This window comes from Pleurodeles waltl, chromosome 2_2 (assembly GCF_031143425.1).
Source record: "Pleurodeles waltl isolate 20211129_DDA chromosome 2_2, aPleWal1.hap1.20221129, whole genome shotgun sequence".
NCBI classification, from domain to species: domain Eukaryota; kingdom Metazoa; phylum Chordata; class Amphibia; order Caudata; family Salamandridae; genus Pleurodeles; species Pleurodeles waltl.
Genome location: NC_090439.1, coordinates 524,998,705 through 525,070,793, shown reverse-complemented (window position 1 = coordinate 525,070,793; position 72,089 = coordinate 524,998,705).

The window sequence follows — 72,089 nt, the reverse complement described above, 5'->3', positions numbered from 1 at the left end:
GGTGGTGAGCGATTCCTTAGGCAAGGGTCGCTCCCCTAGGGGGCAAATTATATGTAGGCCATTTCTGCCCCCCTTGGGAGCAGATTGGCCTATTTTTATGAGGCCTATCGGCCCCAAGGTGGGCAGAAACCACTAGACACCAGGGAGGTTTTTTTCTAATGCGAATTTCATGCAAGGGGAGCGACCCCTTAGGCAAGGGTCACTCCCCTGGGGGGCAAATATATTTCTAGGCCATTTCTGCCCCCCTGGGGGGCAGATCAGCCTATTTTAATTAGGCCGATCTGCCGCCAAGCGGGGGCAGAAACCACTAGGCACCAGGGTTTTTTTTTTTTTGTTTTACAGACAGGGAGCGACCCCTTAGGCAAGGGTCGCTCCCCTGAGGGAGGCAAATTGTATTTAGGCCATTTCTGCCCCCTTTGGGGGCAGGTCAGATGATTTTTGCTATGCCAATCTGCCCCCAAGGGGGGCAGAAACCACCAGACACCAGGGATCTTTATTTTTTTACGTCAATTTCACACAAGGGGAGCGACCCCTTAGGCAAGGGTCGTTCCCCTGGGGGGCAAATTTATTTTAGGCCATTACTGCCCCTCTTGGGGGTAGATCAGCCTATTTTTATTAGGCCGATCTGCCCCCAAGTGGGGCAGAAACCACTAGGCACCGGGGAATTTCTTTTGTGCCAATTTCACGCAAGGGTCGCGACCCCTTAGGCAAGGGTCACTCCCCTGGGGGGGCAAATTTATTTTAGCCCATTTCTTCTCCCATTGGGAGCAGATCGGCCAATTTCTATTAGGCCAATCTGCCCCCGGGGGCAGAAACCACTTAGGCACCAGGGATTGGTGTGTGTGTATGTGTGTGTTTTGTTTGGGGGGCAGCCCCTTGGGCAAGGGTAATTCCCCATGGGGGCACATTAGTGTTAGCCATATCTGCCCGCTTATTTTTGGAAGGCCCATCTGCCCCCAAAGGGGGGCAGAAAGCCCACCAGAGACCAGGGAAGATTTTTTTTTCTAAATAAGAGGGTGGGGGTATGTCCATACCCCCACCCCAAATAAATGGGGACAAAGTTGTTCTGCCCACCAGTGGGCAGATGGGGCAATTACCCCCGATCCACACCCTGGGTGGGCAGAAAGTCTACTAGATGCCAGGGAATTTAAAAAAAAATAGTGGGGTGGTAGCACCAACCAGTATGGGCCTGATTATGCCCCCACCCCAATTGAAGGGGAAAACAGTCTTTCAGCTCTCCCCCGCACACTAAAACATCTTATCGCATGGCAAGCAAGAGGACATTTGATTATTTTGGGTTTTCATTTTACATTTGGGCCATGAGAGCTTGGCTAACTCTCAAAATCGTCCCACTTCGAATGGTGAGGGCTGCACTTTATGGACTTTGGGACGCTGCCATGTAGAAAAATCCAGAAGACCTAGAAACATCTGAAAACTAAACATCTGGGTGATTCAATGGTGTTGTGCTACACAGGCACCCCGCACCATTTTCTTACCCACAATGCCCTGCAAACCTCCAACTTTGCTGGGAGTCACACATTTTCCCCACATGTTTGTGATGGAACCTTCCGGAATCTGCAGGAATACACAAAATTCCTACCACCCAGCATTGTCTCATCTATACTGATAAAAATTCTGCTGCACTTGTCAGCCTAAAAATGTTTTTTTATTCAAACTGCCCTTTTGGACCCGCTTTGGTTCCCCCTCAATTTCGACATGTTTTTGGCTCTTCCCTGTCACAAGCACTTAGCACACCTACACAAGTGAGGTACCATTTTTATTCGGGAGACTTGGAGAAATGCTGGGTGGAAGGAAATTTGTGGCTCCTCTCAGATTCCAGAACTTTCTGTCACCGAAATGTGAGGAAAAAGTGTTTATTTGGCCAAATTTTGAGGTTTGCAAAGGATTCTGGGGAGCAGAACCTGGTGAGAGCCCCACAAGTCACCCCATCTTGGATTCCCCTAGGTGTCTAGTTTTCAAAAATGCGCAGGTTTGGTAGGTTTCCCTAGGTGCCGACTGAGCTAGAGACCGAAATCCACAGCTAGGCACTTTGTAAAAAACAGGTCTGTTTTCTTTGGGAAAATATGATGTGTCCATATTGTGTTTTGGGGCATATTCTGTCGCGGGTGCTAGGCCTACCCACACAAGTGAGGTACCATTTTTATCGGGAGACTTGGGGGAACGCTGGGTGGAAGGAAATTTGTGGCCCCTCTCAGATTCCAGAACTTTCTGTCGTCAAAATATGAGGAAAAAATACTTTTTGGGCCATATTTTGAGGTCTGCAAAGGATTCTGGGTAACAGAACCTGGTGAGAGCCCCACAAGCCACCCCATCTTGGATTCCCCAAGGTGTCTAGTTTTAAAAAATGTGCAGGTTTGGTAGGTTTCCCTAGGTGCCGACTGAGCTAGAGGCTGAAATCCCCAGCTAGGCACTTTGTAAAAAACAGGAATGTTTTCTTTGGGAAAATGTGATGTGTCCACGTTGTGTTTTGGGGCATATCCTGTCGCGGGCGCTAGGCCTACCCACACAAGTGAGGTACCATTTTTATCGGGAGACTTGGGGGAACGCTTGGTGGAAGGAAATTGTGGCCCCTCTCAGATTCCAGAACTTTCTGTCGCCGAAATATGAGGAAAAAATGCTTTTTTGGCCATATTTTGAGGTTTGCAAAGGATTCTGGGATACAGAACCTGGTGAGAGCCCCACAAGTCACCCCATCCTGGATTCCCCTAGGTGTCTAGTTTTCAAAAATGCACAGGTTTGGTCGTTTTCCCTAGGTGCCGGCTGAGCTAGTGGCCGAAATCCACAGCTAGGCACTTTGCACAAAACAGGTATGTTTTCTTTGGGAAAATGTGATGTGTCCACGTTGTGTTTTGGGGCATATCCTGTCGCGGGTGCTAGGCCTACCCACACAAGTGAGGTACCATTTTTATCGGGAGACTTAGGGGAACGCTGGGTGGGAGGAAATTTGTGGCCCCTCTCAGATTCCAGAATTTTCTGTCGCCGAACTATGAGGAAAAAGTGCTTTTTTGGCCATATTTTGAGGTTTGCAAAGGATTCTGGGTAACAGAACCTGGTGAGAGCCCCACAAGTCACCCCATATTGGATTCCCCTAGATGTCTAGTTTGAAAAAATGCACAGGTTTGGTAGGTTTCCCTAGGTGCTGGCTGAGCTGGAGGCCAAAATCTACCGCTAGGCACTTTGCAAGAAACACATCAGATTTCAATGTAAAAATGTGATGTGTCCATGTTGCATTTTTTGTCGCAAGCGTTAGGCCTACCAACACATATGAGGTACCATTTTTATTGGGAGACTTGGGGGAACACAGAATAGCAGAACAAGTGTTATTGCCCCTTGTCTTTCTCTACATTTTTGCCTTCCAAATGTAAGACAGTGTGTAAAAAAGACGTCTATTTGAGAAATGCCCTGTAATTCACATGCTAGTATGGGCACCCTGGAATGCAGAGATTTGCAAGTAACCACTGCTTCTCAACACCTTATCTTGTGCCCATTTTGGAAATACAAAGGTTTTCTTGATATCTATTTCTCACTTTTTATATTTCACCAAATTAATTGTTTGTGCCCGGTATACAATGAAAACCCGTTGCAAGGTGCAGCTGATTTATTGGCTCTGGGTACCTAGAGTTCTTGATGAACCTACAAGCCCTATATATCCCTGTAACCATAAGAGTCAAGCAGACGTAACGGTATATTGCTTTTGAAAATATGACAATGCAGGAGAAAGTTACAGAGCTGTTTTTTTCACCTCAATTTCAATATGTTTTTATTTCAGCTGTTATTGTCTGTAGGAAACCCTTGTAGGATCTACACAAATGACCCTTTGCTGAATTCAGAATTTTATCTACTTTTCAGAAATGTTTAGCTTTCTGAGATCCAGCATTGGTTTCCCACCCATTTCTGTCACTAACTGGAAGGAGGCTGAAAGCACAACAAATGGTAAAAATGGGGTATGTTCCAAGTAAAATGACAAAATTGTGTTTAAAAATGAGGGTTTTGTGATTCAAGTCTGCCTGTTCCTGAAAGCTGGGAAGATGGTGAGTTTAGCACTGCAAACCCTTTGTTTATGCCATTCTCAGGGAAAAAACCACAAGCCTTCTTCTACAGCCCTTTTCCCCATTTTTTTGTCAAAAACTACGTTTTCGCTGTATTTTGGCTAATTTCTTGGACTCCTTCAGGGGAACCCACAAAGTCTGGATACCTCTAGAATCCCTAGGATGTTGGAAAAAAAGGACGGAAATTTGGCATGGGTAGCTTATGTGGAGAAAAAGTTATGAGGGCCTAAGCGCGAACTGCTCCAAAGAGGCCCAAAGAGCCAAAAAAAGGCTTGGCACAGGAGGGGAAAAGGCCTGGCAGCGAAGGGTTAAGAGCTCATCCAAGAAGGAGGAGCTGCAAAAGGTGCTGCGGGCCTGGGTGACAGCCAAGAGCACTCGAGGGCACACAAAGGATGAGGAAGATGAGGAGGAGGAAGTGCAGTCCATACACAGTGGTATTGTGGGTGGGCCTGTTATGTCCAGGGAGAGCGTCTCTAGGGCAGGTAGCAGTGTCTCATCTAAGGGTCTGACCCCTGAAGAATTGCAGGACAGACAGGCAGAGAGGGAGCACCAGAGGGAGTTGAAGAAAATGAGGACGGCCCTCGAAGAGAAAAAGATTTTGTTGGCTCATGAGCGTAGCTTGGAAGAGCTGGATCAGAGGAGCCAGTCTAGTAGGGATGGTGGCAACTACATCACAGTGCAGCCTGAAAGGAGGGTGCACATTCCTAAAGATCTTGTGATGGATTACAAGAGGGGGATGACACATACTTGTGGTTCAAGGGGTATAAGTCTGCTCTCCATATGAATCTGGTCCCTGAAGCTCATTGGGGGGGTGGGTCTGTGGAAGCACTTTGAGGTAGAGGGGAGGGATGCACTGATAGCCTTAGGGGATGCTCAGAATCTCACCAATCCTAGCATGAAGGATGCCTTGCTTACAAGGTATGGCCTTACCCTTGAGCAGTACAAGGATAAGTTTAGGTCCGACAAGAAGAAGGAATCCCAAAAATGGGTGGAATGTGTTGATTCTTATTGCAGTTCACTGGATGGTTGGGTGAAGGGCAGTAAGGTAACTACGTGTGAAGCGCTTTACAATCTGATTGCTTGGGAGCACTTGTACAGTTTGTTTTCCAGAGCTGCGCCAGCACCTAATTGACAGCAAGCTGACTGACTCCAGGAAGCTTTGCAGGAAGCGGACTGCTGGGAGAGCACCAGGGTCCAAAGGAGGTATGGGGGAGACCACACCAAGGGTGGGCAGGGTCCCTCTCAGAAGAAAGGGGGGTAAGGGTAAACAGGGGGAGTTCTCTAAAGGGCCACAAACTGATTCCCAGGGAAAGGATTCCCAACCCCCATTGAAAAGAAGCCATGGTTCTCCAAAGGGAAGCCAGTGGCAGGTGGTCCCCCACGTGAGTGCTATGCATGTGACCAGGTGGGTCATGTAAGGGGGGACCCCAAATGCCCCAAAAGTACACCGGCACCCACTGGTGTGCCGTCCCAGGGTTTGGCCAGTGTGATGCTTGGGGAGGAGTTGGTTTCAGGTGGGTGGAAACCAGCTGAGATGACCCTTGTCTCACTAGGGGACAGTGCGATGGTCCAGAAAACCCTAGTGCCTGAAAACACAAAGAAGTACAGGCAGTGGGTGACCATTAATGGACAGAGGGTGGACACAGGAGCCAGTGTGACTACAGTGAGGAGTCAGCTGGTGTCTGAAGAGCAGATTGATCCCCGGGTACTTCAACAAGTAGTTGCAGTGGACAACTCAGAGCACCTGTTCAGAGTGGCACAGGTACCCTTTGAATGGGGGGGTCTCAGGTTCCTTGAAGGTAGCTGTGAGTCCAACCATGCCTGTTCATTGTTTGCTAGGAAATGACCTGGGGGATTCCCCTTGGAAGGAGGTGGAACACAGGTCTCACTTGGAGATGTTGGGTCTGCCTGGGTGGGTATGTGTATCCACCCGGTCAATGGCATCCGTCAGGGTAATCAAGAGCCCCTGGAGCCTGAAACAGTGGCCCAGGGGACCGTCAAGAAGAGGAAGGGCAGGGGGTGCGGGAAACCGGCCCCTGAAGTTCCCACGGTCTGGGAGGAGGTGGAGCCTGTGGGTGACGCCCCGGAGCCTACAGGGGAACAGGTGGCTGAACTGGGGAGGTCCATGAGCTGTCGCAGTGGTGGCAGCAAGGGGACCCACCAGGGAAGCATTCTGTGCAGCACAGAAGACATGCCCTACTTTGGAGGGTTTGCAGCAGCAGGCTCAGACCAGGCAGCTGGCAAGGAGCCAGGATCACACCTGATATATTCGGAGCATGATCTCCTGTATAGCGAGCCTAAGGTTCCTGAGCCTGGGTCAGCCCGTGTGCTGGTGGTACCCCAGTGCTTCAGGGCCTTCCAACTGGGGTTGGTTCATGATGTGCTGTTAGCTGGACATTTGGGGCAGGACAAGACCTTTGAGAGGCTTGTCACCCACTTTTACTAGTCCCTCATGCGCAGGCACTCAGATGCACATTGCAGGTCTTGTCAGACTTGTCAGGTAAGTGGCAAGAGTGGGAGGAAATGTAAGGCTCCCCTCCAGCCTTTGCCTGTTGTCAGTACTCCCTTTGAGAGGGTAGTCATTGACCTTGTGGAGCCTGTGGTGGGTCGTGCTTTGATGTTTTTTTTTTACCCGCATGGGGTTCCCTAAGGAAGTGGAATGACAGGGGAACCAACTTCATATCCACGTATATGAAGTCTCTGTGAAAGGAGTGTGGGGTAACCTACAAGTTCATCACCCCTTATCACCCCCAAAGTAATGGTCTGGTTGAGAGATTCAACAGCACCTTGAAAGGCATGATCATGGGTCTGTCAGAGCCCTTGAGGCGGAAGTGGGACGTCCTCTTGCCATGCCTTTTGTATGCCTACAGGAAGGTGCCTCAAAAGGGACTTGGGTTTAGTCCCTTTGAGCTGATTTATGGCCACCCTGTGAGGGGACCTTTGAGTCTGGTTAAGGAAGCTTTGGAGAAAGCTCCTAGTAAACACCCCCCCCAGGATGTATTCAGTTACATGCTGGCTCTGAGAAACCAGACTGCCCGCTTCAGGAGCCTCGCTCAGGAGAACCTGGAAGCAAGACAGGAGGAGATGAAACGCTGGTATGACCAGAATGCCACTCTGGTCGAGTTTCAACCTGGACAAAAAGTGTGGGTGATGGCACCAGTGAAGCCTAGGGTGCTCCAGGATAAGTGGACTGGGCAATTTGAGGTGGTAGAGCGCCAGAGTGAAGTCACCTACCTGTTGGACTTATGGTCTCCAAGGAACCCTTTAAGAGTCCTGCATGTCAACTGCCTCAAGCTGCACTTTCAGCCGACTGAGCTGTCAATGTTCCTTGCAACAGATGATGTGGTAGAGGAGGAGAGTCAGCCTCTTCCTGACCTCCTGTCTGCAGGAGAAAAAGATGGGTCAGTGGATAGAGTGATCCTCTCCCCCTCCCTGACTGAGGAGCAGCAAGGTGACTGTCACCATGTGTTGGGGCAGTTTTCCTCACTGTTTTCCCTGATGCCAGGAGTCACACACTTGTGCGCACATGATGTGGACACTGGGGACAGTTCACCCATCAAACAGAAGGTATACAGGGTGACTGACAGGGTCAGGGTATGCATTAAGGATGAGGTATCCAAAATGCTTGCCCTAGGTGTTATTGAGCACTCCAGCAGTCCTTGGGCCAGCCCAGAGATATTGGTCCCAAAGGCTGCTGCACCTGGTGCCACTTCAGAACTCCGGTTCTATGTGGACTACCGGGGACTCAATGCGGTCAGCAAGACTGACGCACACCCCATCCCCCGAGCTGATGAGCTCATTGACCGGTTAGGAGCTGCCAGGTATCTCAGTACGTTTGATTTAACATCTGGGTACTGGCAGATTGCCTTAACTGAGGGGGCCAAGGAGAGGTCAGCATTTTCTACCCCAGATGGGCACTTTCAGTTTAAAGTCATGCCATTTGGGATGAAGAATACCCCTGCCACCTTTCAGAGGATGGTCAACCAGGTGTTGGCTGGGCTGGATGAGTCAAGTGCCGCCTACCTGGATGACATTGCTGTGTTTAGTTCCACATGGGAGGAACTCCTGCAACACCTCTGGAGAGTGTTAGAGGCCCTGCAGAAGGCAGGCCTCACTATTAAGGTGAGCAAGTGACAAATAGGGCAGGGCCCGGTGGTGTACTTAGGACACCAGGTGGGGAGTGGCCAGGTGGCACCCCTACAGCCGAAGATTGATACAATTCTTAGGTCTCACAGGATATTACAGAAGGTTTGTTGAGGGATATGGTACCATTGTTACCCCCTTAACTGAGTTGACTTCTAAGAAGCAACCCAGGAAAGTGATCTGGACAGAGGCTTGCCAGAACGCTTTTGATGCCCTGAATGCTGCCATGTGCACAGCACCTGTGGGGAAGGCACCTGACTACTCCAAGCAGTTTGTGGTGCAAACATACGCCTCAGAGCATGGTATTGGAGCAGTACTCTCACAGCTTAATGAAGAGGGCCTAGATCAACCTGTAGCCTTCATTAGCAGGAGGTTACTACCCAGGGAACGTAGGTGGAGTGCCATAGAACGTGAAGCGTTTGCTGTGGTCTGGGCACTGAAGAAGTTAAGACCCTACTTGTTTGGGACTCACTTTCGAGGTCAGACCAACCACAGGTCCCTGAGATGATTAATACAGATGAGGGGTGAGAATCCAAAACTGTTGAGGTGGTCCATTTCCCTACAGGGGATGGACTTGACGGTGGAACACCGTCCTGGTACGGAACACGCCAATGCTGATGGTCTGTCCAGGTTCTTCCGCCTTAGTGATGAGAACTCCCATGAGGTTGGGTAGTTGCTCCCCACTTTCAGCTCAGGGGACATGTGTTAGACTTTTCATCCTTGGCGTGGTCTCCCTTAAATTTTTGCCTCTGTTCCCAAGGTTGTTGATGTGTGCTGGACTCTGATTTTGCTGTTTTTGTTACTCTGGGCACTTTACCACTGCAAACCAGTGCTAAAGTGCAAGTGCTCCTTTACAAAATGTGTATGTAATTGGTTTATCCATGATTGACATATTTGGTTTACTAGTAAGTCCCTAGTAAAGTGAACTAGAGGTGCCAGGGCCTGTAAATCAAATGCTACTAGTGGGCCTGCAGCACTGGCTGCGTCACCCCCATACGTAGCTCTGTAATCATGTCTCAGACCTGCCACTGCAGTGTCTGTGTGTGCAATTTTAAGTGTAAATTCGACTTGGCAAGTGTACTCAATTGCCAAGCCTAAACCTTCCCTTTTCTTACATGTAAAGCACCCCTAAGGAAGGTCCTAGGTAGCCCCAAGGACAGGGTGCAGTGTATGGTTAAGATAGGACATACAGTATAGTAATGTGTTTTATATGTCCTGACAGTGAAATATTGCTACATTTGTTTTTCACTGTTGCAAGGCCTGTCCCTCTCATAGGTTAATATGGGAGCTACCTTTAAATCGGATTAAAAAGTGTAGATTCCCTTTGGGAGCGGATGGACATGTGGATTTTGGGATCTCTGTGCTCACAATTTAAAAATACATCTTTTAGTAAAGTTGGTTTTATGATTGTGTGTTTGAAAATGCCACTTTTAGAAAGTGGGCATTTTCTTGCTTATACCATTTCTGTGACTTTGCCTGTTTGTGGATTCCCTGTCTGGGTCAGTTTGACAGTTGGGCTGGTTGCACCTCACACTAGACAGTGACACAAAGGGAGCTGGGGTGTAGTCTGCATTTCCTGATGAGCCATCTGTGCTAGAAGGGATGGTAGGAGTGGTCACTCACACCTGAAAGGGCTGTGCCTGCCCTCACACAATGCAGTCTCCAACCCTCTGGTGAGTTTCTGGGGCCTGGCCTGGGCAGGGCAGGATTTCACATTCAAAAAAGACTTTACTTTGAAGTAGGCCTACTTCAAAGGAGAAATTGGGTATACGAAGGGCACCCAAAACCACAGACTTTAGAAACACTTCTGGAAACAAGAGGAACCTCTGCCTGGAGAAGAGCTGAAGAGCTGAGGAAGAAGAGCCGCCCTGCTTGTGACTGTGCTTTGTGGAGCTATCCTGCAGTTGCTGCTTCTGCTAGAGTAAGAGGGCAAAGACTTGACTTTGTGTGCCTTCCATCTTGAGAAGAACTTTCCAAGGGCTTGATTTAGAGCTTGCCTCCTGTTGTTTGAAGTCTCAGGGACAGCAAAGACTTCTCTCAGCCAGCACCTGGAGTCTTTGGAGAGACTCCTACTCTGCCCTGTGGTTCCCATCCAGTTCCTGGGACCCTGAAAGGAGAAGCTGGCAGCCTAAAGTAAATGAAATCCACGCACAGAGCGCCGTGCGGGGAAAAGATCGATGCAACTCCGATCTGCGGCTGAAGAAATGAGGCGCCGCCGGCTCCGTGGCTGAAACTCGCCATTCACCGTAAATGCAACTAAAGAATCGACGCACGGAACAGGAGAAATGACATGCAGCATCGCTGATGGAAGCTGGGAGATCACAACCTGCGCTGCGTGGTTTTCGGATCATCGTGCGGCTAGATTCCCGACGCAAGTACCGCTGGGCGTGTAAAAACAACGCAAGGCCTGCCAGGACCCGAGAGTGCTGACCTGATCGACGCATCGCTCTCCTGCAGAGAGAAGAAATGACGCGCCCTGACCTGACGAAAGGAGAAGCGATGCAAGGTCCCTCTCGTGAGTGGAATCGATGCACCACAAGCCCTTTTTGCCGCACACTCGCCCGTGCGGGGTTATTTTTGACGCACCCAATGTACATTTTCACACTAACAGTGTTAGTGTGTGTTTAAAACTACTTAAAGACTCTTTTTGCATTTTTATTGATAACTTGACTTGGGTATTGTGGATGTTTGTCGTTGTGGTCTTGTTTTGTTTAGATAAATATTTTCTATTTTCTAAACCTGTTTTGTGTCATTTTGTAGTGTTTTCATTAAATTACTGTGTGTGCTGGTCCAAATACTTTACACCTAGCACTCTGAAGTTAAGCCTACTGCTCTGCAAAGCTCTCAAGGGGGTAAGCAGGGGTTAGCTGAGGGTGATTCTCTTTTACCCTGACTAGAGTGAGGGTACATCCTTGAACAGGGGGTAACCTGACTGTCAACCAAAGACCCCATTTCTAACACCCACCATGCCACTTCAGAGAGGAACCAGCCATATGCAGATCAGTGTTGGTCTACTGCAATGGGAATATTCTAGCTCGACTGCCAGGATGTGTCCCCTCTGAATGGGATCACAAGCAGCCCAAGACATATTTCAGACTATTTGAGTCTCTTTAGTTGGGTTGAGATTGAATCAATTGTGTACATTGAGCCGGGGACCCAAGTCTGGCCATATCTGTTGCACATAGTGTGTTGCACTGAGATGCACAAAAACGTAATCAGTGGAATACTTGAACTAATCCTAGCCACTGGTAATTATTCTAGAACACATTTCAGTCCATCGTTCTTTTGCCCGCAATCCTGCTTCAGACAAGAACCATGTGGCAGAAAATTGGTCCTCAAGGGGGAAGTGTAGCTCTTAACTTCCACTGCAGTGATTCTAAAAATCTTTTGTCGCAATAAGATTGTTATGTAGAGTATACATTTTATTCAATTTATTGTTCAATACTGGTTCTAAATCATTTATTACATCCATGCTCCCAAGGTGACCGTGCAGTGAAAGTGGTTAAAGTGAAAAATTAAAGTGCACCAGTGTTATATACAATATTTACAAAGGAGTGGCTAAAAATACAAGTGGTCTTCAAAATGACCCCTTTAATCCAGGTGTCTAGAAGCCACTCATCACTACTAAAAGCAGTCCAAATCAAAATATATCAACGTTTTGACCCAACCTAAAGAATCCAATCAACAATGGGTCAGCATCAGGACAGGATATTTTTATAGGTAACACCCAGGATGGAAGAACCATGTATCAGTCTCTGTACATTAGAAATATCTCTTCAAACACATATTCTGGTAACTCATTAATATGAGTGAGATTAATGCATTAACTCATTAATCTGAGTGGAATTACTGCAGTAGTAGTTTAGCTTATGGTGGATCATGTGAAAGACTGCAAGTAGCAAATCATTAGAAAATTTAATATTTTGGCGGAATAGTATGAAGTCATGCAGCAAACAACGCACTTTTGCTGAGAAGATTCTTAAAATTGTCAGAACTTGGCAGTGCCATTGCTTACCATTGGATGCTGAGTGTGCCCACCTGAAGGACCAATCAAATGGATTTTGGTTATTCTAATTAGTGAAGAACTTTGGAATTGAAGTCAGTCTTAATACTGTTTAGAACTCTGTTAGAGTTTGTCTATTCTTTTTTAAGTCTGCTCTCACACGCCTATATTCTGAGTCTCCTGATGAGTTTCCTCATTATAGCCTGAACTGCCCTATTCTGTTATGTGGGTCAGCACTAATAAGGCCAACTGATTCTGAGCTGCTGATTTGTCCTATTTGTCACTTGTGTTCTGTACCATCCTGATGCTGATATCAACTGACTCCAAAAGACGGTGACTGTCCTTCTTTATGAATCATCCTGTATGCTGTCCATGAGTAGAGGTATAACTAAATGTGGTTTCTTGTTTCTTTTTAGCCTAGTCACTTACACCAGCATGTTTTTATAGTTAGTTGCCCTATTTAGATGTTTTCCAAATTATTTTTGTCTTCCTTTATTTTTGCTTTTGTCAGCATGTGTTAGCCTGTTCCCACCCATGCAAGTCCCAGTTCTAGTTCGTGTTAGGAATGGCCCAGCTTTGAAATCTGAAATCTGAAATTGAATATCGGATTGTAATTTGATGATTTACTGATGTCACCCTCATCTGCTTTGACATCTGGTAATAATGTTCATATTGTGCTGTTGCTAATCTATATCATTCTTTTGAAGTGTTTAACAGTATTAAAGTTTAGTAGGTTGAATCTGTTCAGATGTTTTGGTCAGCTTGTGGTTTTCATGTATGTGTACAACTTAGTTTTGTGCACCATTTACATGACACTGATTGTGGGATTGTAATAAAGCTTTAAAACTTTACTCCATTTAGAGTTTGATTTAGTGTTTCAATTGTTATGGTGTTTCATATTGTTTGTGATATAATGTCATTGATTTGTGATTGAATAATCCTAACTACTACATTCTTTGCCAAGTCCAAATATCCAGTTGACCTCTATAGGTGAGATTGGTGTTGGTGTCTCACCCCGAGTGCAGATGGCTGTTGAGCCCAGAGCTGAAGAGTAGACATTTTCTGTGGCTCCAGCAGTTTCCATCATAATTATCTACAGTTCAAACACATTTCTGACATTGTTTTTACAACCACATTTCCCATCTGTGCAGTTGATCACTTCCAGATTTATATTTCATAGATTCCTCACTCTGTATGTGGCAGACCAATGCGTAGTCAATGTGGTCAGAACGTTCGAGCCCTAGAGGTACCTGGCACTGTCATGATATTCAGATCATTCATTTGATTGTCACAGATCAAGTTTTTCATCCATCAAAATCTATGCAGGCCCTCTACTTCAGTTTAACGCCACATGTTTCGTAGCCAGCAGCAGTACTGATGCTGCCAACTGTTGGAATCTAGGCATACAATCCAGCAGTGCCATAGATGGTGAGGCCACAATCCGTAATGCAGTAATATTTTTACTGAGCATCCATTAAGAGAGTTTCTTGGTCTATGACTTGTACATTGTTTATCGTATTGTTTTTCACCTTGCCCTGCAGCATAAAGTCTAGTAATAAGATGTTTTCGTTTTCTAGGGAGCTTGTTGCCACTCTGGGTCGTTCAGGAACATAAGAGAAGCATCCTCTAAACAGCAATGATGTACCACCCTGCTTGGTTAAGGCCTGCATGTTTGGGATTTACCTCCCTGAGAACAAGTCCTCGACGTGTAATTCCTAGTCTACAAAGCTGCCTTTGTGCTTTGAGTTTCTGTGTAAATGGTAGCCTTAGCTTAGATTGTAATGTAACTGTTGCGCATATGCTCTAGTTTTCCCTGCCAGTCCTGCCACTTTGTGCCAGACCTACACCTTGCATGGTATAGCATGCATTTCACTCTGGAGGGAATGTTGGTGCCTGGAAAAGTAGACCTGCTGAAGCATGGTTACAGTCTAGTTAAAAAGCCAGGTTTTTAGTTTTTTTGAAACTTCAAAGACAGAGCTAGCAGTTCTGTTATTTGGGGGGGGGGCTTTCAGGCTTTAAGAGCCAGGAACAAAAAAGATCAACCTCTTGCTCTAGCCTTATTGATTTGGGGGATGTGAGCTAGCAAGAGAGTGGTCGAGCTGAGGTTTCTGCTCAGAGTGTGGAAGCTAATGCAGTTTGTCAGGTAGGTGGGGCCAACAGTGTGTAGTGCCTTGTATGTGTGAGTGAGTAGTTTGAAGACAGCACGTTTGTGTCCTGGGAGCCAGTGTAGGTTTTGAGGTGACTGGTGATGTGCGCAGGAAGTGAGCTGGAGCACGAGTCTGGATGCTGTCTTTTGGATGACAAAAGACTTTTGGAGAGGTGAGCGGTGATACTAACACAAAGAACATTGCTGTTGTCCAGTTTACTCATTATCAGGGTCTTGGTGAAATTTCTCTGGATCCAACTGAATATATTTTTGAGGAGTCTGAGGTTGTAGAAACAGGAAGGTGGCACTGCGATGACTTGGCAGGCCATCAAGAGTTGTTTGTCCACCACTATGTCTAGGTTCCTGTCCTGATTGGTAAGGGTTGGGTGGTTGTCCAAGTTCAGCTGGTCACCAGACTGGACACCACAGTCAATTGTCCTTCCTGGAGAGTACCACCTGTGTCTTAAGTTCTACCTGTCCAAAGAAACTTCTAGGAAGCAATTTACTTTGTACACTAAGTTGCACTGTGTATTTTTGTGGACATGGTGAATATTTTGATGCTTTTATTGAAAATAAAAATACTATTTTAGCTTTGTTATGTGAGAATGAGTGTGCTTCTGATATTCCTCATATTGTGACTTCTTCATCTTTAACCACATCAGATCCTTTGGCTCAAGTTCCATCCTTGTGTTCTAGCACATTAGTAATGTAGAATTAAGGAAAGACAGGACTCATTCCCACCACCCCAATGGTCAGCACGAGGGACAAGTGTCCACTGGGCATGGCCATTCCACCCTGTGCCATACGGGGGGCCCAAGTTAGGGCCCCAATGGCAAAAAAAAGTAAAAAATGCTAACCTGGACTTACCTAGATGGGGTCCCCCATCCTCTGGTGTCACTCTGGTGGGGGTGGGGGTGTTCCTAGGGTTTGGGGAGGGCACCTGTGGACCCATTCCATGGTGTTTAACCATGAAAATGGGTCCACAGGTCCTCCAACGCCTAGTCTGACCCAGATGTTAAATAATGGTGCTAAGCAAGCTTAGCACCATTATGTAACCCCTCCTCCCACCCGTGTGTCATTTTTGCATGGTGGATAAATATGGAGCTTTGGGGATAGCACCATTTTTTGGATGGGAACACCTACCTTGCATCTCATTGACGCAAGGTAGGTTCACTCATCCAAAAAATGGTGCAAACTCCTATATTTTAACATTAGACATGTCTAACGTCAAAATATAAATATGGAGTTAAGTTTGTGCCAAAACGAGTATAAATATGGGCCCATATTGCATAAATATGGTGCTTTCCTGCCCTTTCATTTTGGTGTAGGCAGCGCAGCAAGGTAGCTTGCTGCTCTGCCCCACGCCAAATCACTGTAAATGAGGTCCTTAATATAAACAACAATATAATTTTTTATCAGTCACAAATATTTGACTGGATGCACTCAATTTAAAAAAAGAAAGGTCATGACCACTATATTTTTTGAGTAATAGTATATTGTGGTTTTATGCTTTATGTACTTTACAGTATTTAAAAGCACTTTTTGTGTAGTGTGTCCCAGTAAGAAAAACACACAATCAAGTGCATTCAAAATAAGTCAACACAATTCTTAATCATATTTCCATTTGTTAGTTTCTTCTGAGCAACAAACAACAAGGTTAATCAATAACTATTAGGCCAATGTTCAATTTCTTCGTTTGTTAAATGTCAACGAGGTTTCAAGCCTCAGCTTTATACAGGCATCTCATCGGACAGGTGTAATACCTGGGCACATATTGGCTGAGTAGAGAATAGCAACGGTCCGATATGAGGAGTAACATGTGGAAGGAAAGTAATAAGACTTGTACTCACTACAAGGGTGTATACTCTGAAGTGCAGTGAAGTCCTTTGAGGGGGGCCATATTAAGATCCCGACTGTGTGTTCGGAGAATGCAGACATCTGTTCGTGACTGGCTACAATGGGCCTGTGCCACTGAAATCAGATTCAGAAAGGCTGTGACGCGATTTCCATCAGCGTATTGATAGCAACTGCTAACACCCTTGCAGTGAGTACAGGTTTTACTATTCACTTACCACATGGTACTCCACATATCAGACCATTGTCATTCACTACTCAGCTAATATGTCTTGTCCCGATGAGAACCCCAATATCATGCTGAGGGTTTCAAACGCCATTGACGTATAACAAATGAACAAATTAGACACTGGTCTAATAGTTATTTATTAACCTTGTTGTTTGTTGCTCAGAAGAAACTCAAAAATGGAAATGTGATTAAGAATTGTGTTCACTTGTTTTTTTAATGCACTTGATTGTTTTTTTTTCTTTCACACTGGAACACACTGCACAAAAAGTGTTTTCAAATAACTGTAAAGTATATAAAGTATAAAAGCACAATATACAATGTACTATTATGCAAAAAATATGGTGGTCATGACTCTTTCCTTTTTACATTGAGTGTATCCAGTAAATTATTTGTAACTGATAAAAATTATATTGTTGTTTAGATTACTTGTATACTGTCAATGGGATGACTATTGCATAAATGATCCACACAAAGGGCTGCATACCCCTGGAGTAAGACCGGAGCCAGGAGAGAGAAGGCAGTATGCTGGGGACTTCAAAGGGAAACGTCTAGAAGCTTCCTCCCCACTTCAAAGGCACAACTGAGTATAAACACTGCACCTCGGACACCAACTCTTCAGTACACTTCTGGACCTATGGATACTCTGCCAGGAAGAAGGACTGATGTGCTGCTGCAAGGACTGCCAATCTGCTGGACTGGCACTCTGAAAGAACTGCTGCCCTGCTGTGCTGGCCTGCTGCCTCCTGCCTTGAGAAGAAAAACTGGGTCTGCAACTTCATCTTGAACCCAGGATCCAAGAGTGACTCCAAGGGCTTGTCAGCTGGCCTCCTGATTTCAGCCTCAGGGACAAAAAAGGTTCCCCAACAGCTCCTGGACTCATCTTCAGTGATTTTCTGGCCTCCAAGTGGTGCCTCTCAGGTGCATGGAAACCACACCACATGAAACAAAGGACATCACCAGCCCATCAGTGCAAGTCGCTACCAATCCGTCTCTTCAAACAGCAAGCACTGATCACCCACAGAGGTCCACCACCCTGGAGCTCTGGCCCACCCATCTGTGAACCCCAGCCTGCTCTTTACATGCCACACTGACCACCACCGATGATGCTCTCCTTGCGACCCTCTCCAGTCGTATGGGACTCTTGGCACAAAACTTGAGAAGGTAAACCTTCAGCAGAAATCTGGGACTGTATCATACCTGCACTCCATCATGGTTGGCCTGAGCTTTTGACTTTGAACAAGTCCAGCATGACCAGACAGCTGTGGTTGGTGCATTATGGTTTTAGGCACTATATTGCAGTTTATCATAACTCCGTTTTTTTTTTTATTGGATTTGTTTTATTTTGCTCTTGTTTTATTTATTAAATTAACCTCTATTGTTCCAACCTGGTATGTGATATTTTTGTGTGTTGTTGTTCCCTGCCTTACTTTTTGAAGAATGGCACAAATACTTTACACATTATTTCTAAGTTAAGCCTGGCTGTTTCATGCCAAGTTACCAGGGGGTGAGCACAGGTCAATATGGGGTTTGCTTCTGCCTTATCCTGGAAGGATTGTTGTTGTTGCTTAACCAGGGCTCACACCCCAGTCAGCCAACAACTGGGTTTCTTACACAAGTGATGAAGAGGTGTTTATATATTCCTTATAGAAATGCAACGATAACTCCTACCTTCTTAGCGTTTTGCCAAAGCGGACCGGTCTTAGTGCTTCTTTTTTATGTCTTCGACTGTGATTGTACTAATAGGCCTTCGCTAAGTTTATTGAATAATAATAATCTTTTTTACTACAGTTAATTAAAACCATCATAATTATGACCCAGGCATGCGTGCAATAAAATTATACTTCAATTACATTGTAAAAGCCCTGAATCAATAAATAAAAATATTAATAAATATAACGTTTTCTTAATTAAATAATGCAGAACTTATTACACAAAGCCGGGCCTCGAAACAAAATCTAAAGTGCAAATTACTCAGAGCTGTGAGTGCACTGTAAAATGCAAGCATATTCAAACCTTTTAGTCTACGCAGCAGATATATACTAACTCAACAGCCCCTCTCAATACCTCCATTAAGCCAAAATAATCAAATGCCTCCAATCTGCCTAGGCCAGATACAACAATATAGAAAATGCCACCTACCATTGAGCAGAAGTCTGATTATACATTCTGGTGTTGCTCCACGTCTGACATATATCTAATTTCAGCAACTTTCATGAATTTAACAAAGGCCGCCAAAAGCCGTTCGCTTTTACAGTGGCAATTTCAACTTTAACCTTGTAACGTGCTCACACTAAGTCTACAAAAGAAGGACGGTTTTGGAAATTGTCTACTTTCATTACGCAGAGCGGGATTGAGAGAATGAAAATAAAACCATCTGTTGGATCTTGAAATGCACAAAAGGCTTCTTTCAAGTGTTTTTTTTTTTAACTACAAGGACCAGAATCGCTGTAGCTGAAGAAGTCAAATATATTCCCCTCCAAAAAAAATGTTAATGGACGTCCTTTTGGCATAAGCACAATGTGGTTGTATGCCTGGATCAGAATAGGCAACCTTGCGTCACGGCGCAAGGGTCCGTGCATTGGCGCTAGGCTGCAAGAATTGTGCCAGCGCATGGAGAGAGTGGAAGCGTGTCATATCTTAGTAAATATGGCACATTTGCACACTTCCGTCCATGTAATACAGTGTACCAAGTTCCCATTCTGCTGTCTTTTACGGTGCTTCTGTTACTCAATGGTGGACGTATGATAGTCTGTGCACCCTCGAGAATCTCTTTTTATGTTTTACTTTAACTGTTTAGATTTTCTTATGTTGATTTGTATTTGAAATAGGGCAATAATTAGCATCGTCAAGATTTTAGGCCAAATCCACTGTAATCTAAAACCATACTTTGATCTACAAAATGTTGTTCTTGTTATTAAAAATTATGTTGCAACTCACTAATTAACATGGCCAATAACCACGTCTGTGATGTAGGAATACATGCAAAATCCAATTTAATTCTGTTCAACTGTGCATATCCTTCAGAGGCAACAAGCACAATGCTCCAGGTAATCTGGGTGAAATCCCGCACAAAACCAGTTTCCACTGGGATACTGGTCTCCTGTTACAGCAAAACCAGTGGTTCCCTTTGAGGTGCAGTAACTTTCATTGCTGGGCACCAGATTGCACTCTGATGACTCTCCTAGGTCCAGCAGACTCAGTTGCAACTTTTGAGTCATGACTCGGTTTCCCAGGTTCACCTCAGCATCCAAGCACTGGGCTCCCAAGGTTTCAGACTTCTCAGCATTTATTGCCCTCTGGGTTCAAAAGGGAGTCAGTCAACTGACATTTGAAGTCACTCTCTGTCTGGGCTTGTGAGCATTTTTTTTCTATGAGCAGTTACCACAGGCATGGTCCTTTCTTTGCTAGTCCAAAGTGGTGCAGGTGAAGTCCAGTCTTTGGTGTAGCCTCTCTTTGCTGGGTCCTTCTTCAGTCATCTCTCAGTAAAGATGTGATCTGCCACCTGGGTGCCAGGAGTGCCAATTTTCTGCCCACTCCAAGCCTAGAGGGATGTGAAAGTAACTAGCCAATGGGATAACAGGTCTCCTCCTGCCTGATGACAATTTCCTGATAAGTGTGGCATCTAGATAGACTAGCCCAGAATGCACCACTATTCTGTTCACTCCCAACATCGAAAAACCCTTCTCTCTGTGTGTGGTGGAGCTCCCTTGCTCAGCCCATAGATGTGGCTACCTCTCAACTACAATGCCCTTGAAAAAAACAGTTTGACAACAACTTCTCCCTCTGTGCCCAGGATGCCAGTCTGTCTGCTATTACAAAAGAGCAGCCACTTCCATGTGTGACTACCATTTGCCATTCAAATATGGCTTCTCCATTGATGCTTCCCTTTTGGGCTCATGCCCTCTCCCACTATCCTGCTAGGAGGACAAAACACATCTTCCTTCAGCAAGTCCTTTGTTCCTCTTTCTGAGAGTTATTTGCACCTCTCCCCATGAGGGCAGAATGCTGCAGTGAGGACAGCAGCATGTGTGCAACTGTAAATGGCTATTAGAACTTTCAACAACAAAGTGGCAAATTTCTAAAGTTGCCATTTGTGCAAAGGTTACATTAAATTTGACTTGAGCAACAAGTCTGTATACATAACAATTAATTTAATACCTTACAGCACCATTTTAGTAGTTCCATTTGGAAGTTAGTACTGTGGAATAATTAGCATGTAACTCCATACACACCAATGGGTCCACAGGCCTTTCTTCAGTAAAAAATAACTTTTTACTGCCAGGGCATGTCTAGTTAATAAAACACATATCCATCTTTAATGCAAATAATTCATCCTACCTTTAGAGCTCAGAAGGCCTGCTTTAGAAGTGACATAAATATTAAAAAGGAAGGATTTGGGCTTGGCCATTGGGTTGTGCAGCAAAGTAGAGTTAGCAATTTAAACACTGCTCTGCCAGACTATAAGGGCGGACTGAAAGTCATGCTTAGATTTGTCACACTCATGACAGCATTATCAGTGCTGCACTCCGTGAGAGACACTTAAATTACAGGCCTCAGATACCCCTGGCACCGCATACTAGGGACTTCTAAGTAAGTTAAGTTATGCCAATTGTGGATAAACCAATTAGACATAGACCTTTTATGAGTTTGAGCTGCTTGACAGGTCTCGCTGAATTTCCAGAGTCGAAAAATCAGCAGCATCAGTCCAAATGTTTGGGGATGATCATGCAGAAAGAAGTATTTCTTGACATTGAAAATCTACTTTATCTTTCTTTATATATGGTTATTTCTCCCACACTGAAAAACTGGAAAAAAACTATCTTAATACTCCAAATGTGGGCCTTCCACAGTCCTTGTGATTAGGCTAGAACGAAGGTCACTGGTCACCGAAAAAAGCTTTCTTGAGAAATCTTTTTTGTAGACCCTGTAGTACTTCAATCAAATTATTTATTGTGTTTTTTAAGCATAAGGAGGATAAATGTAAACAGTCATAAAAACAAAGCAAATGTATATCCCTATACCTGTGTGTGGGTGAGTAGTACTTAAATATAACTGATGTCAATGTTTATGCCTTTCCGTTTGAAAGGATACTTGAAGGAAACATCAACGGTCAAGCTTCCCACCAGTGTTCCCTTTTAAGTGGGTTTAATGTAGGGACTCAGAATATGCCATAGCCATGCAGATAGGAGTGGATTCAATACACCAGGTCTCCTGAAAGCAAATTATGTCATATTCATTTAAAAAAAAAATTAAGCCAGGATTTGACTGTAATCACCCCTCACACGCACATTCCAGGAACCGAATGCTACATTTAAATGGAAGTTCTCATCATGCAGATTAAGGGTGCTGATTTGTTTTGGGCTAAAATGTGCACTCACTCCCTGAGGCTGGTTGCTAACCAAGACAAATCTTCCATATTCCTTCCCATTTCTATGTTTTCCAATAGAACAAGTACATTTTGTCTTTGTAGAACAAATAGCAGAAATATTTTGCTTGTCCTATTGATGAAAATCTGGGTGGCGGTGGCTCTTGGGACAGGATTCATAATAATCACAGTGCTATTAAGTCATTTTGACAACTCAAGCAGCACAATAGCCAGAAAACATTTCACTTGAGGCATCATTACAAGTCTGGCAGTCCATGGATCACCACACTCGGAGTGGCGCTCGGACCACCACCGACAGGGGTCCCCATGGTCCAGCCACCGGCACCGCCAGCCAACGGCCTGACGGTGCTGGCTTATTCAATCCACCAGGGCAGCACTGCAAGCAGCGCTACCCTCCGGATTACGACCCGCGTTTATGCCAGCCTCTGCATGGAAGTCCCACTGCCATGCAAAGGCTGGCAGAAAGGGGGTGCCGGGGACCTCATGGGTGCCCCTTCACTGCCAATGCACTTGGAATGGGCAATACAGGGGTCCCCATTGACAACCCGTTGTGCATTTCACTGCCCTACTTACGGCAGTGAAAAGCATGACGGGTGTTTTCACACCCCACCCACCGTATAATTGTCAATGTTGTAGGGTGTTTTTGCACTGGGCCGGTGGGCGGAAACTCGTAATACGTACTGCAGAGGGATGGCAGCATATGCTGTCATCCTGATGCGGGACTTTGGCGGCGTCATAATGAGGACCTTGGTCTTTGTTACCACAATTTATCAGTTTTCAAACAAAGTGCAATGTTTCACAAATATATTCACTCATTCTACCAGCTGCAAAGTTACTACTGAAATTGAATTGTGTTCTTTATCCATTAAAGGACTGAACCAAGCACTGGAAATTGTACTAAAACCGAGGTGTCTGAGGTCTGCATGAGCCATCAGAAGACACAAAATATTTAATCAGTTGAGTATGTCATTGGGCCCAACAACAGTGTAATATTAGTAGGTGAATTAAGGTCACATAATCCACTAGACTTCAATTTTTTGGTGTTTGATGGTTTTTGAGAAGGCCTCAAAGGCCTGTGATGGACTTTCTCTGCCATTACTGCTTTTGCCTGAAAAGTCTGTGAGGCAGTCAGCACCTGACAATTATTCTATTTTCTTTGTGTTTTACGGAATGTATGTCTTCATTCATTATTAACATGTAACAGTAATGTAATGTAATTTATTAAATAATATAAAAACATACACAAATATACAATTATTCAAACAAGCATGCACATATCTATACGTATGCTTGTAGGTTTATTTAGTTTTTTACACATATCTGATGAAAAACACTTATTAAAATCATTTTAATGTATATTATAATTTACTGATTGCTTTAAAAAAATGCAATAATATAACAAATATATATAACAAATATATATATGTATATGAAGTAAAACGCATCATACGAGTAGTAAAAGTTGTTTTTGCACCGGCTTCAGAGCACGTCATTATTGATGTATTGGAACGTTTGAAAAATATGTGTATATATATATATGTGTATTATCTACTGGTGGTCGCCAGTAGGTAGTTATAGTTAGAAAAAGCATATTTTGACTTGTCTATATCTTTGGCACCGTTTGATGATTCTTTACAACATTTTCCAAAAGAAGTGTTGCGGTTATTTTTGTTGGACATGGAAAGTTTCAGGGTGATCCGTCAATTGAGGGCTAATAAAAAGGGGGATAAAAAAAACCTGTGTTTCCCATGTTAATTTCCATAGGATTCTTTAGACACGACTACAGGCTGAACCACTGGACGGAATTACATCAAATTAGCCAGAAAGCTAGCTGTCGGTATGCAGATTTTGCTTTCGCTTATTTGGAGTAAATCAGTTCAGTAGTTTTTGAGAAATGTAGGGAAATTCAAATTTGTATATCTCTGGCCTCGAAGTATTTGCGAACAAAGATGAGCTTGTGCAGGGAAATGCACAGCTGTGATTGGCTGCCAACACTTTAAACCAGGAAGTGTTGGCAGCTATCTTGGGACTTGGCTTCAGCTGAGTTCCAGAAAAAAAGTAAATAAAAGGGTCCAGGGTAAGGACACCCTGACCCCTTAGCACTGGTGAGGGGTTCCCAGAGGTACCCCCCCGCTCGAGCAAAAAAACACTTTTTTAAAATGATTGTTTTGCTTTTTTCGCAGCTAGTTCATGGTCTCCACTGCCCTGGGGACCACCACCTCCCATTTTCTCTATATGCATGGGGCCTGCAGCCCCCCCCCACTGCCCCAGGGATCACCACCTCCCTAGGGCTTACATTTTTGTATATAGGGGTGCCCATGGGCCCCCTGGGGCTTCTACTGTATCATAATGGGGGCTGTGGCCTCCCGCTGCCCTAGGGACCAAGACCTCCCCCGGACTGCTTTATGTTTTATATGTGTGGGGGCCACAGCCCCCGCCCCACATCAGGGACCACAACCCCCTGGGCATTGCCGAAAGTATAGGTGGCACACCTGTGGCCTCCCTCACCCCAGGGACCACCGCCCCCAGATCTTCTAATTAAAAACCTGTGCGGGGCCCATAGTCCCCTGCACCCCATAACCACCACCTCCGGGGCAAAGGGTACAAAAAAGAAAGGGGATCCGTATGGACCCCCCACACCTTGGGACCATCACCCCCTAAGGTTGTATCCTCTTGGAGCCACTGATGGCCCTGGGTGCCTCTAGCCCCCAGGGTCAGTTCCTGCTATGCAGCACTGCAGCGCTGCAGCCAAGCCACAGCAAACACTATGCTGGTTGACAGTGGGACCTTTAAAGCAGGTCCCGCTGTCAAACAGCAGAGGTTTCATCTCTGTCCCCTGTGCATGTGTGCAGGTGACAGGGCTGAAATTCTTCAGCAAGCATGGAGCTGCTGTCAAAGCAGCTCCGTTCTTGCTGAAGCAATGTTACTGCAGGGGAAGCCTTAAGGCTTCCCCCACACCATCAGGTAACCTGTAAATGGCGTTTTTTTTTTTTTTTTTTTAAGTAATTTATTTAAAAAAACACGTAGGGACCAGGGGGAGATTTGATAAAAAAAATTATTTGAAGTAATATTATGAAAGCCAATAAATGGCTGGAAAAAATAAATGTAAAAAAAATTCATAGCCCAGTGTGAAGGTCACAGATTTTCACACTGAGCTATGGGGGTTTGAGTCCAGCTGGACTCATTTCCATTTTCTTTGCTTTAATAAGAAAATAATATTATATTTGTTAAAAAAACAAAATATATATATTTTAAATTGGAGACAAATAGCTCATTCTAAGTATATCAGATATCAAAGCCTTAACATTTTTATCTCTCTTCCGCTCACTTTCTTTCTCTCTCTCTGACTCTGTTTCAATCGATTCTCCCGCTCACACACCCACTCAGACACTTACGCACCCACGCACAGACCCACTCAGAAATTTTAGCTATCAAAACAAAAACTGGCTAAACAAACCTGGGTTCATGAAATGTACAAATTGCAAAGCCTGTAAAACTGGAATCAGCAGGGTGTGTTAAGCAACTCAAACACCACATTGCATGTAAAAGCCACTTTACTGTTTATGTCATTGAGTGTCCCTGTTTATTAAAGTATCTGGGTAGCACAGTTTGTGAGACAACAAAATGTATTTTAGAACACATCTGTGCCATTGTTAATTTGGACAGGAGTTATGTGGTGTCAAAGCACATGTAGTCGGCACATAATAGTCAAAGGCAAATATTGAGATATTATGCAATAGATGACATGCCTACAATGGAACGTTGGGGGAGACAGAAAAAATGCTCCAGCAAAGGGAATCAAGACTTATAATGGTGATGCGGTCCCTCAGCCCCCTTGGTTTGAATTCGGATGAAGAACTTTTTGTACATTTATTATAAGACAATCATTAAATGTACTTGACTGTAATGATCACAGAGTTTAAAAACATGGTTTAAGATGAGCAGGACTCTCCCACCTGGAGACAGAAAATATGGTGGATAGACCGCTAAGTTACAGTTGCATGCATCTGGAAAGGGAAATAATTTAAAAGAGATGCAATTAGCACCTATTGAGCTTCCCTTTCTTCAAGTCTCTTTGATATGTATATAAATATGATTATTGTTTTTAGCAATGTGTTGTAAAATCAGTCTATGCAATTAATTGGTCAGTTGAGCCAGTCGGGTAGGGGTATTAATAATTTGATAATGTGTGTAATCTATTTGTGAACAACACAGACTGAAACCCAAACCGTACAAGACCTTAAACCGCCATGTTAATAGACTTCAATGGTGAAAGATATCATAACCTAGGGACCAGATAGTAGAAGGTATTCATTACATTGATGGGTAGTTTTAACATTAATAACAGTTCAAGGGTATAGTAAGGGACCACCAGAAGGGAAGCCATGGGACATTGGAGCCCGTGATTGATGCACAAACTTTAGCATATTGGTGAATGTCAATCAAGCAGGATACATGGGGTGGCTATAAATTGTTAATTGAATTAATGATGACCATCATTGTAGACCTCTTTGCCGAAAGGCACACATTAATAAGCCATAGTAGTAGGGTATTCGTGCCCACGATTGGGATAGTTCACACTAAAGCCCCAATTACGAGTTTGGCGGTCACTAGACAGCCAGACTTGTGGTGGCGGTCGGAACACCACCAATGCAGAGGTCCGAGTGCTATATTAGGACCACGGCAGTCGTCCCATGGTGGGATCGCCAGGATCAGAGATGCATGGGCAGTGCAGGGGCCCCCTGGCCAGCACCATCTCAATGTTCACTGTCGGCTTTGCAAGGGTGCTGGTGCACCCTGCATCCTATAGCATTGCCACTGGCTCGATTACGAGCCAGAGACAATGCTGTGGGATGCTTCCTGCTAGGCCAGCGGGCGGAAATTCAGGTTTCCACATGCTAACCTAGCAGGAAACTCTTAATGGGCCCAGTGGGGATATAGCCATTATGGTGGCAACCTCCCCGTCAGAAGTGCAGTGGATGGTCTAAACCGTCCACCGAACTCATAATGAGGCCCTAAACCTTGTGATGAATTTTGACGAGCTATACTTATGGCGGTATATCAATTGCTCATCCAAGGTTGTGTTAAGTACACCTATTTCTGACTAAATGAATTAAAGGTGATATGGATGACTATCACAAGAACGCAATTCTTCTTGTAGAAAGAGACACATTTATCAGCCATAGTTACTAGGGTCTTTGTGCCCAAGGATTGGTGGTGGTTTACACATATGACTGGGATAAATTGTAAGCAGCCACACTTATGGCACTCTAGCAATTGCATATTAAACGTTTGTACCATGTAAACTCATCTTTAACCCTTGGTTGTAAGAATTTGAAATCAGCAGGTTCCGTGAGTTAGTAAGTCATTAGTACATCAGTAATAGGCTGTAACTACAAGTACCACAGTGCAGTTGTGTGAAAAGTATGCACTATGGTAGCATGAAGTTGGAAAATGAGTAGTTGCAATACTCGAAGGAGTTATTTGTACAGCATTTGCGTTCAAGGTTAAGGAATACAGGTATAATTGCAATAATCAACTGATTTTTGCAAATGTAAAAAAAGAAAAGTTTGCTAAATATGTTTTGTGGTGAACGGGACTTGCACACTTTAATTTGAATATAAACATTAACAAGGAAAAGGTTATGCTTGTCAACAAGGTCCGGGTGACTGAAACAAACTGAGCATTTCCTTACTGAAAAACTGTGGATTGGAATAAAGAAAAAGTAACTGCAACTACCTTTGAGTGTGGTCTTTTTAACTCCACACTCATAAAGGGAGAATGTAGTTAAGATAATTCAGCCAGCCCAGCCAAAGACCAGCACCACCGGAAAGTGTGCCTCCTTCTGCCTGTGTAGGGCGATATTGGGTATATATATATATATATATATATATATATATATATATATATATATATATATATATATATATATATATATATATGTGTATATATATATATATATATATATGTGTGTGTGTGTATATATATATATATATATATATATATATACATATACCATATTTATGAGCACTTTAAAATTTAATAAATGGAATAATAAGGATTTTGAATCTCATCATGGTGGTGCCGCATTATTTCTCCATCTTGGATTGGAATTTTCAACCAGCCTCGGGCAAGAGAGGCTCCTGGAGGGGAGAACGAAAGGCTATATATGTATATATATATATATATATATATATATATATATATATACACTCTCACAATAAATGAAAAAAAAAAAAAAGAACTGGAAAATAAATCAAAAACATACAAACCAATCAACCTGCACCTAAACTATAACTTTCAAATATATTATTTACACAAGTTACATGAATGAAAATCAAAATCAAATAAATAATTGATAATATTTAACAAATATATAAATCAATTATACTTAGTTAACTTCCCACCCTGTACTCCTACAAAATTGATATTTTGTCCGAACACCTTACCCAGGAGAGTAGTGAGTTTTTCTAATACAGGAAGCATATATATTTATCAGTTGTCTTTTGTGCTTAAGCCTGTGCTTGATTCATAAAATTATTTAGTTTCATTCTTTTGTGTGCCGTTCTCAATAACTTGTCTAGTTATAGTTTGTAATAGATCATCCTGGATTTCCATCTTATTAGACTGAAGTGAAAGAGCAGTAACCGTGGAATTTAAAAGTGAACTAATTTCAGGCCAGTTGAGGTGGTTCATATTGGAGTTTTTTAATGTTAGTGTGTTAAATGATAAGCTGAATGTAAGAAGGGTGATCCCTTTTAAACTGTCCTGTATCATTATTTTGGATCTTGTATGAAGTTATGCTCCTCTAAAATTTTATTATCAGACATAACTAAGGTTTTTGCGTTAAAGTGGTGCTATCATTTTTTTGTATCACCAACTGCCCTTTTGTCCTCCACTGATTATTCCTTCAGTTGGGCTTATGACAGCCAGGTGCCTTCAACCTCTTTGTGTCTCTGTTTTACATGCTCCAGGTTTATGCATCTATGCTGTGGGAAGCATCACTCTAATCAAAGTCTGTGTTTAAAGAGCAGTCTTGAAAGGATACTTGAAAGATAAACCAACCAAATCTGGTTCTACAGTTTGAGGCAGTGGTTCCATATCTCATGTCCGCCTGCTGTTTATAAAGGTTGGATCTAAACTACCCTCCTTGGTTCCAGTTTCCAGTCTTCTATAACCAAGAAAGGGAGTGTTCCACAGAGTACTATGAGGGTGTTGTTTGATCAGACCTGTGTCTGAGTCACAGCCAGTCTCCCAGAGTTGAGGAGATATCACCTGGATCTCTTGCTACAGGTTATACCTGTACTGAAGCACCTGGAAAATTGTCTGCTTACTGAGAGGGAAGAAATCCACCTACCCTACATGAGGCAAAACTGTCCAGGAAGGAGTGAGGTTCATTGCATCTTCAGTGATGGTAGGGTGACCAGAAGATGCAGATTTGATGTGAGCAACCCAGGAGCACCCTGGTGTCTTGAGAGCCCATACAGAATCTTCAATTAGTTCCAGCCCAGATAGAAGACTCCATGACAGTGTGATTTCTGAAGGTCTGATTGGGGTCATAATTGTGTGTTATTAAACGGCGCATGCAGGGCTGCACCTGCCAAATTGCTGCGTAGACTGTCTGGAACTGGATCTGCTGAATTGCTGAATGGCCTTTGTGGGACATATCTGATGAATTGCAGAACGGCCTGTATGGTGCATCATCTGCCAAGAGGCTGGTGGCCAGTGCAAGCCTCCATCTACAAAGGTGCTAAAGGCTGTGTTGGTACCTATACCTGCTTTGCTATTGGCATAGGCTTTGGCTACAATGTCCATTTGCAAAGCCCTGAATGGAGTGCACCAACTGACAGTGTGGCTAGGATTGTGCCATCAGAGGACTCCCAATCTTCACATGCATCCATAGTGAAGACAGAGCAGGTGCACCTCTAAATATGGTCCTGCATCCCTCTGAAAAGAAGCTACACTGACAACTGCTTGTGTGCTGCTGGACTACCAAGTGTATGGGTGTAACACTGGCGTACTGAACAACCCTGAAATGATCCTGAGAGGACTTACTCATCCCATGAAAGTGTAAAATTGCAAAGATATGGGACTGAGCACACATGTGCATGTAGTGGTGTTTGGAACTGCCCCTGATCCTTATTCACAACCATCTGCAAGTGTCCCTAGGGTGAAGCGGACCCAGAACCAAGGGAGGGAGACGGGAAAAGGGGGGCAGAAAGAGAACAGCCCCTGCTAACTATAGCACCCAGAGACACTGACTTGTTTATGACTATTGTAGTGTGTTGCATCGAATAAAGCTGTACACTGCCCTTTGAATCTTGCAAAGATAAACATTGAGCAGTAATTTTTCTGGGTCTACTGGTTGATTGTTCTGAGCTCGAGCACCTCCACACTACCTCCCAATGAAGTCTGTGACTAATGTTCCTCATTACTGTGAGAGACAAGTACAGAAAAGCCACATAATACAAGTGTTAATAAGATGAACCATAGGCCTTTCTGCTGCCTTATAAGAGCTTAATGAAAAATATATTTTGTTACTTCAGTATTATAAATACCTTGTTGTTGGAAAAGCATATTCCATCACGCTTGCACTATCCAACTACTTACATTTTTTAGATGTGGGTCTGCAGTAGTGGTGCCTTTTCTCTTTCTCTGCCCACTACCCCTATTTCCCACTTTTGAGGTTGTGGTACAAGATACTCAATAACTTATCGTCTTAGGGTGGAGATGGTAAATTATTGTATGAAGCATCTTGCCTCTGCTCAGATCTTGGTTCTGGTCCTGGAGCACCATAGGCAATGGCTGCTGCTCAGCATCCCCTGCTTGATATAGGGTCCCACCGAATGAGTAGTACACCTACCTACATTGACACAGTACAGTCTTCCCACTCAAAACTACTTTGCCAAACATAATTTCGGGTAAACTCACAAATGAACTAACAGAAAAGATAGAAGCGTTGGAATCGGAGGTTGTAGTTCTACTAAACATACTACATAATGCAGTTTGTGAATAGGGCCCAAAGTGATTTGCCCAGAATAACAGGGTGTTAAGTGGAGGCTGTGAATCAAACCTGGCTATAGATCACAACAAGTGTGGTGAACCTCTTGGGAAAATAGGTAATTCCTATTCCTAAGTCCTTATTCCCAGGTTATTAGACCCCTTTTGGGTCAAAAAAGAATTTTGAATGAGGTGATATCACCCACGTAAAATGGAATGCTTCATTATTGCACCAGAATCAAATAGAGAAGTAGAAGTATCAGGTTACCACTCAGCTTCCCAATCAAAAATCTTTTAAAATCAACAAGAGTGTAACCACTTGTCCCAGTATTCACGAATGAGTCCCTCTAGTTTCTTTTGGGAGACCCTCACCAGCTATTTTCTAACACAAGCATAGTATTTCTCCGGTGCACTCATAGCTAATAGCAACATCATGGGGTCTCCTCCTTCCCCAAACCAAGGGGATAGTTTCCACACAAGTCTAGGAAACTATTAGGGATCCGTGAACACAAATTCTAAAAAAGTGCAGTGAAAGTGAGAAAGTCCTCCACAAAATACCTCTATCACTCAGCTACAATCCATCTTTACTATGGCTGGGATAGGGTATATTTAAAAACAAATATAATGTGATAGGAATGAATTACGTGTCCTTTCACATATATCAGGTCAGGTTTCAGCCACTCTTTCCCAAATTGCTTCATTATTGGCCACCTCATTCTACCCCGATAAGATGATATTACCAGGATGGACTGACACCAGTCAATGTTGATGTTTTTAAGATATATTGTTTTCCTGAACAGTACAGGGATCCAGTTATATTAAAAATACATTAAAATGTACCACAGGTATATCCTATTTTTATATTGTACCTCAGCTATGATTAGAATGTGAATGAACAAATTACTCGATATTTAGGGGTCCCATGGTCCTATCAACCTTTGAAAGTGTCAACATGTTTCTGCCCACTGTAAGACCCAGATAATTGGCCAGGGACCTGTCTCAGGGCAAAGGTATCCCTCAGACCTAGCATACAATAGAGCATAAGTGTAGACAATACAAAATCATTCATCACGCTGGGATAGTGATTTCTGGGAAAAGCGTTCAATGACACAGCACATGTGATAGGGTGGTAAGGCAAATCACATGCACATCACAACATGCTTCATGACAGTCAACATACACGATTATGGCTTACCTTCAATAAGTGGAAACATTGCGATGTTGTATGCCAACTTCATATACAAGAACATTATTTGTTACTAGAGCTATAGTCACAAATTGAGATAGCCATTATTTAATAGGCTAAATGTTATTGCAGTACAGGTACGAGCTATCATAATTGCCAGTACACACCCAGCTGATCTAGTGTGGTGACTAGGCCAATCAGGATCTTTTTAGAAGTCAAGTACATACTTCATCAAAGAGAACAGGTCTGCCTAATACCTATTATCCTCCCTTGTGTCAGCCAACCTCTCTCATGCTCAACATGAGGCACTAGTGACATTTAAATGCTGGTAGGCACAATCTTTGGGCAGAGCTCTATCAGTCACATGGTTACTGGTGTGTACTACCCTCATTCACTGAAGACCTTGTTACAGAATGACTGGTCTCAGTGTTCGTCATGTGAGTCATTGTAGTCATGCAAAATATAGTTTCCAAGTCTGAGGGCTGACCTACAGTGTGAATGGTCAAGAGTCCACCCCATGAGTTACAGTAGTAATGGGAAAATTACTTCTCAAGTTTATTTATCCTGCAACAGGCCCATAGGTGCAAATGGGGTCGGATTCTCTATTTGCGATTCAGCAATAGCATTTGAGAATTTTAAGAAATCGCTATTACCGAATCGCAAAAATCATACATACCATTTTGCATTTCTTAAATAGCAATTTCTTAAAATTTGCTATTTAAGAAACACAAATCAGTTTTTTGATACATCTGTCCCTTAGACTTTTAAGCATTGAAAGTAAGCACGTCTCTTATCAACATGCTCAGAAAATAATGGTGAATTAAATGGGCTACAGGCAAATGTGGAATGCGGTGATGAATGGTTAATTGGAATTCTCCTCAGTGCAGTCCAGTTAAGTTAGATTTCCTAAAACTACTTCCCAAGTCCCTAATGATCTAGACATCATATGTTCACACTTTGTCCAATAAAACTAAAACATCCGATCTATAATTTCTACTAGTACACAGTTCACATGCCGATGATTGGCTCCAATTATGATGTTCTCATCATCCGGCTTGTCAGGTAACAATATTGGTGCAGCTTATACTCCAGTCAGTATAGTTATTGTTCTCTCCTGAGAAAGTCAGTCTTAGACATGTTACATTTACACTGTTGCATTCAACAGGAACAACATCTTCTAGTAAGCAGTTCTCATGAGAAAAACTTTTAGTTACAAGCATGTTAGAAATGGGGTATTTGGTTGGCAGTCACGTTACCCCCTGTCCAAGCAAGGACCCTCACTCTAATCAGGGTAAAAGAGGATCACCCTCAGCTAACCCCTGCTTACCCACTTAGTAGCTTGGCACGACAGTAGGCGTAGCTTCAGACTGTTAGGTGTAAAGTATTTATACCAACACACACAGTAACTTAATGAAAACACTACAAAATAACACAACACAGGTTTAGAAAAATAGAGAATATTTATCTAAACAAAACAAGACATTGTGTCGTTTCTCCTTTCGTCGGGTCAGGCGCGTAGTTTCGTCTCTCCGCAGGAGAGCGATGCGTCGATCCGGTCAGCACTCTCGGGTGCGGGCAGGCCTTGCATTGTTTTTACATGCCCAGTGGTACTTGTGTTGCAGGCAAGCGTTGACTTTCAGTCGTGAAGCCGGCGGCGCGTTGATTTTTTAGCCGCAGATCTGAGTTGCGTCGATCTTTTCCCCCACGGCGTTCTGTGTGTGGATTCCTTCCTCTTAGGCTGCCAGATTCTCCTTTCAGGGTCCCAGGAACTAGATGGGCTCCACTTGGCAGAGTAGGAGTCTCTCCCCAGACTCCAGGTGCTGGCAGAGAGAAGCCTTTGCTGTCCCTGAGACTTCAAACAACAGGAGGCAAGCTCTAAATCAAGCCCTTGGAGATCTTCAGAAGATGGAAGGCACACAAAGTCCGGTCTTTGCCCTCTAACTCTGGCAGAAGCAGCAACTGCAGGATAGTTCCACAAAGCACAGTCACAGGCAGGGCAGCTCTTCTTCCTCAGCTCTTCAGCTCTTCTCCAGGCAGAGGTTCCTCCTGGTTTCCAGAAGTGTTCTAAAGTCTGTGGTTTTGGGTGACCTTTTTATACCCATTTTCTCCTTCGATGTGGGCCTACTTCAAAGCAAAGTCTCTCTTGAATGTGAAATCCTGCCTTGCCCAGGCCAGGCCCCAGACACTCACAAAGGGGATGGAGACTGCATTGTGTGAGGGCAGGCAGAGCCCTTTCAGGTGTGAGTGACCACTCCTCCCCTCCCTCCTTGCACAGATGGCTCATCAGGAAATGCAGAGTGAGGTGCAACCAGTCCAACTGTCAAACTGAATCAGACAGGGAAATCCCAAACAGGGAGAGTCACAGAAATGGTATAAGCAAGAAAATGCTCACTTTCTAAAAGCGGCATCTTCAAACACACAATCTTAAAATCAACATTACTAAAAGATGTATTTTTAAATTGTGAGCTCAGAGACCCCAAACTCCACATGTCCATCTGTTCCCAAAGGGAATCTACACTTTAGATTTAAAGGTAGCCCCCATGTTAACCTATGAGAGGAACAGGCCTTGCAACAGTGAAAAACGAATTTAGCAATATTTCACTGTCAGAACATATAAAACACATTACTCTATGTCCTACCTTAACCATACACTGCACCCTGCCCTTGGGGCTACCTAGGACCTTCCTTAGCGTGCCTTACATGTAAGAAAAGGGAAGGTTTAGGCCTGGCAAGTGAATACGCTTGCCAAGTGGAATTTACACTTAAAATTGCATACACAGACACTGCAGTGGCAGGTCTGAGACACGATTACAGAGCTACTTATGTGGGTGGCACAACCAGTGCTGCAGGCCCACTAGTAGCATTTGATTTGCAGGCCCTGGGCACCTCTAGTGCACTGTATTAGGGACTTACTAATAAATCAAATATGCCAATCATGGATAAGCCAATTACATACACATTTTGTAAAGGAGCACTTGCACTTTAGCACTGGTTCTCAGTGGTAAAGTGCCCAGAGTAACAAAAACAGCAAAATCAGAGTCAACCACACATCAACAACCTGGGAAACAGAGGCAAAAAGTTAAGGGAGACCACGCCAAGGATGAAAAGCCTAACAAAGCATTTTTGGTTAGTATAGTGGAAAATCACAGTTTAGTTTTCTGAACAGCCATTTTATTAAATGTTTAAGAAATGCAGCTTGACATGAGGCCGTGCAACTAGGCCAAGACCTCTGCTAAGTTAAGGCTCTCAATTAATGAAGCAAATACATAATGCATAACCCTTAATATGATGCATTACTACATTAATCAAACAAATGCTCAACATTTCATATTAATAGGCTATTAATAAGTGCACTTCGTGAACATTGGCAGCCACTTCTCGTGGTCATACTTTCAAATGTGTGCATTATTTTTCCTACGTTATCATATCTTCTATGCAAATTCAACATTCAAGATACATGAATATTCATTAATAATTCTGTTAAAACTCCTGCGCTAGCAATACCTCCTCGGATGACTAAATGTGTCATCACTCCAAACCTTTGCTCACAAATTTTTGCATCAGCTAAAAGTCTGTCAATTCAATCCCTTCAGATCTTTGTTCCCTTTTTTAATTTTCCCTATGCAATTTTTCCCTTTTTTTCTTTCCTCCTCTGATTATTCTTTGTCTTTTTCTGTTTAATCCTTTTACATATTTTACATATTCCTCATTTTTCATTTAAACGAATTACAACAATCAATATTCCATGTATTATTTTCAGTAATATCCCATTCCAAATGTTTCTGAGACAATTTCCCACTGAAGCAAAACCTTTGCCACATTTCTCCCAAAACTCCTGGTTCCTTTAACTCCTTCAAATCAGCACTCATATTAGTCAGATTAGTGAATAAGCTATTAATTTTGTTACTATTATCAGGAATGAATGAACAACAATGCCTAGAATTAAGCATTTTACAAACTCCACCATCTTTCGCTAAAAGAATGTCTAATGCAAGACGATTCTGAAGAGTCATAGCTCTTTCAGCAGCTAATTCAGTATCTATCAGGAGTATGGCTCCTGAAAAATTTGTCAGCATGTTATCCACAATAGCAGGCAACTTTCAAATCTTTATCAAATTCAGAACAACTCCTACTGAAGGAATTATTGCTCCAAATATATTTCCCACTGTACCAGAAGGAGACGCACTCCTCTGTCTAATATGATGTAATTCAGTCACTTTCGGAAATTTCTTTAAGTCATCTAATTGAAAAATCTTTGGGAAAACTATCCCCAAATAACACGTCCATACCATCATCTTGGAAGATGGTAATGAGCATTAGGACCACAGATGTAATATATCCCAGGAATCGCTGGATCCTGTCCATTCAACATAAATGTCCATTTACTTTGAAACAAAAACACATGTCTCTATTCACCCATTCCCACAAATAATGTGTCAGTGCGAGATTTAGGCCTATATACACAAAGGGGGCATATTTATACTCTGTTTGCGCCGAACGTGCGTCAAACATTTTGACGCACATTCGGCGCAAAGCTTACACCATATTTATACTATGACGCCCTACCCCACGAACGTCAAAAATCCTCTGTGTGCGGCATTTTCTGTATGCAGGGAAACTGCCTTGCGTTAATGACATTCAAGGTAGGCGGTCCCGTCCCAAAAATGACTTTAAGGCCTGTGACACTTATTTATACTCCTGAGTCATTTTGACGCACAGGAGGGGTGGGCCTTAAAAAATGGCACCCAGCCAGATGTGCGCCGTTTTTTAACACCTGGGTCAGGGCAGGCGTTAAGGGACCTGTAGGCTCATTTCCATGGTCTCTGACCATGGAAGCAGTCCACAGGCTCCCTTCCCTGCCCCCAGGGACACCCCCACTCTCCCCTGGAGGACACCCATGGACGGGGGGACCCATCCCAGGTAAGTACAGGTAAGTTGAGGTAAGTATTTTATTTTTTTTTTTTGTGGCATAGGGGGGCCTAACTTGGGCCCCCGTCCATGCCACTGTGCCCAATGGCCATGCCCAGGACAGAAGTCCCTTGGGCATGGCCATTGGGCACGGGGGCATGACTCCTGCCTTTGCTAAGACAGGAGTCATTTCAATGGGGGTTGTGCGTCAAAAAATGGCACAAGTCCAGTTAGAGCCATGATTTTTTACCCTAAACTGACTTGCACCATTTTTTGACCCACAACCCCCATTTTCCCCTACGCCGGCGCTGCCTGGTTAAAGTAATTTTTTTTACCAGCCCACTGCGCCGGCTAACGTCAATCCATAAATAAGGCGCCCCCCTGGCGGTAAATTTTTGGCGCAAACCAACGCCGGCGTTGGTGTGCGTCAAAAAGTATAAATATGGGCCAAAGTTATGTTTGCATGTTATGCATCTAAAGCTAATTTCCATTGTGTTTTTATTGCAGTATAAGCATAGTCATTTGTGTAAGACCTTTTCTCTAAACCTTTCCTCTAACTTCTCCTTCAATGCCTTTCTCCTGTCATCTGTGAGATCTGAAAAGCTCTTCTCTTGTGCCTCTGGATTCAAGCTAGCTTGGCTGATGAAGGGTGACTCTGAAACCGGTCCCAGGATGCCTGTTTCCGGTCCAGGGAGAACCTGGCCTGGCAGTTCGTGCTGGACTGTTCCCATGAGGAACAGGGTCAAGACTGATTTGCATATGGCTGGGTCCAAACTGGGGAGGCATGGTGAGCAAAAGAATGATGGATTAAACACATATCTGTGACTGGGGGTGAGTGTTTGCATTGTTCAACAATCCATCCATCATCCTTTTGTGTTGCTAAAGTTGCCCTAAGTATGGAGGGTATGCCCCGACCTGGGTCCCTTGCTCACTGTGCCACTGGATTCAAGCTAGCCTGGCTGATGAAGGGTGATACCCTGAAACCGGTCCCAGGATGCTTGTTTCAGGTCCAGGAAGGACCTGGCTTGGCCGTTCGGGCCGGACTGTTCCCATGAGGGACAGGGTCAAGACTGGTTTGCATATGGCTGGGTCCGTACTGGGGTGGCAGGATGAGCAAAAGAGCAATGGATTAAACCCAGATCTGTGACTGGGGGTGAGTGTTTGCATTGTTCAACACTCCATCCATCATCCTTTTGTGTTGCTAAAGTTGCCCTAAGTGTGGAGGGTATGCCCCGACGTGGGTCCCTTGCTCACTGTGCCACTGGATTCAAGCTAGCCTGGCTGATGAAGGGTGATACCCTGAAACCGGTCCCAGGATGCTTGTTTCAGGTCCAGGAAGGACCTGGCTTGGCCGTTCGGGCTGGACTGTTCCCATGAGGAACAGGGTCAAGACTGGTTTGCATATGGCTGGGTCCGTACTGGGGTGGCAGGATGAGCAAAAGTGCAATGGATTAAACCCAGATCTGTGACTGGGGGTCAGTGTTTGCATTGTTCAACACTCCGTCCATCATCGTTTTGTGTTGCTTTAGAATCTTGTTAGTAATAGACTGCAATCTATCTCACACGTGAGAGGCAAGCTATGATAAGTAACTCCTTCTTTGACTGATGAAGGAATCTGCGTGCACAAAAAGCAGTTCTTCGCATCTATTGTTTCAACATACTCACTCAATAAGCGATAGAGCACATTAGAAGAAGAATCCCCATTTGAATTAATACCCTCATACAGATACTTCTCATCTAATTCAAACTTCTCTATAGCTGTTAATTGAATAGTCGTCTCCAAAGCAGAAGTATGGTTGGCTCCATTCTTGTCAAGCACAGCCATACCCACAATTAATATCACAAACAATATCAGACATACAATTGCCAAACCAATGCTCAGGTATCTACAGCGCCTATCCTTCCTACCCTGTTGGCTAATGTTACTCATGATCTGTAAATAATCAGAAAGTAGAAGAGAAATTTTGAAATTGCAGCAAAAATCAAAAACAAAAAAAAAATCTTCTTTCAGCAGTTATTTACAGCTCCCAGTCTCTAATACAGTATTCTTTGTCAAAAATCGGTTTAGCAGCTTGTCAAAATTGGGTTACAAAAGTCATATCATCTTATCATAGTCTTATCCGGTAACTTTCAACAGTTTCTTTCTCTTTGCACTTTTCTCAGATTGTTTCAACAGTTCAGTTCATCAGCTTCCTTCAAGTGGAAAAATATTGACCTGGAACGTCTTGACCAAAACAAAAAGACAAAAACTCTTTCTGCCAGTCACTTGTAGTTGCATACGTCCACTCAGGACCTGTGTACCTTCGACTTGCTATTCCCTTTCTTTTAAACTTTCGATCTCCTTGCAACTCTCCTTCATTCAGGTCTTCTTTCCTTTTTGTGTCTTCTTCCTCGATTGCTCCTTTAATGACTACTTCCATTCTCTGTGCTTGTGACTCCTGTCATCATTCTCATTTCAGTTGATCCTTAGTCAATGTTCGTTTCAGTGTTGAACTTGAAACTTCTTCTTGCTCTGTGGTGTTTTCTCTTGATGAACTTGCAACTGGTTCAGGAGGAGTTAGATCACATTGGCTTTGATCCACCTCAACTCCTTCCACCTTGAGGTCTGGCAATTGCTCTGTTTGTCTCTCAAAATCATCTGCTTCTGCGAAAGCCCTCCTCTGACTAGGCTCTCCTGCTGCCTCAATTGAGATAGGCTCACCGTCACCCTCCTGGAGGTTTACTCCTTCGACTCTCACAGGAGTGACCGAACCATCCTCAAAGGGCTCAGATCCGGTCTCAGTTCCTCTTTCATCTTCCACTGGCCCTGAGACTGGTCCTATCGTTGTTGGTCCTCCCACCGACTCTTTTTCATTGTCTGGAGGACATGCCACTTTCTTCATCTGGCTGGCGTGGATCCAGTCTGGAACTCCAGCGCACTTCACAGCTGTGGTAGTCGTCAGAACTACCTGGAATGGGCCCTCCGAACGAGGTCCACACACGGTTTCCTGACGTGTTTCTGGACCACAACCCAGTCCCCATCTCTCAGGTTGTGCCATGGGTCATGGATCGGTGGCAGTGTGGTGGCTTCCACTTGCTGAGAGAAAGAACGAACCACATCAGCCAGACCTTTCAACACCATATAATCTGTAATGTTGACAAGTACATTTGCAGGCACCGCTGGCAACCTCATGGCTCGGCCCATAAGGATCTCATGCAGCGACAATCCGGCCTTCTTGTCGGTTGTGTTTCTTATGGTCATCACAACGAAAGGCAGTGCATCAGGCTATTTCAAATTTGTGGACGCACACATCTCTGCAACTCTTGACTTTAAGGTACCATTCATTTGTTCCACTAGTCATGATGCTTCAGGGCGGTAACTACAATGCAACTTCTGCTCAATGTTCAATGCTGCACAAAATAATTTAATTACTTCATTGTTGAACTGATTTCCCCTATCTGATTCTAAAGAGATCAGAAACCAAAAATGTGGTATCAGCTCCTTAAGCAGTAGTTTTGCTATTGAGAGGCTGTCATTTCTTCATGTAGGGTACGCTTCAAGCCAGTGACTAAAGATGCAATCAATCAATCATTTGTAAAGCGCACTACTCACCCGTTAGGGTCTCAAGGCGCTGAAGGGGTGGGAGAAGGGACTGCTACTGCTCGAAAAGCCAGGTCTTGAGGCGTTTCCTGAAGGTCAGGAGGTTCTGGGTCTGTCGTAAATGAACCGGGAGGGAGTTCCACGTCTTGGCGGCGAGGTGGGAAAAGGATCTGCTGCTGTCTGTAGTCTAGTGGATGCGAGGGACGGTGGCGAGGGCGGTAGATCATAGCTGGCGGGTGGGAGCGTGGAAGGTAAGTTGCTAGTTGAGATAGGCAGGGCCTGCGTTGTGGAGAGCTTTGTGAGCGTGGATGAAGAGCTTGAACGTGATCCTCTTGTTGATGGGAATCCAGTGTAGGTCTCTGAGGTGAGCTGTGATGTGGTTGAGGTGATGGATGTTGAGGATGAGGCGTGCGGAGGCGTTCTGTATTTGTTGCAGTCTCTTCTGGAGCTTGGCCGTTGATCCTGCGTAGAGCGTGTTGCCGTAGTCCAGTCTACTGCTGACAAGGGCATGGGTGACCGTCTTTCTAGTTTCGGTGGGGATCTATCTGAAGATCTTGTGGAGCATGCGGAGGGTGTTAAAACAGGCGGATGAGATGGCGTTGACTTGCTGGGTCATGGTGAGAGATGAGTCACGGATGAAACCTAGGTTGCGCTCGTGGGTGGTGGGTGTTGGTGCGGTTCCTAGGGTTGCTGGCCACCAGGACTTTGAGACGGCTCATCTTCATCCAGTTTACGATGGCATGGAGTCCGACATGGAGGCTAGTCTTAGAGGTGGCAGGGTCCTTGGTGAGGGAGAGGATCAGCTGGGTGTTGTCTGCGTAGGAGATGATGTTGAGGCTGTGGGATCTGACGATGTTGGCGAGCGGAGCCATGTAGATGTTGAAGAGAGTTGGGCTGAGAGAGGATCCTTGGGGAAAGACGCAGATGGTCGTGGTGGCTTCAGACAAGAACAGAGGGAGGCGGACTCTCTGGGTTCCGCCGGAGAGGAAGGATGTGAGCCAGTCCTGGGCCTTTTGGCAGATCCCAGCATCGTAGAGGTGTGTGCGCAGGGTGTGGTGACAGACAGTGACGAAGGCTGCCGAGAGATCTGGGAGGATGAGGGCAGCGGTTTCGCCTTTGTTGAGCATGGTCCTGATGTCGTCGGTTGCAGCGATGAGTGCGTTCTCGGTGTTGTGGTTTCTACGGAATCCGGATTGGGAGATGTCTAGCGTGTTGTTGTCCTCCAAGAAGCAGGTCAGATGGCAGTTGGCGATTTTCTTGATGACCTTCGCAGGGACGGTGAGGAGGGAGATGGGCCGGTAGTTCCTGAGGTCTTCAGGGTCTGCTTTGGGCTTCTTTAGCAGGGCATTGACTTTGGCGTGTTTCCACATATCCGGGATGGTTGAGGTCTCGAAGGAGCTGTTGATGAGAGCTGGGGAGCAATGATTTAGTTGGCCTTGTTGAGTACGTGGGGGGGGCAAGGGTCTGTAGGGGAGCCTGAGTGGATGGAGCTCATGGTTTTGCTGGTTTCTTCATCGTTGGTAGGGGTCCAGGAGTTCAGTACGTCGGTGCGGCAGGGTGCTTTGGTGTTGGTTGTGTTATTGGTGGTGATGGTGGGAGATGCCGATGTGAGTCTTTCGTGTATGTCTACGATCTTGTAGCTGGGGAGGGAATTGCAGAGGTCTTGGGAGTGAGGGGGGTCGGTGGCGCAGGATTTGAGTTTGGTGAGTCCTTTAATGATGGCAAAAAGATCCTTGCTGTTGTGCGCGTTGTTGTCTATGCGTTCTTTGCAGAAGGATCGTTTGGTGGTCCGGATTAGGTGGTGATTTTGGAAATGGCTGATTTGAGGGTGGAGAAGTTGCTCACTGAAGGTTCTTGGCGCCAGGCTTTCTCAAATTTCTGGCATTCTCGTTTGGAAGATTGAAGTTCTGTGGTGAACCAGTGGGCTGTTTTGTTGGTGTGAGTGTTGTTGGGTTTTTTGAGTGGGGCGAGGGAGTCGGCGCATGTTCCTAGCCATCGAGTGAGGTTGAGAGTGGCGGTGTTGGGGTCGTTCGTACTGGGAGGTGGAGCTTATGTGAGGCTGGAGATCAGTGGTTCTTTGGCGATCTTGGTCCACTTGCGGTAGGGTATCAGATGTTGTTGGTGGTGAGTGATGGGCTTCAGGAAGGAAAAGTGGACACAGTGGTGGTCAGTCCAGTGGAGTTCGTCAGTGTGAGTGAAGGTGATGTGGTTGCTGGAGGAAAAAATGGCATCTAGCGTGGGACCGGCTGAGTGGGTGGGTGAGGTGACTAGTTGCTTGAGGCCGAGGTTTGGGATGTTGTCCAGCAGGGTAGTGGAGTTGCAGTTATTGGTGCTCTCCAAGTGAAAGTTTAGGTCACCGAGAAGTAGGTAGTTTGTGGAGGCGAGGGCATGGGAGCTGATAACATTGGCAATGGTGTCACAGAATGAGGGGCAGTGGTTCCGGTGGCCTGTAAATGAGGGTGCCTCTTAGGGTGGTGTTGGCGTTGATGTGTACCTGAAAGTGCAGGTGCTCTGCGGTGTCTAGGGTGTCGTTGGTGTTGGTGGAGATTTTTATGGAGTTTTTGTGTATTGTGGCTACTCCACCTCCAGGTTTGTTAGTACGGTCTCTACGGGTGATTTTGTATCCTTCTGGGATAGCTATGGTGATGTCAGGTTCCGATGAGGAGTTCATCCATGTTCCAGTGAGGAAGGCGATGTCGGGAGAGTTTGTCGTGAGTAGGTTCCAAAGCTCGATGGTGTGCTTGTGGACAGAGCGGGTGTTGAGGAGGATGGAGTTGAGGTGATTGGAGTGTTTGGTGTTGTGCTTTTTGGTGTGAGTGCAGGAGAAGAGGCATGAGCGGCACGTAAAAGGTCTGAGGGTGTGTCTGGGATTGGCCTGGGCACAGGCGGTGTGCCGGCCGAGGTTGAGAGCTAGGAGCTCTGTGGAGGACTAGAGGCGCTTGAGGGCACCGGAAAAGTGTGGACAAAGGGGCGGGCGCTGGGCGCGGTGCAGACGCGGAAGGGCACAGACGGGCTTGCCTGTGGCGCGCGAGCAGCGCACCCTCCGCTTGCGGCCGCCATTAAGAAGGGGAGTTGGGAAGGAGGAGCAGCTGGGAGGTGGGAGGCCAATTGGGGCGCAAGGGGGTCGGGCCGCAGGGGACGCAGTGGAAGGGACGAGGAAATCGGCAGGAGCCGGATTGTAAAAAAGGCAAAAAACACAGTGGCAAAAACAAAGCAGGCAGATAAAGGGCACAAATATAATCAACAACAGTGCATAAAACGAAAAATAACATACAAAAAACGAAATACCAGATACAGAGCACACTTGAACTTCAAGCAGTATGGCAGTAGTAAAGGCGGGGTCAGGGGCACAGAGGCAGGCTGGTGGAGCCGAGTGTACTCCTGGCCCAAAGCAGGTCAGGGGGTCACACTAGGCGCCGCGCAGCAGCTGGCATTAAGAAAGGGAGGTGGGAGGGAGGAGCAGCTGGGCGGAGGGAGGAGCAGCTGGGCGGCGGCAGGGGGAGGCCAATGGGGGTGAGAGGGGTCGGGGCCACAGGGGACGCAGCGGCAGGGATGGCGAAATCGTCAGGAGCCGGATTGGAAAAAAGGCAAAAAGCACAGCGGCAAAAAACAAAGTGGGGCACAGAAGGGGCACAAATATAATCAACAACAGTGCATAGAACGAAATATAACGTATAAAAAATGAAATACCAGATGCAGAACACACTCGAACTTCAAGCAGTACGGCAGCAGTAAAGGCAGGCTCAGGGGCACGGAGGCAGGCTGGTGGAGCCGAGTGTACTCCTGGCCCAAAACAGGTCAACACTCACCAACACATATCTCAAACATCCACACACGGGCATCTCAATAAAATCCTTTTGCATTCTGCTGAATGGACCTCCTGCTCTTTCAATGTGGCTCAAATTAACCACTGTCCCTTTCCCTGTGAGCATTTTTGGGCAAACTGTTTCATCAACCTGTCTAAACTTTGGGTTGAACCAATCATGTTTGAACAGAAGATTCATGGCATCCCTCCCAACATGCGCCTGACCAGGATAGTACCAAGCCATTTGAGACAACAGACTATTCGACAAAACCATTTTATACTCTTCTGAAGTCCACAATTCATCTTGTCTCTGCACACATTGCATTTTAGTCCATGAACGTTTTTCCTCCCTACCAACATTATCCTGCAACATTTTCAATTCTTCCATCATATCAATTACATTCAACGCATAACTTGCACATATTTCATCCTTCTCAGGTAACAATTCCCACTCATCTTTGAACGATATACAGTTCAATGCGCAAACTTTGCGTCTTTATCCACGTATCCATTTCCCATGGACACAAAGGCCCTCATTATGAGATTGGCGGTAAATCCCACTTACCGCCACGCTGACTGATGCCAACATAACGCCGCCGCCACGGATATCCGTTTACCATATTATGACACACATACACCAATCTGTCACTATTCAGCCACATACACAAATCCGCCAGCCCAAAGGTCAGTGATAAAGTGGCGGTATCAAAACCCACACCGTTACACCAACATAACTATGCCCACCACATTATGACCCACGAATCACCACGGTGGACATTGAATGGCGGTAAACCATTGGTGGTACATATCGTCGAGCTCAAAATACACACACACATACAACACAACATCACATTGGACAATTCAAACAACACACACCTAACAACCATACATACACCACACCCACACTACTATAAAACACACACCCACATTACCTACAACCCGTTACGAATACAAACCATTGGCATGAGACAGACACCAAGACCACAGACAAAACCAGAGCCACACACTACTTACACCCATACACCACTCACGCACCCCACATCACACACCCCAACGCATCACCCTACACACCCTCACCTACACACCTCACACAACACACATGGCACCACAAAGACACCCCTGATTCACAGAGGAGGAGCTAAGGGTCATGGTGGAATAAATCATCAGGGTAGAGCCTCCGCTATTTGAAGCATAGGTACAGCAAATATCAATAGCTAGGAAGATGGAGCTATGGCGGAGAATCGTGGACAGGGTCAATGCCATGGGACAGCACCCAAGAACAAGTGATGATATCAGGAAGAGGTGGAACGACCTACCGGGGAAGGTACGTTCCATTGCAGCAAGACACCAACTCACTGTACAGAGGACTGGCGGTGGACCCCCACATCCTCTCCCACAACTAACAACATGGGAGGAGCAACTCTTGGAAATCATGCATCCTGAGGGCCTGGCCAGAGTAGGAGGACGACTGGACTCTGGTAAGTCAACTCTCTACTAATACTACCCCCTACCTTCATGCAATCACATACCCCCACCCTCACTCCCATCACTCCACCACTTCCCACACACCCCACTATCACATCTCACATATCCCAATGCCAAGGCCTGCATGCCATACCAATGCATGCACACCACTCACAGACCTGTATGGACTGCTATCACTAAAGCATGCACACTAGAGAGAATCAGCTAACCCACCATATACCAATTTACACAAGCGAAACCTGACAGGGCAAATACAACCAAAGAGGGCAAGCCTCGGATGCACAATATGTCAGACACAGAAACAATAACACAGCATTTACATCCCCACAGGTACTCCAGCCAATGTCAGCGGAGAGGAGGTGCCAGCAATATCCAGTCCCCCCCCCAGAAGAGGCCCACAGTGATGACAGCAACTCTGGTTTTCTGGATCTGGATGACCAACCTGGCCCATCAGGGACCTCTGGACAGCTGGTTACCCAGGCCCAGTCACACACAAACACAGAACTTCCGCCATCAGGAAACACCACTGCAGCACCCACCCAGCGTACCCACACCTCTGTCCCCAGGACCTGTCACTCAGCAGTGTGTCCACCGCTAAAGGGACCCTAGCCCACCCCTCATATCCAAGACAATCAGGGAACTGGGGTCAATGGCAGTGGGCACACAGTTCAGGGGACAGAGGCACATGCCAACATGGAAACTGGGAGGAGTGCTGTGCACCAGGGGGAGGACAGGCCCAGAGAACCAAAACCCCAGGAGGCACTTGCAGAGATCCTGGGAGCATATCAACATTCCAAGGACACGATGGGCCAGATCCTTATCAATGTGAAGGAGAATAGGCGGCTGCAGGAGGGACAGTACCAGAGGATCAGGGAGGACTTGCAGGCCATTAACAGCACCCTAGTCTCCATTGTAATGGTGCTGGCAGACATGGTCAACATTATGAGGGAGGCAGTCTCACACCTGCGGGGCCCTGCCACTAGCCAGATATCTGAACAGCCTTCCACCTCCGCTGCCGCTAGTGGCCAGGAGGCCCCAACTCAGGACCAACAGGCCACCAGCACCCCTCCCCCTGCAGAAGGTGAACCACCCCACAAACATTCCCTGCGATACAGGAAGAAGCCAGAGACGCTTGCCGAGACCCCCACCAGGAAATTAGTCTCTCCTGATTGTCATCCTTGTGTCCCACTCTGTCACCCTGTCCACCTTGAACTGCCATTGCTCCCCTTCCTATGTCTCCTTGGACAATGCACCTGTGCTATAAATAGACTGGAACTATACTCTGGACTTTCCTCCATCATCACCCATCCCATTGCACTTGCCCCTCCAAATTTTAGCACTTCAATAAACACCCTTGGGAGAAAAAAAAGAATTTTGGAATATGTCAACTTTTTAAAGAATGTATTCATTTCAACAGGTACAGACATTTAAATTTCCCCAAAAATTAATTGAAATGTGAAGTAACACTTTCTTACCTGTGTGTCATTGGAAGTACTGTTTGATGACTGATGATCTGTTGTCCTCATTCTCATCCTCTGCTTCCTCATCCTCACTGTCCACAAGGTCCACTGCTGCCACACAGGCATCTCTAGCCTCCTCCTCCTGCAGAAAGGGCACATGGCGTCTCAGGGCAAGGTTGTGCAACATGCAGGATGGCACCATATTCTAACAGACCTTCTTGGGTAAGAAGCACAGGGAACCACCTGTTAGATAGATGCACCGAAACCTGGCCTTCAGGAGGCCAAAGGTCCCTTCTATTATACTTCTGGTTCACCCATGGGCCTCATCATAACATTCCTCTGCCCTTGTCCTTGCATTCCTCACAGGGGTCAGCAGCCATGATAGGTTTGGGTAACCAGAGTCACCTGAAATATTGAGGGACAACATTTAGCCACACACTATCCTATATGGCCCATGTCATACCCATACACCAACATATACTGGGTGGGGACCGGGGCTCACCTATTAGCCACATCCTGTGCCTCTGTTGTTGGTCCATCACATTTGGGATGCTGCTATTCCTCAGGATAAAGACATCATGCACCGACCCAGGATACTTAGCATTGACGTCGGAGATGAACTGATCCGCCAAGTACACCATCTGTACATTCATAGAGTGGAAACTCTTACGATTTCTGAACACCTGTTCATTTTGACGGGGGGACAAATGCAATATGTGTTCCATCAATCGCCTCAATTATGTTGGGGATATGTCCCATAGCATAGAACTCAGCCTTCACTGTGGCCAAATCTTCAACCTGGGGGAAAACAATGTAGCTGCACATGGGTTTAATCAGGGCAGACAACACTCTGGTCAACATTATTGAGAACATTGGCTGTGACATTCCTGCTGCCAAGCCCACAGTCACTTGAAAAGAACCAGTTGCCAGGGAATGAAGCACTGATAAAACTTGCACAAGTTGGGGGATCCCAGTGGGGTGACGGATAGCAGATATCAGGTCAGGCTCCAATTGACCACACAGCTCTCTGATTGTGGCTATGTCAAGTCTATAGGTGAGGATGATGTGCCTGACCTCCATTGTTGCCAAGTTCACCAGGAGTCTGTACACAAGGATATGTCCCCATCTCCTATTCATCCGCAGCGGTAGCAATCTATGGGGCAAGAGAGTGAGGAAGTGGTCACAAAATGAACAATGGGGCTATAACAGTACTTTGCATGCTGTTAACTTGCAATGGGTAAGTGTGACTAGTATGTTATGTCCAATTTTCAACATTGACGCAGCAAATATCCAGGGCCTGCCCCCGACCCCGCCTGAAATGGCGTCCGCCTGTCCTGTGTGGAGGGACAGGTGGAAATGAGGTAATTCCACTGACGTTGTGCGCCATTGTGGGAGGCGGTTGGGAACCGCGGGGCAACTCCTCATTGGGTAACGCTGGGCCTTATGGGGTACAGTTGTCAATGGGGATCTACGCCGGCAGTGGCGGTATGCACCGCCGTGGAATTGACCGCCATTTTCTATCTGATTCCTCACTTGCTACCTGATCATCCACAGGAGAGGACCTACACTGCATGTGCTGCTGTGACCCATGTTTGGAACCTACCATGGCCCATGTGACTGGGGAAAGGGCCCCTGCCTTCACTTCGGTGGAGTTGGAGAGACTGGTGGATAGGATCCTACCCCAGTATGGACTGCTGTATGGGCCTCCAGACCAACAGGTGAATAAACTGTGCACACGATGCATGTGGCATCAATACATGGAGTAGTGTGTGTGAAGGCCTGGTGTAAGGGGGTGGGTGGAAGTCCTCTTGGTGGCATATAGGTTGTGTGCTGGGCTACGTGTATGCCACTGGTGATGGAATCGGGTATGGTGGGCCATATGTGTAATAGGCTGGGCTCGTTGTCTAATGGTTTTTCCCGGTGTGTAATGCCTCTGCAGGTCAGCGCCCATCAAAAGAACGGAATAGGGTGAGCCATCGCCAAGGATGTGCGGACCCTGGGGGTCTATGGCAGGCAGAGCACCCACTGTCGGAAACGGTGGGAGGACCTGAGATGCTAGGCACTGAAGATGGCAGAGGCCCAGCTGAGGATGGCCTCCCAACGAGGAAGGGGTCCCCATTGAACCCTTACACACCTGATGGCATGCATACTGACGGTGGCCTATCCAGAGCTGGATGAGCACTTGAGGGCATCACAACAACCACAAGGGGGTGAGTACAGTACACATCAGTACAACTTACGGATGGTAGGGTGGTATCGGGGGGGCTTGTGTGTCAGTGGGTGCCCCTAGGCCAGGCCTGACATTGCAGCCTAGCTCCCCTGGTGGCTAGAGTTCTGAGGGGATAATCCTGCTACCTAACTTGTAAGCATCCACTACTGGTCAGGGCTTCGTGGGTCCCAGGTGTGCTGCATTTGGTGGTGTGTGCCTCTCCCCATGCCTTGGAAGCTAACTTTTTCTCTGGTAGTGCTATGGCATATTACGTAGGCCTGTTCCCTGTTTGTGAGGGTGGTGAGTACGCCTATGGTGGTGTAGGTGCAGCCATTGACCAAGTGGATCCTTTGTCTTTTCCCCCTTATCTTCCCCCCTTATTGTTTTGTCATCCTGTCCTTATGTGTATTAGCATAATCTGGTGGACGAGCAGAGGCACTGGCAATGGAGGGAGCTGCATCCCACAGGACCCAGGAGGCAGAGTCCACCGACGCTGGGGGCACCAGTGGGACAGAGAGCGAGGGGAGCACCATGGTGAATAATGGAGGGGACAGTTCAGACACAGATAACTCCTCCAATGGAAGCTCCCTTGTGGTGGTGGATACCTATGTGACCACCCCAGCTACAGGTACAGCTGCCACCCCCTGTATCAGCACTGGCCTCCCAGCAGCTCCTCATCATGTTGCCCGCTCACCCAGGAGGGTGGGCATCTCTTTCGCCCCAGGCACTTCAGGCCCTGCCCCAGGGAGCCCTGCTGCCCTGAGTGAGGAGGCTATTGACCTCCTGAGATCCATCTCTGTAGGGCAGTCAACCATTGTGAATGCCATCCAGGGGCTGGCAGCCCAGATGCAAAAGACTAATGCATTCCTCTAGGGCATTCACACTGGATTGGTGGCCCGACAGAGATCGATTATGGCACTGGCCTCCTCTCTGATGGCAGCCATTGTCCCTGTTTTTACTGTCCCCCCTCCAACTTCCACATTCCCAGTCCCATTCTCCTCAACCAAACCCCATCCTAAGCACACATGCAGACGAGCATGAACACAAGACAACACACAAGAGTGGTTCCGGCAAACACAAGCACCACACTTCATCTCACAGGCACTCACACAAACACCATCTAGATGCAGACATACCAACATCCACTATTTCCACTGTCTCCCCCTCCTCCTCCACCTCCCTCCCAATTCCGTCTGCACTCATACCTGCATGCACTACATCATCATCCACTACCAGCATCACCACCACACCAAGCAGAACACACACCTTACTGGCAGACACCTCCACAACAGACATGCACACATCCCCTGTGTCCTCTCCCACTGTGTCTATCCCCCCACCTTAGGTACACAAACACAACTCCTCACAACAGCATCCAGCCCATGCACCTGCACCCAAACAACCATTCCCTCTTCCTTCACTCCCAAACTTTCTCCCTCTTCCCGCTCCTGTGTCCCTAAAAAACTGTTCTTATCCACCATTGACCTCTTCCTTACCCCTCCCCCGTCCTGCATGTCTGGCCAGGGTGGCAAGAGCATAGCCAAGAACCTCAGCCACCCAGTCAATGAACCCAGTCGTCACCACATCCACTCGTGGAGGAAAAGGATCCAGGGCACATGTCCTGAGGATGAAGGAGCCTGCCCAAGCTGCTGCCAAGAATGGAAAGGAGCCTGCCCAAGTTGCTGCCAAGAAGGGAAAGGAGCCTGCACCAGCAGGCAGGAAGAGCAAGAGGCCTGGGGCAGGAACTGTGATGAAGCCCCCACCACCAACCATGGTTGTGCAGCCGTCCGAGGTTGCAGGGGATGGGCAGGAGCCTCCCCCCCAGCAGCTGCACCACCAACACCTCCAGTGAGCAGCTGTCCGTGGTTGCAGGGGATGGGCAGGAACCTCCCCCCCTAGCAGCACCACCACCACCACCTCCAGTGAGCAGCCATTTGATATTGCAGGGGATGGGCAGGAGCCTCCCCCCAGCAGCACCACCACCACCACCTCCAATGTACAGCCCTCTGAGGTTGCAGGGGAGGGGCAGGAGCCTCCCCCCACCGGCAGTAGCATCACCTCTGAGCAGCCGTCATCGCCAGCGGATGCTATGTAATCCTGCCTCCATGGGCTGCTGTGCGGCCTGCCTCCTGCAAATCCAGTGGGTATGACACCCACTTGAGAGACTGTGACCTTGCACTCTCCAGGATCAAGAGCACAGGGCACGATGCACCATCCTGAACCAGTTGGTAAGACACCCACCTACCCCAGCCTCCCAGGATCAAGAGCACAGGGCACGATGACCCCTCCAGAACCAGTGGATAGGACACCCACCTACCCCAGACTCCCCAGGATCAAGAGCACAGGGCACGATACCCCCTCCAGAACCAGTGGGCAAGTCACCCACTCAAGAGACTATGGCCTTGTACTCCCCAGGACCAAGCACAGGGCCTGGTATGCCCTCCAGAGCAAGTGGGCAAGTCACCCACTTGTGAGACTGTGGCCTTGCACTCCCCAGGACCAAGCACAGGGCAAGTTTCCCCCTCCAGAGCAAGTGGGCAAGTCACCCACTCAAATTAACCACGATGCATTTTCCTACATTCATTTGTTGACATGTAACACATCTGTGACATACCGCTTCTGCAATTAACCGAAATCTGGGGTTATACCATGCCTGTTTGAATGTTCAAATCATTGCATCTCTGCCGAGTTGAACTTTACCATGGTAATTTCTTGCCATAGAAGTCAACAAACACTCTGGCAACACAACTTTTCCTTCATTTTAAATTCCAGATAGAATTTTGCTCTCTTTGAACACAATCTGCTTTAGTCCAACCTGTGCCTTCATCCTCTGTTGCCTCTTACTGCAGCCTCTTGAATTCATCAAAGCTATCAACATCTGGCATTAGGAAACTTTGATTTCTCTCACCGGTGTCACTTCCGGTGTCACTTCCACCAACCCACTCTTCATTGAAGATGACGCAATGGAGTGCACAATATCTGGCAATTTGGTCACCATAGGCATTGCCTAACAATACATAATCATTTCACTTCTGGTGGGCTGTGCACTTCACAACCGCAATATTCTCAGATAACTGCAAAGCATTCAGCAAACTGTCAATTTTCTCACCATTTTGAATGGTTGACCCTGAAGAGGTCATAACTGCCCTAAACCATGAACCACTTCACATTCATATTGACTGTCCATGAATATTGTCACTTTCAGCTATTCAGATATGCAGCATGCTCTTGTATGATCAGCCAATTCAACTACTTGGGCAGAAATGACTCCTTGAAGCCATGAAGCTTAGACTCCTGAGAGAGTGCAAACTGCATAACCAGTCCTCAGAGTACCTTCATGGTCTCCTAAGCAGGAGCCATCAACAAGTACAACTTGATCATACTCCTCTGAAGGAGTGTCCTGAATATCAGGTATGGGTTTTGTGCACAGTTCAATGACAGTGAGGCAGTCATGTTCAATTTCATTAACATCATTTGAATAATTAACATTAACAGGTAACTATGTAGCTGGGTTTAGCACGGAACACCTTTTGATTGTCACATTTGCAGATCCATGATTCAATAGCTCATAATAAGTGAGATGGGCACTGTTCAAATATTGGGTCTTAGTTTGGGTTAAAAGAACCTGAACTGAATGTGGGACATAAACAGTTGAAGGGTTTCACATCACAATGCCTTTGCATTGACCTATGCTTACATGCAGCGGCTTCAGCTTTTAAAAAGCCGGTCAAAAAAAGCAGCAACAGGATCCAATGTGGTGGAAAAATATGCCACATGTCTGTTTGTCCTCCATGCAACTGTGTCAAAACAGAAGGAGCACAACCATAATTTTCATGACAAAACAGTGAAAAGCGTTTCCTGCAGTCAGGCATTCCCAAGGCTGGAACTCTACACAAACTCTCCCTCAACTCAGTGAAACCTTTCATACTTTCTTCATTAAAGGGAACCTGGTCTGTAACATCTTTGTGCATTAGCTTCTGCAGTGGTTTGAAAATTACTGAAAATTTTGGGATCCATTGGTGATAGTAGCTCAACATGCCCAAAAACATTCTAACATCTCTCTGTGTAACTGGGAATTCATCTGCATAACAGCCACAACTCTTTCTCGGGACACTTTCCTTGCACTCTTCTCAATCTGGTGACCCAAATACTCTACTTCTTTCTGGCACTATTGTAACTTGGTAGGACAAACCATATGTCAGTTTACACCCAAAAGATTCAACAATCCTATGGTATATTGGGGGTTATTACAACTTTGGAGGAGGTGTTAATCCGTCCCAAAAGTGATGGTAAAGTGACGGATATACCACCAGACGTATTACGAGTCCATTATATCCTATGGAACTCGTAATACGGCTGGTGGTATATCCGTCACATTTGGGACGGAGTAACACCTCCTCCACATTTGTAATAACCCCCATTGTCTGCAAATGTGTTGTGTATTAGTTATATCATCAGTTCATCAAATTATTGCACTAGAGCAGATTGATATGGCATGTTCAGACTCTAAGGCCCAGATTTACACTTTTTGTCAAAAAACTGCGCAAATCCAGTTCTGCGTCAAAACGTTTAGCACTGACTAGCGCTATTTTTTAATACCACCTGGGCATCATATTGATATTATGATGCTGGGTGGCACTAAAAATAGGTCAGAGACAATTTATTTTACATTAACCATTGTACCTTGTCGTAAGGCAAAATGAAGTTAACGCTGGAAAAAGGACTCTAACCCGTTTTACGACACGTAAACATGTTGCAAAACGGAAATGCACCATTTTTATGCACATTAGTGTCAAATACAGATGCTTACGGAGAAAACAGTGCAAAGGACAGACAAAATGGACCCAGAAAGCCAGGAGAGACCCCAGGGGGACCCCAATCAACCAGGAACAACCCAGGAGGACACAGACAAGACCCGGGGGAGGGAGAAGAAAAAGAGAAAGTGTCTTTTTAGTGTGGAGGAGCATGGAATACTTGTGAGAGAGGTGACGGAGCATCAACATCAACTCTTTGTCACCTCAAAATTGCCAATTGTCAGGAGAGAGGCAATTTGACAGCAGATAATAGACAAGATTAACAGTGTGACCGCTGCAACCATCTCTTCCATCTCGTCCAACAATAATCTGAGCAGACCCTGGGGGAAAAGCTGGGAGGTCCTGTATCACTGGAAACATGCCACCACCTACACCAATTAAACTGGTGTAGTGTGGAATTACACACCTGGATGCTGAACAGAAATGTGCCACTACAGAAAATATGTACCACAGATAGCAAACTGTAGGTCACAACAGTTACAGGCTGAGCCCACAACTAATCTGACACAACCATGTGAGACACAAAGGAATGGGAAAATAAGCAAACATATACAACACATGGGGTATGACTGTGAACATAATGGTGTATAATTCCACATTGACAGGCGGGGTCGTGCATGGCTAAGTCTGGTGTTGGTAAGACTGCCAGTGCAGTGTACCCTCTGCAGTTAGCATGATTAGTCGCACGTTGGGATGGCAGGTGGAAATATGTCTGCCCATGTTAGCTCTGTGGGTCACTTGGCACAACATTGTTTATTGATCAAATTAGGTCAGTGCCAATTTTGGGTGCATTGGGTGTGACAGGACATGCTGGCCTTAGCTCTGCAAATCAGGCAGTGGAAAGGGCAAAGGGGCAGGGCATGGGACCCCTGACTGCCCATGCCATGTGCATGGCTGTGCAGGGGCACACAGGGGCACACCACACCACATCACCACTAACCTTTGCATGGCGGTTTCACTGTCATGCAAAGACTGGTTGAAATGCGGGAACAGACCTGGAGTGTAGCGTTGAACCTAATATTTGTCTGGTGTCACAAGACAGATGCCATTGCCAGTCTGTGAGATGCTCGAAACCTGCCAGTGAGAGGCCATTCGCCCATGGGGCATTCCCCATTGACAACAGTTGCCACTACCACCTGCGCTGTTGGGGGTGGTGATATAGACAATGGCAGTCCGGTGGTCATAGAACTGCCGCACTTGAAATGAGGGACCAGTATGACGACCTGCAGAATCACCATCAAACTAGCTTGAGGCCCTGACCTAAGCTCAACTCCAGTTAACTGGTCATGTCCATAAACTAATTTACCATCAGGCACTGTCGCATACACAAAGATGTACACAGCTAAAATGTTATACCCATGCTGGCCATCCCTGGGTCTACCCCTTGCCTATTTCAAATTAGCTGCACTGCCACCATGCTGCATCTCATGTATCATGGTGCAAGGATGCTGCATTGAGGGGGAGATAATAGGTGTGCAGGAAGGTGCACCTGCATGCACAGACAGAAGATGAAATTGAACTCTGCTAGGTCTGTGTGTGATCTGCAATGTAGCATACATACACATGCATCAACATGAGGAGCTATCAATGCTAGCAAGAGCATAGTGTCCTGGCAATGCCAACCCTGGGGTGGTGCAAGGTTACAGTACTGCATGGGTGTAAGTGAAACATGTAAGACTGGGACAGCTGCATATTGACATGTGTGGTGCTGTGGCTTGAGCATTGCAACACCCATTGCAAATGGATGCATAGGGAGGGTTGACAATGATACGATGGTGTCAAGCCAGGAAAGGATATACATCACACCTAGTAGATATGACACAGCAAATTTCCCCACCCGAGCTTCCCCTCATGTGACACTCAGGTGGGGCAAAGAGCTAATAGACTGCAACCATGAAGTACAGGAACAATGTTTAGGAACTAAGATAATAATGAGCCACCAATAGCAAGTCAGTTACGTGACATATCAACTGCCACAACACAGAAAGATAGATTTTAAATAATCTCATTGCAGAGGATGATGGCTCACCTGCTGATCTGCCTGTCCTGGAGTACCCCGATGACCTGGATGACCAGCTGACAACCATCAGCCAAGAGACCCTCCAAGAAGTCCTCGTATCCCTCCTTACACCACCTCTAGTTGCAAGGAGGAGTAATAATGTAGCAGCCATCCCAGATGCCCCACCCAACACCCCAATAGTACAATCTGCCAGCACCGACACAGCTGAGGACTCTGAGGACCCATGGACCAGCTTTGAGAGGAGAGTGGTAGGAGTCCAGCAGGAGTTGGCCAAGGAGGTGCAGGTGGGGATATGGACTATGGCAGCCAGCCTAGAGGGTATGCGCACGCGCCTCATTACGGCCACTGAACAGACTGCAAACAAATGAGGCAAACACTCCACAATGCAGGGAGTCAAGCAGTGTCTGAGGGACATAGCTGCTGCCATGAGGGAGAGGCCAGAACAACTGCCCTCCCAAACTGGTAGCAGTGTGCTTGAGAACAAGATGGACTCCATGCACCAGGAATTGACCTCCGTCATGGCAGACATGGCAGCCTAACACAGGGATGTTGCTGCTTTTCTCAAAAATCAGCAGTTCCTCCTTGCTGCAGTGATGACATATGTTGTTCCACAAATGGCATCTGCCGGAAATTGGGATCCACATCTCCAACCACTGAAGTGTGTGTGGCCCCCCTTTACCTCCCCACCACCACCATCAAGGGCAGAGAAGACACCCCACACATCAGGGGATGAAGATGTGGAACAGATCATCTTCACCTATAAGAGTTCCCAGTAGCATCAGCCCATGCCACACGGGCAGTGTTTTCCTTTGTTTTGTGCTTGAGATCATGCCAGTGTTAGCACAGTTGGATATGTGCACTCGTCAAAGACACACTATTGACCTGTCTGCTATGGACTGTCAATGTCTCTCACCTACAAATTGGCAAATCATCTTCCTCCGCGCTTAACAACACTTCACCCAAGCATGTCCCATGACATGTCCCTCAACCCTGGACTTGTGTTGTGTCACAATTGTATGGATTTCACTAATGGGGTCACAGACGTGGACATTGTGAATATTGCACTACAACACTTGTAAATAAACACCTCCTACACAACCAGCATGTCTTTGTGTGTGGTGACACATCTACTATGCTTAGGAACTAGGATGTGTGTAACCATCTCTTGAGTCACAGAGTGTCAGTACAGGAATATGTGGGCACATATCTACGCACAAGGTTCCTACATGATGTACGACAATGCTAGTCTCATCCTCCACAAACAATTCACTGAGTATGTACAAAATGTAGAACACATGTATGCCTCACCCACTACATATGGCAGGAATGGTTGTGAAACAGTTCTCAGGCAATATCATCAGCTCGGAGTACCGATAGAACACATTGGTGTGAAACAGAGGTACTGAACCTCATCTGTAATTGCCACTGGTCAGTTTTGCAGGATAGATATTAAATGTAGGCTGTTGTCGGATGTGCTGCATTGCCCAACATTCCTACACAGGCCCCTAAACACTGACAGCTGCATTACCACACCTACCTGTCCAGGACAAAGTAAACATTGTCACCTTACGTGATGGGTACAATGGATGGCAGATGCATAGACAAATAGATGTGTTGTAGCTGCCAATGTGACAGCTCAGTTGTAAACAGATGATGAACATGTCAAGAGAGGGATTTGGAGGCAGGATGGAATCTCTAGGCCAACATACAGTTTTCACTGTGCACTCATGGGAATACCCTGAGACACAAGCATATGACACAAAAAGCAAGGGAGTACCCAATTTTTTTAATGACAATGAAACTAAACAAAAACAAAAAATAACTATCCTAACCTCACCTATCCTAACTATACTTAACCAACAACTAACCATAACTACTCTATGCTCAAGAAACATATAGTAAACTACACATATACTAACTATATCTAAACAAATATATATTTTTTGGTATTTTTTTGATTTGTTTTTTTATTATTTTTTCTTTTGAAAAAACATACATACCCCAACATTACATGACACCCACCCACCCACAAAGTAACATGTAAAAAGTAGAAAACCCACCCCTCAAACCCACTTATCATAACTAAACTACATACCTACTCTAACCTAACACTAACCCTCTAAAATCCACTATACAACATAAATACAAATGAGGAGGGAGGGGCCCATCACAGCTTTGCCTTCTTGAGTGTTTTCTTGATGTACTTTAGTCTCTTTGCATTGGCTGCCACTTCCTTCTACAAACTGTCCAACCTTTTCAAGACTAGTGTTACGTCCCTCTGCAGATCTTGCAGCATTTTCTGGTCCATAGAAGCAGGTGGTGTGGACTGATGCATGGATGTCGTAGGTGTTGCAGCCGGGTCTGTAGTTGTGGTGGCAGCTGTGCCCCCGATGCACAGCTGTGGAGCTTAGTCTCCTCTGTATGGCCTCTGCCAGTTTGGGGCCACCGTGGGTAAATGCCCGCCATTACCCGATTGATCTCTCTGCGCCATAGCATCGTGCCATGCTCCAGAACCCAGATTCCACTGCCAGGATATGTCTGTAGCAGACTACCTTCTTCTGTAATGCTCACTGTTCCTCATTGCTCAGGTTGGCAGCATTGTGTGGAGTATGTACAGATTATTGGCTTACACTCTACATCTAATTACGCATGCAATCCAACTCACACTCTGGAATAGACAATGACCCTGATAAATGCAAAGACAACGCTGCCTTAGCATCATTTCATTGACACCATGTGACAAACAAGCGTAGGAACCAAACCAAATGAGGTATGCATTGCTTTTTTGCAAAATGTAATGATGCAAAGGCAGCGTAAACTTCACATAGATCAGGCCCAAATTTCCTCATCATCTGAGTCAATTTTCAATCACACATCACCAGTAACTTGAACATGTTATTGGGAGGATAGGATCAAGTCGGTAACCATAAGGGGTCAGTACTGATAGGTACACATGCAAGCCTGATCAATATGACTGTCACCTACGTTGTGGGCATCACATCTACCTACAAATGTGTCATTCCTCTCCCCCTGTGCCTAAGGGGGGATGGCCATGCAATCTATCATCTCAACTGTGCTGGTCATCCACCAAGGCATGCCCACTCATACATGGAATGAGGGCGTGGACTATATGTTAGGAGGTCTGACAACTAGAAAGATGGTATCCATAGGTCTATCAAATGTATATTCATGTGTCCCGGTGTAGACACCCATCAATACCTGATCTGCCAATACTATTCCTTACACACCCATTTTCATGCCAGCACACGTTTGGCCTTGACCTGCATGCACACCTATTACATTCCACAAAAGTGTTATGTACATGGAGTGCAAAATACGGAGCACTATGGTGGGGGATAATTGCCACCCCAGTACTCCATATTCATAACAATACAGGTGTTAACGCGTCCCTTTATGTTAATTTATACACATTAGGACTCGTTTTAGGCCAATGAATCTTGTGACCCAGTGGTGAGACACTGTAGGACGAGATAACTGATCAGTATGTCAAGCAATATATCAATAATGTCATCAATATTCACCACCACAATGCTTTTTACTTTGGTTAAAGACATTAATCAAATTGTCGACGCAACCATAACCTTTCAGCCGTGAATAACCACACCTTTCGATAGAATTTCATGAATTTTATTCCCTATTGATTACAATCTACTAGCAAAAGTGTCAATCTCAAAACCAAGAAGCATAAGAGCATCGTCACAATATGGCAACTTTGATATGATTTCATTAATGCAAGAATCACAAACATAAGAACATAGCACAGCGTAAACATAGATCAGAACACAGTGAATAACATATTTCTCAGTTCAGCATAGCGCAATGTCAGTCATTTGTCAATTTGTGTCAGTCAGAGTGAACTCCTATCCTAACCACTAATTAGCATCAGCATGTTGGGCTTCATACAAAATAATTTAGAACATCAATTTAGAAAATATCTAACTATGACCTCTATTCAAAAAAGAGCAGTTGGTACCTATAAAGGAAAAGCAAACAGACAAGTTACATATCGCATTGTCATAATTACCCTCCAAAGATTAGGTCAGCACACAGGATCAGTCTTCATCTTCAGGACATCAGTCAAATCGCCATCAGTCTAACTTTGTCTAAAGGACCGGGGACACTTCCCTCATAAGGAGGTGAAGGGAAAAAGGGGCAGTCTATGGGTGAGGATGGTTTTAATAAGTTTCAAAGTCACCAACCAGAGTGACAGAGTTTCTGGATAAAATCGACAGCATTCCCTACCTAGTTCTAATGACCCTTCTGTGACATGGGTTTTTATCCCTTTTTCATAATACCTTCCCCCAAAATTCTATTGGACATTTACTATACCTCACTATCTTTAACCTATCAAATTAAGCATTAGGTAATTCCAATTGTCACCCCATGATAATCCATAACATTTTGATTGGCCTTCGTAATGGACGCCTTCGGAGGTGGCACATCCAGAATTTACTTCACCAATTGGCACGTCTTCTCGGGTCATGAGTTTCCTTTGTCCATGGTTAAACGTCCTTGTATATTACATTAATCTACTTTTTGTCTCAACTTTTGTACACAACTCATACTAAACAACGAGCATGCGAGTGAGAACAGAATCTGGGTTGATACATGAAATGAAGAAAAGGAACAAATGCAGGGTCATGGCCCTTTACAAGTCAGCACACTGGAAAACAGAGAAAAATGCTTTAATATGAGAGCTAGGCAGCTAAATCTATAACTCACGCTAACTTAAGGCCTATGAGATTTTATTTTTAATACAAATGCGATATAGTAAATGTTAATATAAGACCATAGCATGAACAGTTTTACTCATTATTGTTAGTTTACGTATATTGGTGACCTCACACATTATAGTCGTAATTCAGATGCGTGTTTAAGCAAAACACTAATTATTGTCGTTTTCTATGCAGCATCATTAAGCATTTCACTTTTAGTACATGTAATATTTAAAGTACGCTCTCTCACAGGGATGCACAAAAATGGGTTCAAAATGGTGAATCCCTGTTTTATGAGAATAGCGGAGTGCCCCACCGCCAATATTCTCACAGCGTTGCACTTCTTAGTCACACATGGCCCTACATGTGGCTTATCATCACCTTGTTCACACTATGCTGTCCATTGAGCACCACAAGGCTCACAATAATTGACCCTCTGGTGGTGCATGGGGAACCTTTAAATGGGACACAATGTCACCATCCAGCCTACTTTGATGTCTTATCATTTGACAGCTTATCAGATCTAGCATTGTGTGCAACACACATGACTCACTCACACCAAACCCTGCATTACTTCACAGGACACACATTATCACACTTACTGGATCCATCTGGGTCCTCAAATCTCACCACTTTGCCGATTGTGTAGGGGGCAGGTCTCTGTTTCTCCATGGGGACTGCACCCAGCATATGCGGGAAGCCATGGATTTAGTAGAACCCCTGTTTTGTCTCCTGTGTTGGGGAAGCTGATGTGGCGGGGTGTCAGGGAGATTATAGCATCTCACACCTTTGACAGGAACACAGAGAATGACGGCTGGGAGACGCCAGCAACCAAGGAACCCATTGTTTGGAATGAGCCACTTGCCAGCATAATCAGGACAGTTTGCAGCTTTGTCACAGGTGGTATGTTGTGTGGGGTCTGCTGGCTGGCTGTGATTTGTGGCTCAATGTGGTGCAGCAGCTGTAGTATGGCTTGCCGGTTCATTCTGTAGGTTCTTATGATGTCCTGGTCCCTGAGGCCAAGGAGGCTTGTCCTTGTTCTGAAGACCCTCTCCTGCCTTCTGTGTTGCCTTTGTAGGCCGCGTTGTGGTGGTGGTGATTGCTGTAGTTGTTGCTGTCCTCTGCGTCATCTCGCAAGCTGGATCAGTATCACCTCCATCTTCTCCTGTTGGTTGGTAATGTTGCTTCTGTGTGTTTTCCTAAAGTAGTAATGAGCTTGCCTCATTTCAACGCCCTGTCTGACCCATGTGTCAAACTTTGATGCAAATCGGAGTTAACATCATTTTTTGGCTCCGCCTCCCACCCGTGCGTCAGTTTTGCCTAGGTGGATAAATATGGCGCTAGGTGTTTCACATAAGCTTTATTCGGCCAACAGACCATCAAAGCAATACAATACAATACAATATAATATAATAATATAAACCATAATGTCATAGAAAAATTTAAAAAAAGAATGATCCATGTTTGCCCGTCTTAAAACAATTTCAACTCATTGTAAATAAAAAGTGCGTATGCGCCATGCTGTTGCTAAAAACTTACTTACTGCGTAAATTGTCACATTTGAATTGTGGCTTTTTAAGATCCGCAAAGCTAAAAAACATTTCCTTAAATTCAATTCCCTACAGATTTTATATATCCATTTAAACCTTGGGATTGAATAGGCGGGACAAAAAAACATAAAATGTTCTACTGTTTCGGAAGGAATGCCACATACAGGACAGGTATCAGAGCTTGACTTAGGTCCCCATCTGCTCGTTAAGGCCTTCAGGGGTAATGTTCCAAATCGAAATCTGGCATACAAACTTTTGCCTAACAAATCAGGTATTGTATCTAAGTATGGTTCAAACACAGGGTACCATTTAAAATCAATAAACGAGTTAGTTAAATGACCATACGATTTCTGAGAAATGTAATTATTACATATGTGGGACCAGTAAGCTCTCTTCAATACTTTTACATGGGGCTTCACAAGTTGCTGGGGATTCTCCCAGAAGTTCCTCAGTCCTAGCATGCAAAACCAACTAGATACGTGTTTGATCCATGGTATGGACATGGAGTTAGAGGTTTTTAACAATTCTAATAGGGAAGACTTATATATAGCCAGTTCAGGAACTACCCAAAGCCTCACCCAATATAGTAGGGGCCGTAAGATAATCAAATCGGCTATACGTTTAAGCCCTAGATCTAAAAAAAGGGGGGTTAATGGGGTGCTAGTGGGACAAGCACATAGAGCCCGAGCAAAGCTATTCTCAATTTTAGTTATCCTACTGCTATCTGTCATGCCCCAAATCTCTGCACCATAAACAGCAGCACCCTGTGCCTTGGCCACATAGATCTTTACTGCTGGAGACACAACTTTAGCGATCGTATTCCTGTAAAGGCGTAATATGGATGCTGCCCGATGTTGCAAAAGCCCGCCACTCTTACCGACTTGTTCGTCCCAGAGGAGTGAGTCTGTAAGCCTCACACCCAAGTAGTCGATAGAGCTAACCTGGTCTAAAATAGCTCCATCTAACCTGATCGAACACTTCTTACGAGAGCCAGAGCGAAGCACCATCAATTTTGTTTTCTTCGAGTTCAGCTCTAAACCAAAATTCCAGCAGAATGATTTAAATCTATCCACAAGAATTTGCAGCCCCATAGGGGTCTTTGAGATCAATAGAGAGTCATCCGCAAAAAGAAGAATTGGGATTTTCTGATTGCCTAAGCTGGGAGCATCATTCTGGCATGTCATGAGTTCTTGGACCACCTCGTTAATGAATAAAGAAAACAAAAGTGGCGCTAGGACACATCCCTGACGAACACCTCTTTTAATGGGAAACTTGTTAGTCAGTTCGCCTTGGTTACCCCATCTTACTTGAGCGTATGTGCCTTCATGCATACGTGTTAATAAATTAATGATATCAGATGGTGCCCCTCTTTTGTGCAGCACTCCCCAAAGCTTGTCTCTATGGACCAGGTCAAAGGCAGAGCGCAGGTCTACAAAAGTGACATATAGTGTTTGCTTTGCCAAGACTACATATTTCCAGTGTAGCACGGTCAACCTAAATACCTGGTCAACCGTGCTAACTCTAGAGCGGAACCCTGCCTGAAGTGGTGATAGGATCTGCTGCTCCGTCACCCAACTCGTCAGTCTAACTAACAATTGTTTTGCAAACATTTTTTGTAGGTTGTCAATTAAACTGACCGGTCTGTAGTTAATTGGAAGATTTACGTTGCCCTTTTTATATATTGGAATAATTTCTGCACCCTTCCACGTCTCAGGGATCTGTCCTCCTTTTGCGATTTTGTTTGACAGCATATTAATATACCAGGTCCAGATGGGTAACTCTGATTTATAAAGGTCACCTGGAATTTTATCAGGGCCTGGGGCTTTACCTGTCTTTAGAGATTTAATGGCGTCTGCAGTTTCTTCTAGAGAAAAGCAAATATAGCTTTCAGAGTTAAATAGATTCTCACTGGACGGAGAAGTGGCAAGGTTAGCATTGGGTGAAATTGGGGGGTATAGTCCCACTTTCTCAAAATCGACAGTCCCAGTGGAGGCAGTTCCTTCGTACAAGAGAGAGAAATGATCCACCCAGGTACCAGGTTGAATATGGTTCCTTTGTATAAACCTACCCCCTCTCTCGTGCTTAGTCAGCAGTTCCCAAAAAAGCGTATTATTGTTTGTTTTAGTAGCATCTAGCAAGTCCTGCCAAATAGCATCTTCCCAAGCTTTCTTTGATTGTAGGATTATCTTTTTATACGTGAATCTTGCTTGTTTGATTGCCCCCGTATACCCGGCCAGTATAGCCTTCCTTAACTCAGTCTTAGCCCTCATGCATGCATCATTAAACCAACTGCTGTTAGGTGAACCCCCATATTGCCGGTTTGCCGTGGCTACCTTTTTATAAAAGACACTTTGAAGTTTAACCATCATATCTTCGTGAATATCAAGAAGTGGAATGGCTTCTGGTTCGAAGTCTTCATAGGCTGACAGATTATCTAAGAACACTTGGTAGATCTTACATAGCAAATAGGGGTTTGACATGACTTTTGGCCACTTCACCTTTGTATAAGCATTGTTTAAAATAGGGGGAGGGGCCATTGATGTTTGCATATTCAAGGTTCTACCAAAGATATTCCCAGCAAGGGTGAGCAACAATGGAAAGTGATCACTCTCGCATCTTGAATCTACCCTCATATCTAGCAGCAATGGCCAAAGACGCACATCCACCAGAAAATAATCAATTACGCTGGCCACAGAACCTCGTAGGAATGTCGGTGCCAAGTTTAAATCAGAAGGAGTTCGACCATTACAGGCCCTTAGGCCAAACTTTAAGCATAGTGTAGCAAGCTGAGTTGCTACACGAGAGCGTGGAGGATAACTATCACCATCCAATTGTGCAATACCCCATAATTCGTCCTCATCCGCAGTTAAATCACTAAGAAACGCTGAGGGTTCGAAAGTGCAATTTACATCCCCTGCAATAATTAAGTAGGAATTAGTTTGTAGCGTGTCTAAAAAGTCAAAGAGTAAAGTTAAAATGTGTGATTCTGTACCACGTGCAACAGAACGGGCGTAAACATTAATTAAGATTATGTTAAAATTTTGATTAAAAGAAATTTGTAAACCCATCAAGTCGGGACAATCAAATTCTAAAACCTTATAGTCACATTGGAGCTTTGAATTTAAAAGGATTAAAAGACCCCCTTTTGCGCGACCAGTTGCTTTCTCTGAAGGCAGTGCAGGGATATTAAATGAAAGAAACCCATCCATGCTTGGTTGGCCCTCGGCCCAAGTTTCTTGAAAAAGACACACATCTTGTGACTTTATATAGGCAACCCAGTCCACATCATCCAATTTCCTAGCAAGGCCCGCAAGATTCCAAGTCATAATGCATAACCCATTAGTTCCCAGTGCAGCCCCATGTTTAGGGGATGGAACATCCTTATAGTTCGACTCGATAGCAAGGTACTTCTCTAATTTGTCTATTGAAGGTGCCACTAGATTATCCTGATAGGCGGCTTCCTGGGCAGACAGTCATACATGCCCCGGATGCAGAAAGACGCCTTCTTCCCTAGAGCCTCTCTCATTGGTATTAGCAATTGGGACAAACACAGGAGTCTGTTTTGGGTCAATTAAATTAGCGGCCAGCCTGATGCCTCCTCCTTTTAGCTCTTTGTGTTGTCCCTTGCGTTCAACAGAGTCAATAAGTTGGTCTGCCAAGAATTTATCGTGGAACACAATCATGATTACATCGAGGTTTGACCCAGGGGGACTCCATCTTTCTGTTTTTTGAATGTCCGAACGTATAATTGAAAGGCAACCCTGTCGATTGCGTATCCAGTAAATAACCTTATTAAGTCTAGACTCTTGGTCCTCAACAGACCTGGGTGGCAACTTTGGGACATTGCTTAGGAAAAGAGTGTTGGCTCTGTGTCTGGGACCAATACTATTAGGAGTCCCGCCTAAAGCACTATTTGTTCTTCGAGAAGGAAAAATGCAAGCTGGATCCTTAATTTGATGGTTGTCAAATAACTTCCTATTGGTTGACAGAGGGCTATCCCTATTTATCGGTAAATTGGAAGTAGGATTTTGCCTTGAAGCAGACTGACGGTTCAATGGGGCAAAGAGGCTTCCAATAGGATCTTCCCCGTTCCTTGTCTTGTCTCCGCCGAGGGGGATATTATTGCACCCAGTGAGTATATTCCTAGGGTTCATAATATAGGAAGGTATACTACCTTCAGCGACCCTCCTATGGGATCCAGCTCTCTGGGCGTGATTAATTAGCCCCTCACGTGCTTTAGTATTAAATGTAGCAGAATCAGCTGCCAAAGTCCCACCTGCCCCTTCTGCCTCTGTCTTCTGGCAAATGCATCCCGATAGTTTGGCCATGTTCCCCTGTAGCAGTTTAGTTAGCTGCAAGACTAGATTCTTAATTTCGTCTACTCTCTGGAGAATTAAGGGCAATTTAGCTGCATTGTCAGACACATCAGAACACAAGTCAGTAGTAATAGGCAGGGAAGAGGCAGCTTCAATAGCTCTAGCAGCTGTAAGAGGGTCGTGGACCTCAATCACAGCGCTTCCCTCAGACAGAAGCTCGAAACGATTTTTGCATGGAATATTAGGGACCAGCCTTATCTCCGGACTCAATGGTAGGGGTGTGCGTTCCATTTCCTCCATGTGCAAAATCTCCTGGGTTTGAAAGTGATTGGAGATACTGCTACCAGTCACGATACCCTGCAGGAAAGAGGGAGCAGTGGCATTAACAGCGGATGATTTCCCTGCACAATCTGTTGAACCCCCAGTATTTACTGGTCGAGCTTCCCTATTCTTGATAAAAAACTCCTGAATCGTTTTAGGTTGGAGTGGAGGCTTCTTCAAGGGCAAAAGGCCATGAGTGCCTAGTTCGCTGTTAAGTATAGCCTCTACCTCCTCGAAAAGTTGATCAATCTCATCGAGTGATTTCGATTCCCCTTGGGCAGGTTTAATAGTTGTTTTCCTAGGTCGTTTTTTCTGCTTTTTTATACCTTCCAGTGGAGCCGGCGGGCCAACAGCCTTCCTTTTCCCCATAATTCTAAATAAAAACAGCAGATACAAATAATTAGAGCTGAGGTTGTTACCGGACTCTTGGCAGCAAAATGATCCTTCTAGCAGGTATGTTGTGGTTTGTGTCAAATCAGGTCCCAGAATCTGAGTAACAGAATAGAGAGACGGAGCCCAGCCCGGCCTCAGACGATCAAAGACAGGCGTAGACGGGCCCTATGTTTAAGAAGGTGTCCGGGTGGGTAGATAGTTATCAACCACTGCCCAGGGGCCTTGGGAGTCGGGATAAGAATGATATAATTCAGGCCGACCTCCTTTGGCCACACGATGTGGGTTGACAAGGCTCCTTCTTTTCAACAACTCCTTGGCAACAACGTGCTTCCTGTGTACGAAAGGGGGGTGGCCCAGCCCGGCCTCTTCCGGGCAATGACGGGCAAGGACGGGCCCGCCCTTGGCCCGGGCTTTGCCCGGGCGCCGCCCGCGCGCGTAATTTAAAGGGCTCCTGCCCTGCCTCTCGTCACTTTCCCCCGGACTCCTGGCCAATCAGCGCGTCCCGCGACGGCGGGAGCGCTCTTCCAATTTAAAGGGCTCCTGCCCTGCCTCTCGTCACTTTCCCCCGGACTCCTGGCCAATCAGCGCGTCCCGCGACGGCGGGAGCGCTCTTCCAATTTAAAGGGCTCCTGCCCTGCCTCTCGTCACTTTCCCCCGGACTCCTGGCCAATCAGCGCGTCCCGCGACGGCGGGAGCGCTCTTCCAATTTAAAGGGCTCCTGCCCTGCCTCTCGTCACTTTCCCCCGGACTCCTGGCCAATCAGCGCGTCCCCCCTGGCCAATCGGCGCTAGGTGCTTTGAGTCATTTTTTGGACTGGGATGCTTACCTTGCATCTCATTGATGCAAGGAAGTTTCAAACATCCAAAAAATGACGCTAACTCCAATTTTTTGATGCTAGACAGTACTAGCGTCAAAATATAAATATGGTGTTAAGTTTGCACTGAATCTGAATCAAAAAATGACCCTAATTCAGCACAAACAGCTTATAAATATGCCCCTCAGTTCTTCTTCCAAATATGATTAAAAATGAACAGAGATTCTAAAACCCCCTGTGGAGTATGGCACCATAAATACACATGGTTGATGAATCTGAATGAGAAAAGGAATTGACTATCCTCGTGTGATTTGGAATAACATTACAGCTGAATTTGACACCAGGGGACAACAGGATACCACAATTTTATTCACCTTTCTCAAATCCTGAACTATGCAAAATTTCCCACTTTGCTTTTGCATTCCCAAAACGGGAGAATTACATGGGCTACCATTCACTTCTTTCAGAACTCCCTGCTCAACAAATTCTGCAATTATTGGAGTAATTCCTTAAATTACTTCTGGAGTCATGTTATACTGTGGCGTTCTGGGATAAACTGCATTTGGCTTTATGGTCACTTTGACTGGTTCGTATGAGTCCAATATCTTTACCGGACAGATCCCAAACTCTCAACATTAATGTGTCTTGTAATTCATCAGGCAGATCTCTGGCTGTCATGGCAGGGAAACAATGTAATAAGAGGACACATCTCATCAATTTGACTGGAAGTTTCATCATCATTGTTAGAAATGGGGCTCTGCTTGGCAGTCAGTTTGCACTCTGTCCATGCAGGGACCCTCACTCTAGTCAGGGTAAGGAAGATACACAGCTCAGGTATCCCATGCTCAACCCCTTGGTAACTTGGCACAAGCAGTCAGGCTTATCTCAGAGGCAATGTGTAAAGTATTTGTACCAACACACAGAAACACAGTGAAAAGACTACAAAATGGACACACACCAGTATAGAGAACTAGTAAAACAAGACCAAAACTACAAAAATCAAACGTACACAAGCAAAGTTATGAATTTAAAAAAATTAAACTTGAATATAGCGCTTAGGAACACAAATGCTTCAATTTAGAGTTATTGCAGCATCGTGAGGGAGACGTTCCCAACATTCCAATACCAATTGCGCTGGTCACAAAGTCACACCCTCAGGTACAGTACCTTTGGTAACAGAGAAACAAGTCGATACACGGAGTCAGGGAGGACAGGCATTGCTGGATCAGGCGCTGCATCGGTTACTTACTGCAAAGCAGGAGAGGTGATGTTGCGTCAGTGGAAGGGGTCGGTCCATGACGATCCGGCGGGGTCGATGAACCCAGCAGGACAAGACACTTTCGGCGACCTCACAGGGACAAGGTCACACCACGGGGCTGCTGGCGCCGCAGTGGAGTCGGATGACACAGGACTTTGGGACCTATAGAGTCGTGGAACTTCAGCAAAGCTGCAGCGGGTCTGTGGTGTCGGTTGGGATCGTTGCACTCCAGTGGGAAGCACGGCTTCTGGTTGCAGGCAGTGGCATGGAGTCATGCAACACTGCTGGTCCTGGAGTTGTCCGGAGTTGGTGGGCCTGGATCTTCTTGTTTTCTCACCAGAACTCACTTACAGGGACCTAGGAACTGTATAGGCACGACTTGGCAAGTCAGGGTCCTCAGCATGGGTACCCAGGTGCTGGCAGGTGTAGTCTTTGCTGTCCCTGAGACTTCTTAACAGGAGGCAAGCTCAGTCCAAGTCCTTGGAGAAACTTCACTAGCAGGATTTTGGAATGTCCAGTCCTTTCCCTCTTAAGGCAGAAGCAGCAGCAGGCCAGCACAACAACGTACCAGACAGAGTGGCAGGTCCTCCTCAAGCATGAAGCTCTTCTCCTTGGCAGAGGTTCATCTTGATTCAGAAGTAATCTGAAAATCTGTGATTTTGGGACCACTACTTAAACCCACTTCTGCCTTTGAAGTAGGTCAATTTCAAAGGAAAATCTCTGTTGTTCAAAAGATCCTGCCTTGCCTAGGCCTGGCCCCAGACACACTCCAGGGGGTTGGAAACTGCATTGTGTGAGCACAGAACCAGCCCTTTCAGGTGTAAGTGTGTGCTCCTCCCCCCCTTTCTAGCCCTGGAGACTCATCAGGTTATGCAGGCTACACCCCAAACTCCCTTTGTGTCACTGTCTAGATGGAATTCACAACAGCCCAACTGTCTGTCTGACCCAGATGTGGAATACACAAGCAGGCAGAGTCACAGAATGGTTAAGCAAGAAAATACCCACTTTCTAAAAGTAGCATTTTCAAACATACAATCTAAAATCCAACTTTACCAAAAGATGTAGTTTTAAATTGTGAGTTCAGAGACCCCCAAACTCCATATCTCTATCTGCTACCAATGGGAAACTACACTACAGAGACATTTATTTAAAGGCAGACCCCATGTTAAGCTATGAGAGAGATAGGCCTTGCAATAATGAAAACCTAATTTGGCAGTATTTTACTAGAGACTCAAATATGCCAATCATGGATAACCAATAACCAATACAATTTAGACAGAGAGCACTTGTACTTTAGCACTGGTCAGCAGTGGTAAAGTGCTTATGAAAAACAGCCAAAACTAATTGCAGCACAGGGTCCAAAAACAGGAGGTCAGAAGCAAAAAGTACACGGAAACTACACCAAAAGCTGCCAGATCTAACAATCATTATTTGTTCAAATTGCTATCCCTTCATGAGTACAAGTGATAGAGCATTTTAATTGGCATAGTAAGTCTCTTCCCAAGAGACTCACAGGAATGGAATTGCGGACTACGAATTGGTGCAAATCCTCAAATGTTCCTATTTTAACTTGAATGAACTCTGTAATGGGATTTACCAGGTGCTGATTTGCTACTCCTACCACCTGACTGTCCTTCTAAAAAGGGGCACATTAGGGACTTCAACAGATCTGACAGTAGAACGAGTTTCTCCAGTGTCAACCAGAAATGAAACATTGTGACCCATGACACTTGCATTCACATAAGAACCACGCTGATCTACCTACAGTGGGGCAGCCAACACACATTCTTCTGAACTTTCACTCATATTTTTCACTCATTTCATCATCACTGAAATCTATCAATGGGTGTTGTATGATTAACTGATTTACATTTACATTTGCTCTTTGGTTCATGTTCTGTTGAGGAACTGTTACCTGTTGCTATGCCATCGGAGCTTGTGGAATCTGCATTTTTTGTGGGAGTTTGGATTTGCTGTTGGAAAATTGTACTTGTTGGTGGGAAACTTGCGTTAGGACTGCTCCAGTAGGAACACTTGTGTTTTGATTTCTGAGCTATTGAACTTTTTGATTTGGAAATTGACTGTTGTCATCCATCTGTGCAACACCACCACTTTACACCAAATTATTTACATTATTATAGGAACACTCCTGTTTCCAATGTCTGACGTTGCGGCATGCATGACAAGGAAGCATTTTCTTCATGTTTTTAATATCAGCCACATTAACATTTGGATCTACTCGAATTCCACAACCTATACCTTTGAACTGAGGCACCATATTGCCCTGCTGCTGTGTTCCCTGCATTCCTCCTACTTTCACCATCTCTTGCGATCCCTGCATACCTGCTTCTTGGTAGATTTGATTTGCATCACCATTGCCTTCTCTCTAGGGACAGCTTTACA